Source organism: Panthera onca, chromosome C2 (genome assembly GCF_046562875.1).
Source record: "Panthera onca isolate mPanOnc1 chromosome C2, mPanOnc1 haplotype 2, whole genome shotgun sequence".
NCBI lineage: Eukaryota > Metazoa > Chordata > Mammalia > Carnivora > Felidae > Panthera > Panthera onca.
The window spans coordinates 15,758,057-15,830,145 of record NC_138347.1 but is presented as its reverse complement, the minus strand read 5'-3'; the positions used below and the strand labels follow the sequence as shown (position 1 = coordinate 15,830,145).

The 72,089-nt window shown below is 40.3% G+C and overlaps 1 protein-coding gene and 1 pseudogene across 2 annotated transcripts; both read left to right on the top strand.

The window, feature by feature from the left end:
* Positions 1–13,384: 13,384 nt before the first annotated feature.
* Positions 13,385–51,428, top strand: MAP3K7CL (MAP3K7 C-terminal like). Of its 2 annotated transcripts, XM_060640357.3 has the most exons (6): positions 13,385–13,666; positions 14,172–14,225; positions 15,691–15,799; positions 28,971–29,032; positions 38,893–39,008; positions 50,286–51,428. In XM_060640357.3, exons 2-6 carry the CDS (start codon positions 14,190–14,192, stop codon positions 50,464–50,466), a joined length of 504 nt encoding a protein of 167 aa, XP_060496340.1. In that variant the 5' UTR covers positions 13,385–13,666; positions 14,172–14,189; the 3' UTR covers positions 50,467–51,428. The 2 variants fall into 2 exon arrangements, with proteins under 2 accessions (XP_060496340.1, XP_060496341.1); XM_060640358.3 differs by lacking the exon at positions 14,172–14,225 and having other exon boundaries at positions 13,387–13,666.
* Positions 51,429–67,271: 15,843 nt separating this feature from the next.
* On the top strand, positions 67,272–67,712 carry LOC132683915 (small ribosomal subunit protein eS26 pseudogene; annotated as a pseudogene).
* Positions 67,713–72,089: the final 4,377 nt, after the last annotated feature.

Sequence of the window (72,089 nt, the reverse complement as noted above, 5' to 3'; positions counted from 1 at the left end):
AAAGTCGGACGCCTAACTGACTGAGTCGACCAAGTGCACCCTCACTACTTTTTGACATCCTCAAAATACACACGTCCAGAAATACTGGTTGACGGTAGTGGTGGTATTTAATTAATCAAGAAGTGGATTTTCCCGAATGTTTCCTAGGGAAATAGAGAGAATGATTTCATCACATACTGCCCCCCAAAACGTACACTGTCCCTTGGGAATCTCATGTTTCTCTTCTTGGCATCCTGTTTTCGGTCCCTTTCTTCACTTCCTCTTTCTCACACAGCTTTTTCAATTCCCTTTGTTTTCTGGAGCCCCTCAGCTCTGGCCTAAAGAGTGAATGGTAATCCACCTAATCCTTGGAGGGTGCGTTCCAAGACCCTCGGTGGAGGCCTGAAGCCACGGATGGTACCGAATCCTATGTATGCTATGCTTTTTTCCTATACCTATGATAAAGCTAAATTTATAATTTGGCACAGTAAGAGATGAACGACAATAACTAGTAATAAGATAGAACAATTATAATAACATGCTATAATAAAAGTTATGTGAATGCTGTCTCTCTCTCTCACGAAATCTCATCGTACTGAACTTACCCATCTTGTGATGATGACAAAATGCCCATGTGATGAGACGAGGTGAAGTGAATGACACAGGCATTGGGGCGTAGCGTTAGGCTACCATTGACCCGCTGATGATATATGTCAAAAGGAAGATCATCTGCTTCTGGACCATGGTTGCCTGGGGGGTTAACAGAAACCAAAGAAAGCAAAAGTGGTGATAAGTTGGGGAACTACTCTATGCTGCTCAGCAAAACAAAGGCCCCTGGTAAACAATGATCTGGTATGTTCTTTATGCACGACTTTAAGGGCAGGGGTGCCTCAATTCATTTGGTCATAGCTGTGGGTTTTTGGTTACTGATTCTTCACAGCAACAGATCTAAAGTTAAGAGGTTATCTTGGATTCAGGTCTAGCAGTAGACAAAACTGGAGATGCTGGCAGAGTCAACTGATATCTCTTAATTTTTCTCCTAATACCCCTGGCTTCTCTGGGTGCTGTCCCCACTAGACACTTGTAGCCCGGATTCGATTTAGTTCCAGAAATATTTATTGAGCTCCTGCTATGAACCAGGCACCGTGCATGTGCCTTTGCACTAATGCGGGAAGGGAACAAAGGTGTAAAGAGAACAAAACCACAAGGTGCTGCTGAGTGCTTTAGCTTAGTCCCTTTAGCTTTAGCAAAGGGACAAATGGCTCTGGGAATAGTGAGCTTGAATGGCTGCACAGAGGAGGTGACAGCAGAAATGGCCTTGATCTGCAAAGGCACAACGTTGGTACCAAGGCTATGCTTTTTTTCCCTTGTTCTCTTAATGTTTATTTATTTTTAACAGAGAGAGAGAGATAGAGAGAGAGAGAGAGAGAGAGAGCGTGAGCAGGGGGAGGGGCAGAGAAAGAGGAAGACACAGAATCCGAAGCAGGTTCCAGGCTCCGAGCTGTCAGCACAGAGCCTGACGCAGAGCTGGAACTCATGAGCTGTGAGATCAAGACCTGAGCTGAAGTCAACCGCCCAAGGGACTGAGCCACCCAGGTGCCCCTGTGGCTATGTTTCAGGACACTAATGTCTCAGTGTGGCCCCCTTGTGGTGGTGGGGAGAGGTACATGAGATGAACACAGGCAAAGAGGCCAAATTGGGAAGGTCTTTGAATGCTGAATGTTATCTTCTAGGCAAGGCTCAGTCCACAAATGGAAACTTAGACATTTTTATCAAAGTTTGACATGCTTGTACACTGAAAAGTCAAGTAGTTCTCCAAGGCTTGTTGCAAACCCCTCCAGCAGCCCTCCTTCCCTTCCTCTCCATTCAGAGGTATCCACTGTCTAGAATGATGTTGGTCTTTACCTCCCCATTCCTATTGTGTTTGCATTACAGTTTCTTGCATTTTTTGGTCTCTGCCATAATCTGCTGGCTTCCCACCATGGAGGATGAGGATTTGGCTCTTTTCTCTCTGCACCCTGATGCCATCATGTGCACAAGCACCCTTCCTATACCGCCTCTTTCCAACAGCAGGATTTTGGTTAAATAAATATTCATTATTTACATTATTAAGGTCATGTAAATGCTAGTCACAGAAGAGGCAAATAGTCAACTACAGTTACTTTTACTTTGCTACAGACTGCCTCTTGAGTTCATTTTCTTGTTAGTTTGCTTTTTCTTTTCATGTACTGTCACTAACTCAACCCTAAATGTCTTTGTCCTTCCGCCAATGGTATAAATCTCTTCTCATATAGTCCCAATAAAGTCTAACCATTTCCTATTCCTAAGGAGCTATTCCTGTGGGCTTTGGACCTGCCACTGTGGGGACTGGAGACAGCCCTCTGCTTCTTGCACGTAGAAGATCATTTAAATCTTTACTGTCATCCTGAAAGTATTTTACTCTCTCTTGTGTCTCCGGTATCCAAGGCTTCCTCTTTTCTGGTTTACCCCAGTAGCTTTCTGGGAAAAGCGCATGGGATATAAATTATTTTTTTATGATCTTGATCCTCAGTCTTGATTGATGGTTTGGTCAGATATGAAATTCTAGGTTAGAAAGAATTCTTTCTTTAGAATATTTAAGACTAGCTCCATTTCCTTGTGGTTTTCAGTGTTGTTACTGAGAGCTCCAGAAACACTTCTGACCACTGATTCTTTTATTTTTTTTTTCCTCCGCTTACAAGGATTATAATCTATTTCGATTCTCAACTTTCCCTGCTAAAGTTTGATTCAGGCCTCCCCAGGCCTCTTCCACCTACTTTCCAGCCTTGCATAATTTTGTTCCTCTTGTGTCTTTTCCTATTTTCCCCATCCTTGTGGATTTATACCTAAAAGCAAAAACAAAACCAATAAAAAGAAAAACCAATGACAACAACAAAACTTTATATCATTTTCGTAGGGCTTTAGAAATAGAAAATGTTTAAGCTGCCATCTTTACCTAAAGTCCCTTTGGAGGTAGGGGTGTGGATCTTGGTTAGTAGGGCTTGAAGTTCATGGGTGTTGTTGGAGAGATAGTCTAGAAAATCATGCGTGCCCTCGGGGAGCACACTAATACCATGAGATGACCAGTAGCTCTGTACGATGATGCTGTCGCACTGTGAGTTGGTGGTGGGTAATAATGGAAGACATTCCTACACTGGCTCAGCCAGAAACATCCTCTGTACTGAGACAGGGAATCACATACATATATGGATAATAAATGTATCTCTAACTCAACTTCCCTTTAGCCACATTCCCACCGTAGCTCATTTCCACTCAACCCTAGAGGAAGTGTGACAGAGGGGAAGTCGGATTGGTAAGACGTGGAAATCTCAACCAGCGCAGTTAAACGATCTCACTTCAAAGACGTTATGACTATGTGAACCCATTGTAAGGGCCCCTTCCAGGTTCTTGGAAGGAGTTTATGGGAGTGAGGGTTCCCAAAAGCTGCCTCTGTTCAACGGATGTTTTTCACCAGAGTATGATAGTGATTCACACTTTTCTTTTTCTTTTTTTTAAATTACTTTTTTAATGTTTATTTACTTTTCAGAGAGAGAGACAGAGTGTGAGCGGGGGAGGGGCAGAGAGAGAGGGAGACACAGAATCTGAAGCAGGCTCCAGCTACAGCTGACAGCACAGAGCCTGACACGGTACTCGAACTCATGAACTACGAGATTATGACCTGAGATGAAGCCAGACGCTTAATGGACTGAGCCACCCAGGAGCCTGCCCCCCTCCTCTTTAAAAAAAAATTTTTTTTAATGTTTCTTTATTGTTGACAGACAGAGGGACAGAGCATGAGCGGGGGAGGGGCAGAGAGAGAGGGAGACACAGAATCCAAAGCAGGCTCCAGGCTCTGAGCTGTCAGCACAGAGCCCGACTCAGGGCTGGAACTCACAGACCGCGAGATCATGACCTGAGCCTAAGTTGGATGCTCAACCAACTGAGCCACCCAGGAGCCTCAGGCCCCCCTCCTCTTTTTAAAGGAAGGTGAAAAAAGGTGACTGTGTGCAGATGAGCTAGAGGAGAGTCAAGGTAGGAGTTTCAGTGACTGAGTCACCACCTGGATGTTGTGAAACATAGCTGGGAAGAAATCACCCAATTTGGTGATCAGTTCTGCATGCAGAAGTGAGGGAAAGGAAGTCCTGTGTGAGAAGGATCAGTGAGATTAGAAATTTCTCCTGCCTCACCTCTTTCTTTCAAAATTTAAATGTTCTAAATCCCTACCTTATAAGAGTCCTATTCTGCTTTCAAAAGTACTATTTGGTTGGTATATCTGTACTCCCATATGAATTAGAGCTCATAAAGAGGATGATGCTCCTGGAACAGGTGTGAACTTTTAGTGCTTATCTCCTTACTTTTTGTTCTCCCGTTCAAAGGCATACCCTTTTTTTCCTGGGCCTCAGTTTCCCCAGGAAGGAGATAAAGATCCTAGTCTAGTCTAATATTCTGTGTTTCTCTGAATGCTAATGATGGAGGTTTCTTAATGATTCCTTGCAGAAGAAATAACTCATTTAATTCATTGGATGAGGTGAACAGATTTGTATCTGTTGGTATTGTTAATGAGCTAATACTTTGTATATTCCAAGACTTTGCATTTCTCCTTCATAAAGGATTGGCTTTTTGAGACTTCCAGTCTGGTAATGGGAAAAGGCATCTCCTACAAAGGCAACTTTAGCCATATACTTTGAACAGGATTTTGGTTTGTAGATGAAGCGATTTATTTTGGCAAAAAAAAAAAAAAAAAAAAAAAGTCTAGTACTTTATTAGCTCCAGAACTTTGAGCAAATTACTAAAACTTTTTGAGTCCCAATTTATTCCTCTGTAGAACAGAAATGACAGTAGGTATCTTAAACAAGTGTTTTGAGCATTAAATGATGTCATGTGTATGAAAAGAAGCTAGCTGAGTGTCTGGAATATAGTTATTGCCCCATCAAGCTCATTTTCACCAACATCTTGAAATCCGAGTGCCTTTTGGGACACTAACACATCCTACTTCCATAAGTATTAGCATAGGATTTTTAAGCAGCCTTTGCTTTCCTTTCCTTTTTTCCCTTCCTCCCTCTTTCTTTCTTTCCTTCCTTTATTTTGCGGTATATCCAACATCAATTTATCAGTTTGGGTAATAATTTCTTCTCTACCCAACTTTCTGGGTGGGCCTGTGATGCAGGCCTCACCTGTCCAAATACTCTACTCCTTGTCGGTCTACAGTGATGGATATAGCCAATGACTTGGCCAATGACTATTGTGCCCAAGTATTCTGAGGAAAAGATACTCTCTTTTGATTGAGTTTTTAAAGCTGATAGGATGTGAGTTTAGAAAGCTGATGCCCCCTCAGGGGCAGACTCCATCTGAAAATGGAATTAACACAAGAGAAAGATGGCCCAGGAGGTGAAGAGAGACAGATTCTTGATGTCTCTGTGCCTTTGGATAAATCCACTTCTTAAATGAAAAGGTCCCTGGTTTTCCTAGTTAGATGAGCCAATAAATACCTTTTGTTATTTGAGCCAATATTAAATTGGATTTTGACTCTTATATCCGAAAGAATCCTGCCTAATTTAAAGTTAAAACTTCTTTTTTCTTTCCCCTTAATAACACAGGAGGTTGGACTGGCATTTGGTCCACTCTCCCAGTTGGAGGCTTTCAAAGTAAAGACATACACCAAGAAGACAGACAACCACAATCATTAATGGACCATACAGCTCAGTGTCAGGGATTTTTAGTAATAGTTCAGTGAGTCTGTTTAATTAGTAATTGTTAATAAATTCAGTAAAGACCTTAAAACAAGCTCGTTTGAGAAATGTCAGAAAGGCATTCAGGATATATCGGTTTAGCCCTTCTAATTTTAACAGGCTGTGTTCACGGGCTAATATGGTACAAAAGAAACAGTAAGTTGTGGTTAGAAACAAAAGGAGACCAATGTTTGCAGACACCAGATGCTCAGCACATTCTTCATCATGTGTACTTATTGCGTGAAGGGCAAGGATGTCATGGGCAACAATCAGGCATGAGTGGTCACAGAGGACCAAAGTCATGGGCAACAATCAGGCAGGTCACACAGGAAGAGTCCATAAGCAACCAGTCATTTGGAGCATTGTGGATGGGAGGAACCCTGATGAATCATACCCCACAGAATGAGTACTATATTCAAGCTCTGTGTACTCTCTTATTTCCAGGAAAGCATTCTGTCACATTAAATTGATGTGGTTAAACTCTATTCTAACTTTGCTTTATTTGTATTTAATTTGTAAACTTGTTTTTATAAGTGCTTCATCAATTTGGTTTTAATAAGAGTTTCATAAGAAGCTTACCCATAGTTTTATGCTTGTACTTACTTAAGTAACATTTTATCAAAATGATCTAAGTCACTATTGGAGAATATTTTTTTCTTTTAAAATAATGGTATTCACATTGAGTTCTGTACTGACTCTGCAGAGCCTGCTTGGGATTCTCTCTCTCTCTCTCTCTCTCTCTCTCTCTCTCCCTGCACCTCCTCTGTTTGCACTCTCTCTGTCTCTCTAAAAATAAATAAATAAATACTAAAAAAATTAATAAAAAAAGAATAGTATTGACTACCTATGAAGTCCTTCCTCCCCTCTCCCCCACCAAAAAAAAAAAGGTAATAATCAATCAATCAATCAATCAATCAAACCTGAATCTGATCAAGTTTCTGGATCCAACTGTCAATTTACAGGGAGTCTAGAGCAAAGGGAATCATGTTTAACAATTGTGGGAGCTCAATGGTTTTCTAAAATAAATAAATTACCAAAAAATGAATTGGAGGTGATATCTATAGATTTAAAAAATGTAAGAAAAAAATAGCATCCACTCATATATTTGGACATTGTTTAGGTCTTGATTAAAAATAAAAAAAATGAGGGGCGCCTGGGTGGTTTAGTTGGTTGAGCCTCTGACTCTTAAAATTGGCTAAGGTTATGATCCCAGGATTGTGGGGTCAAGCCCTGCATCGGGGTTCTCTCTCTCTCTCCCTCTGCCTCTCTCTACTGCTCACGCTTTCTCTCTCTCTCAAAAAATTAAAAAAATATATATTAAAAAATGGACTGAAAAAATAGTTTAAGACACTTGTGAGGAAATTGGGGATTTGAATGCTATCTGGATGTTTAATGATGTCAGGCAATTGTGGGGGCTGTTGTTTGGTATGATAGCACTATTCTATGTGTTAGAGAAGGGAGTATTCTTGTCCTTTGGGGTAGATACTGGGATGTTTATAGCTGACAAGAAGTTCATGTTTTCCTTAGACTACTATTAAAGTGTTGAAATACATCTAACTGTACTGTAGTAACAAGTTTTAAAACTTGGTTTTATTAGCTCTAGATTATTCTTGGGAAAGATGGAAATATTGAAATAGAAGATAAATATAATTTCCCATAGTCAAGAATATTAAAGAAAAGTTCATTCTTCTCCCAGAGACTGATGTCTAAGTTATTACAGAAATGGGGACACATATGTCAAATCTAGTCAACTATAAACATATAGTACAAAACCATTAAAATTCTATATAAGTGAAGTTATAAAGGATACACACACGCACGCGCGCACACACACACACACACACACACACACATTTTTCCAGTTTGGGAAACTCTGAGTTATCCCATGCTTGACGTTGATTAATTCTGTACACGAAGGGTCTTAAAACTATAAACATCAGGAAAAACTGGCCCCTTATCTGTTTTGGTGTAGCTTATAAGCTAAGAATGGATTTTATATTTTTAAATAGTTGACAAATATCAAAAGGGGACAAACTTCCAGTTTTAAAATAAATAAGTCCTGGGAATGTAATTTACAATACGGTGACTATAGTTAATAATACTGTATTGTATATTTGAAAGTTGCTAAGAGAGTAGATCTTAAAAGCTTTCATCACGAGAGAAAGAATCGGTAACTATGTATGGTGAAGATGTTAACCAGATTTATTATAGTGATCACTTCACAATATGTACAAATAGCAAATCATTTTGATGCACACCTGAAACTAATATGGTGTTAGAGGTCAATTGTATCTCAAAGAACCTTAAGAAATACCAAAAGGAAAATATTATTTGGTGATACATATTGTCACCAAATTGTATGATACACTAATGTCAGCACCTATAAATACAGTTTTACTGGGATACAGCTGTGCTTATTTATTTACAGTTTTGTAAATAAAGTTTTATTGGAGTCCATCCATCAGTTTGCATATTGTCTATTGTCACTTTCGACAACAGAGATGGCAGAGGTGAGTCATTGTTACAGACATGAATGTCCTGCCATGCCTAAAATATTTACTCTCTGGCTCTTTACAGAAAAAGTTTGTCAACCCCTGCTCTGATGACAAAACTGAGGCTGGGGATGTGAAGTGTCTAGTGTAAACTTGCATGGAATCACAATTCAAATCTAGGTCTTCTAATTCTAGATACTCTTTGGGTATGGTTTCCCCTATGTTTTTGCCCCCTCGAAATAATAATTTCTGCTTACACCGTGCTTATTATCTTCCTGGCATTGTTGTAAGTACTTATATTAAGTCTTTAAATAATCAAAACATTCTATGACATATGTACCATATTTGGGGAAACTGAGGCACGGATTAGTTAAGTAACTTTACTGGAGTCCCATATCAGAATGGGACAGAGCCAGGCTAGGGATCCAGGAAGTCTGGCTCTTAAATTCTGTGCACTATTCTGTCTCTCCCAGTGGGGGAACCAAAAGGCCCAGGAAGGACCCATTGAATGGTTTTGTGATTCTAATCTACTCATCCCTCTCTTGAGCTTAGTGATATAAAGTTGATCATTCTGCTATCTTAAGCCTGAATTCTCCTCCCACCCACAATACAGTTGACCTTGAACAACACAAGTCTGAACTGTGCAAATCCACTTCTGTGCAGATTTTTTTCAATACGGTACTGTAAATGTATTTCTTCTTCCTTATGATTTTGAGATTTTCTTTTCACTAGCTTACTTTATTGAAAGGATAGAGTATATAATACATACAGCATATGAAGTGTGTGTTACTCAACTGTTTATGTTAACAGTAAGGCTTCACTCAAGAGTAGGCTATTAGTAGTTAAGAATTTTTGGAAATCAAGTTACATGTGTATGGTTGACTGTCAGTGAGGGTGTTGGTGCCCTTAACCCCCACATTGTTCAAGAGTCAACTATTTCATGACAGTGAAATAATCAGTCTTCCCTTACAACAATTCTCTAAACACTGCGCATAGGCATTAGTATTTCTTATTTAAATCTACAAAACCCTGGGCCCATCTCAGCCCTACTGAGTCACTGCCATGACAGAGCCTGGGAGTAGATATTTTTAAAAGGCATAAACCCAGTAATGAGGAAAATTTAGGAAATGCTAGCCTAGAACATATTAAATCTTCCTCAAATGAGGGATGCCTGCCTGGCTCAATTGGAAGACCATGGAATTCAATCTTGGGGTCATGAGTTTGAGCCCCACATTGGGTGTAACGATTACTATCAATCAATCAATCAATCAATCAATCAATCTTCCTCAAATGCTTATTGAATTTTATCAAGAAATTCAGACCACAGTAATTGTGACAAGGTCTACACCATGAGCCTCTGTGCATATTATACACCATAATTCAGAAATAAGTCTAGGTTTCATTATTTGAAAAGCTCCTTGAATGCTGTTAAAAATAACTTCTCATGGGGCACCTGGGTGGCTCAGTCAGTTAATCATGGGACTCTTGATTTTTGTTCAGGTCACGATCTCAGGGTTCAGTTAGTGAAATTAAGCCCCCCGTCAGGCTTATGCTGACAGCGCGGAGCCTGCTTGGCTTTCTCTGCCCCTTCCTCTGCTGTTGCGTGTACACTGTCTCAAAAGAAATACACTTAAAGAAATAAATTTTCACATAACAACAAAATACATTTATTGCTGAGAAGAAGAAAATAAAGATTATACATATTGCTTCTATCCAGAGACATAATGTTAATCTGCTAATATTTTGATGTGTACTCACAATCCTTTTTTGATTGAATTAGTACAATTTTATTGAACTCTTAAAATACCATGTAGTTATTTTGGGTTACAGTTGTGGGAAGGGATTTCACTTGGGTTTCAGATTTGTTCTCTCTTGGAAGTGTTTACATAAAGAGCCAAGAAATACACTGTCGCTCCTATGGGAACAGAAGAGCTAGTGAATATTAATTGCTGTTTAAAACCTTGAATTTATATGATGAAACTTGGACAGAGCACATTTAGATTATTTGGATTTATTCTTTCTGTTGCTTTCTTGTTGCTGTGAAATTATCTTTTAATAAAATCCTTTTCTTTACAGCTCTTTGCCAACTGGGTGTCCACCAGACCACTGCTGATACCATCTACGATGTTATGAGGACGGAGCCATCGACACTGAAGCCCACACACTGGGAAGTCCCCAGGATTGCTTTAACTGATGCTGGAGAATTCTCTGCACAAAGGCCTATGCTGCATCCGTCAGGTGCTTCTGAAAATATCATCAAAGATGATAGTTCCAGGACTAAAAAAAAAGATGATGGTTTCATTGTATTTAATGTGTAACTGTCCCTTTCTGTCTCTGGGTCGTTCCAGAGTTTTGATGGCCGAGGCAGAGGAGGCAGGTGCCACCTCATTTGGGGTCTTCCCATTCTGAAGGATCAATTTCACTGGAACCCAGATGATTCCTGTTGCTGATTCCCTTGGAAATGTTGATGTCACCACCAGGTTTTCTCTAGGGGCACTTAGCGGTTGATTTGGGATCCAGTGATGATGTGGTACCCCCTTCCCTATCATCACAGATAGAATGAACAACTTGGATTTCCTTGGGGTGTGGTGATAAATATGGCTGGTGTCAGATGAATCTGGATGCCAGACCATTGAAGAAAGTTTCACTTCTGTCTTCTCCAAGCCAGAAGTTGAGAGTCAGACATTGTTAATGAACTAATTCAGTTTGGATATTTCATACGGAGTGCATCTGGTGTAGTGGAAATAGCATGAACCTCCAATTAGAAAACCCAGATCGTATCTGGGTTCTTTATTCCATACATATCATTTACCCCTTAAGCCTGTTACTTAGATTGTCTGAGTCTCAGTTTGCTCACCTATAGGGATGACAATATTGACCATGATTGTGTTGCAGGATTACAGGGAAGATAAAGATAAGGTAGTGGATAAGATCTCTTGATAAATTAGAATGCATTATGGAAAGTGATATTACCCATAAAATAACAGCAAAACAGTAATAATTCCTGAAAAGGTTTACAGTTGCGAAATGCAAATAGGTTTACAGGTGAATGCTCTAATCATCTGAATCTGTGCCATTTATTGCTGTGAATATCCTAACAAATTAGCCTTTTATTCATGAGATCAAGGGAAACTGCTAAGTCTTAGTTATTTAACCTTCTTTGAGCAGCTTCAGGTTTACAGGAAAGAAAAATTTCAAAGCAGAATTCCCATATGCCCTCCCAATGTTTCTTCCCTGTTTATTTCCCCGAGTATCAGCATCTTGCCTTAGTGTGGTACATTTGTCACAATCAATGAGCCAATATATATATTATTAACTAAAGTCCATAGTTTAGGTTAGGGTTCACTCTGGGTGTTGTACATTTTGTGGATTCTGACAAATGTATACTGACCTGTATTCACCATGATAGTATCATTCAGAACAGTTTCGCTGCCTTAAACATCCCACCTGTTTGACCCTCTCTGCCTCTCTCCTGAATCTCGGGCATCTACAGACCTTTTTTACTGTCTTCCTAATTTTGCCTTTTCCAGAATGTCTCATTGTTGGAATCAGGCAGTCTGTAGCCTTTTCAAATTGGCTTATTTCACTTAATAATATATGCTTAAGAGGCACCTGAGTGGTTCAGTAGTTTGAACATCTGTCTCTTGATTTCAGCTCAGGTCACAATCTCACACTTCGTGAGTTCCAGCCCCGGGTCAGGCTCTGTGCTAACAGCGCAGAGCCTGCTTGGGATTCTCTGTCTCCCTCTCTCTCTGCCCTTTCCTGCTCATGCTTTCTATTTCTTTCAAAAATAAATAAATAGGGGCGCCTGGGTGGCTCAGTCTGTTGAGCGTCCGACTTCGGCTCAGGTCATGATCTCATGAGTTCGAGCCCCGCATCGGGCTCTGTGCTGACAGCTCAGAGCCTGAAGTCTGCTTCGGATTCTGTGTTTCCCCCTCTCTCTGCCCCTCCCCCGTTCATGCTCTGTCTCTGTCTGTCTCAAAAATAAATAAACATTTAAAAAATAAATAAATAAATAAACATTAAAAAACGTATAGTACACATAAGGTTTTTTTTCCATGTCTTTTTGTTTTAAGTGCTCATTTCTTTTTATCATTGAATAACATTCTACTGTCTGGATGTACCACAGTTTGTACTTTCCAAAGGACGTGTTGTTTCCTCCAAGTTCTGGCAATTATGAATGAAGCTGCCGTAGACACGCGGGTGTTAAGTTTTTGTGTGGATGGAAGTTTTCAGCGACTTTAGGTAAATACCAAGGAGTGTGATTACTGGATCATATGGTAAGAGTTCATTTAGTTTTGTAAGAAACTGCCAAATTGTCTTCCAAAGTGGCTGAGCCATTTTGCATCCTTGTCAGTACTGGGTGTTGTCAGTGTTTTGGTTTTGACCATTCTAATATGTGTGCGGTGGTAACTCATAGTTGTTTTACTTTGTAATTCTCTAATAATATATGGCGTTCAGCAGCTTCTCATATGCTTATTTGCCATCTTTGGTGAGGTGTCTGCTCAGATCTTTTGCCCATTTTTTACATTGGGTTTATTTTCCTATTGTTTAAAGACGTCTTCTTATATTTTGGATACTAGTTCTTTTTCTGGTGCTTATTTTGCAAAGGCTGTTCTTCCCATCTGTGGCTTGTCTTTGCATCCTCTTAATACTTATTTTTCTTTAATTGTTTAACCTCAACATCACCACCCAACTCTCTCAAAGTACCACTGACCTTCAGGTTTATAGCTATTAGAAAGGTTGAACAGTTCTAATGCTCCATTCCTTCTCCCCATTGACTGGTTTGGCGGTCAAGTGCACTTGTAGATGGGATCAAGTCATCAAGCCCATCAGTGGCTCCATCTCAAACCTCACGTTCTTAACCGGGATCGTTGCTGCTATCATCTGAGAGTTAGCTTGCGGTCTGTCCAAGTTGGCTGGGTCTTGCTGAGCTGATTGGAGCTGCCGACATTTTTGCTGACTGGAGTCATGCTATCTTTGCCAGTTTGCTGGAATAGACACAGACACCGATTGGGTCACGCTGAAGACATTCCTGTCTTGTGAAGCAAGTCTGTTTGTATTTTAGGTTTGCCAGGACTAATGAATTAAAACATTTGGACTCTCCACAACTTGCTGTTTATCAATGCCTCTGACAGGAGGAGGGTTTTCTTTTGCACTTGCTTTTTCTAGAAGCATGACAACATCCTGGCTGTTGGAGAGGCAAGGAAAGGAGAGAGGGGTTGTGGAGGGAAGCGGAACAGGAGGCCCGTGGGACGCGGGGGTCTGGGGGAGAGCAGGTAGCAGTGAGCTGCCCTGACAGCTGTCACTGCTCCTCAGATTGTCAGTGGTTGCTATGCAGCAGGTGCAGCCTGCCCTCTTACTAGGTCTTCACTCCACAAAGGCAACGACTGGCCAAGGCAGCGGCTGGCCCTGGATTACACAAGTGCAGACACTCAACTAAGTGAGGTAAGGCAACAGGTGTGAAAAGCGAACTAAATGCTCGGGGCACCGGCCACTGAACCAAAGCTCTGTTACAGCCGAGAGGAGGAATCAGTGGTCCATTTCCCCAGGCGGTGTGATGAAAAGGCAAGTTGCTTTAGGGGCTCTCCTGGCCGACACCGTGGGGAACTCAAAATCTACCCCACTTGGCTGTTGTCATCCTTCCTGAGGCAGACAGATGTTCTTGCTTGTGTGGAGGGGAGGGGCTCTAATGAGCTGTGTTTATCAATTTCATTGCCCGGCGCGAGAAACCTGGAGGCAAATTTTCACCTTTTGTGCTCGGTTTCTTGGTGCAGGAAAGCGTTGGGAAATGTAGCCAAAAGAGGAGGGCTTTTCATCCCTAGATGTTAGGATAAGATGGGTTGGTGATGGTATAGTGCATAACAATAAGGCTTTTTCTTTTAGCTGCAACTTTAAGGGGCTTTTTATTGTTTGTTTTGTCAAATTTGAGACAGTCTGTTCTATTCCCTAGGAACAGGTGGCTAACAAGATGGTTGATTCTAAGCAGAGGAGACTACACAGAAATGTATGTCAGAGCTAAGATAAAACAAATCCTGAGTCAAGTAACAGCAATTTCATATTACCCTTTTCTTACGTTGAATGTTTCACGTTATTACTCTTTTCTAACTTAAGACGACATGACTCGGAGTGCTTTATGGTTCACTGCTATTTGTAGTTTTAAATGAATGGGCCAGATATCATTCTAACTGGGTGATAAACAGCTGTGGGTTTTTCTCCAAAGCTGTACTAGGTGTTTAATATAAGCTTGTTCTCTTTCCATATACGGGGTAGGATGATTCCATATGTATGTATGTCTAAATATACGTGTGTGCGTATATAAATATACATATGCATTCGTGTCTGCTCTATAAATAAGTGTAAAAACAAAATTCACTGTCCTAGACACTATTTTTAGATATAGAAAAGTTATGGGAAAGAGTCAGAAACCTTGCTATGAGAAAATGTCCTGGTAAACATTTCCCAGAAGCTCGCTCAGGATGGCAGAAGAGATGATTTATATTTTGCCATTTTTAGAGACGTTTTCCTTAAAATATCACTCAGTTTTTTCCTTAAAATATCACTCAGTACTCATGTACTGCTTACATGACAAGGAAAGCAGAGAGTTTAGGGAAGCATGATTAAAAATAGAAAAGTTGCACATATGTATTCAAATAATGAAGATATATGTATAACAATATCTTTTCCTTAGTCCCATTGAACAAAAATTATCAAATATCTTGGTTAAAATGTATTTGTGCTAAGTTCTATTATTATAACAAGGAAATATTCATGTATTTTTGCCCATCCTAACTCATCTGTAGGATGTTTTCCCATTCATTCTATCTTTATCAATTAAATGATAATTTAACACGTACATCAATAGAATGTTTTTAAGTTCTGTCTTTTGCTTGTATCATACGTTGTTAAGATGTACAATCTGAGAAGTGTTTCATGTGTTTACATGTAGTTAATTAGATATTCAAAGCCCGTAATGTTCATAATATAACTGTAAGATATTTAAAAATAGTCTTGGTGTTCTTGAAATGGTTCCGTGATACTCATTCTTTACCACTCAATAATTCAGGTCCAATTTAGGCATTTGAGTATGAAAAGCTAATCTAATATGAGGCTGTCTGATGCCCTCTTAGGACTTCTTCATCCCCCTCAATCAAAATAAAACATTATATCAGACCTTGAAGGGCTAGGGTTGGACCGGTCAGTGTGAAGGGGTACTAAAACAGTGAGGTGGGTGGAGATTTTGCTCTATCTTGTACATTTTATTCTAGGTGTGTATTTCCAAAACAATTCTTCTATAAGCCAGAAAAAGAATTTTACATGGGACAGGTGAATACTTTCCATGCAGGGGAGGAAAGCTAGGGACTAGGAGTATCTTCAAAATAAGACAGTAATGCTTACTAACTTTCCAAGGTCCTCTGAATATTTGAAGGACGACTTGGGTAAATGACAATGGCTCTCTTTTGTCCTTACAGCTGGAAGACCCAGGGGAAGGCCAAGGCTCAGGTGCCCACATGATCAGCACAGCCAGGGTACCTGCAGATAAGCCAGTACGCATCGCCTTCAGCCTTGATAATGCCTCAGGTACGCTCTGCCCCCAGGGAAAGGGTCACCTCTTAACCATCATCTTTTCCTGTTCCACAAAGGGTGTTTAAACATGCATGCCTGGCATGACCTAACGATGGGGCGTGTGATTTTTCATCATGTCTTGTTCGAGTGTGGCCTCCAGAAATGCCTCTGGTGATGCTTCCCCCATTTCCAATCCTCTGGTTGTTTTAGCACATTCCTTCTTCCTTTTTGCTTTCCCCACTTTCTTTTATTATCAAATACATGGAGCTATAACCACTTCTAACGATTCCAACGTATGTCATTGTTGAAACTGTGTGAGGAAACATTTATAGAAGTGCTGGCAGTTGGTTAGGTAATATAAAAATATCACTGTCCTGGTTCCAGCAGCATTTCCTGGAGCCCAAGTTCCAAATGCTGGTTTCCCACTGGTGCTCCCACACTTCCGGCTGAATCAACAGATTTCAGCCAGAGGGATGAATGGGACAGGTGAGACAGACCCTCTCGAAACAGTAAGGTCTGAGGTGAGGCTGCCATACGTAGAGCCCTTTGTCATGGCTCCCCTCAGTGGCCTCTTAACACACATACTGAATTACACCACCTATGATGGAGACCTCAGGCGGTGTGAGGTCACAGACGTGAGGAAGGGAATGCTTGGATCTCTTTCACTGGCGTAAGCCTTCTCTCTCAGTCTGTCATCTGTTAAAATCACGTAATCATGTGCTCAAACAACATTAGCATTTATACCTTGAGTCTTTTGAGGGCTGATTCTGTTAATCAATCAATCAATCAATCAATCATCTATTCTTCTTCCTACAGTGCCACTGTAGGAATAATATTTTAAAACGTAATAATTGGAAAGGACCAAGTTTATCCCTAAAATAATGCAAAGTAAGGATCTGGGCTCTCTGAAGTCTGACATTACACAGCCAGTTACTATATCAAGTAATTACGGTGGTAGGACATGTGGCTCCATTTTCCTGGACTGTGCAGCCCCCCGTGGAGGATATGTTCCAGAGTAAGGAGAAGTGAAGCCTTGACTCTTCATCATCTGTTCTTTCGACCCTCTTCCCACGGTCTGCTGTTGTCCTATATCTCCACTCAGGGGTTGCCTTCAAGCGCAGGGGTAAAGGGAAATTCTCCCAATAGGCAAACCATTCTATCCCAACAAAGAAATGATAGTTAACATTAATTGCATTCCTCTTTTGTATTAGGCATTCACATGTATTATTTCGAATCTTTAAAATAACCATGCAACAGGGGCACTTGGGTGGCTCAGTCGGTTGAGCATCCGACTTCGGCTTGGGTCATGATCTCACAGTTTGTGAGTTTGAGCCCTGCATCGGGCTCTGTGCTGACAGCTTAGAGCCTGGGGCCTGCTTTGAATTCTGTGTCTCCCTCTCTCTGCTCCTCCCCTGCTGATGCTCTGTCTCTCTCTCTCCTTCAAAAATAAATAAAAACATTAAAAAAATTATAAAATAACCATGCAACATAGGGGTGGCTGGTTGGCTGAATCAGTAGAGCACAAGACTCTCGATCTGGGGGTTATGAGTTCAAGCCCCACTTTTGGTATAGAGATTTATTTATTTGTTCCTCAAATAAATAAATAAATCTTAAAAAAAATAACCATGCAATGTAGGCATTAGTATTGACAATTTACAGAAAGAGAACTTGAGGTCCAGAGACCACACTGTTAGTAGGTAACAGAGTTCTGATTTAAACTCAGGTCTCTAGATTTATGAATCTGAACTCTATTTTATATCACTTCTCTGAAAAGAAAAAGAAAAGTCCCTCCTGCTTTTATGCATTTCATAAGTGCAAGATTTTGAGGAATAGTTCATGCTTGACTGGCTAGCTTTCAAGACAGGTACGTGTAAGCCCCCAAATCCAGGGAGAAAGAAGTATAATTTTCTTCCCTGTGACTGTGTCCCAGAACAAGTCTTATTATAGTCAACAGCCTTACAAAGAAAGTTTTAGTGTATAAACTTGTTTATTCCAAGCAATATTATTGTATCATAATTTTGGACGAGACAAATAAATGTACCATTTCCTCATCTTTATTTTAACAGAATTTAATTTATGTACAGAAAAGAGCCATGCAGAGGTGGATCTTGATATTTGGGCCGCGTGAATAGACTCTTCCTTGAAGTACAAGACATACAGCTTGTCATTAATTTGCCACCATCCTTTATTGGCCCCTGACTGGGAGCTCTTGCATGTTTTGTATCAGTCAATTTAGATTGATCTGTTCCAGTCTTTCAAATGTCCCAGGAATGCCCACTTTTGAAATTCATGGTTTTTTTTTTTTTGAGATGGTAGCTTCAAAAAGGGGTTGTCATTTGTTTCCAGTAGTGCCACAAAAAGATGCTTAGGAAGATTTATAAAGAAATTGCTAAAATTAAAATTTTTTTTCCCTTATGATCTATGTGTCCTTGTGTCCCTAAAAAGGCATCCAACTAGAGAATCCAGGGGAGGAATGGGTTTCTGTGTTTCTCAGCTTTTCTCAAAATAATCATCTGAGAGCCCTCATCAAAAATACATGTTCCCAGGCCCTAGTCCTGTATATTCGCATTTATGCAGTGGGTACAGATGGAGGCCCAGGAATCTGTATTTTTGCATGCACATGAACTTGTGAGTGTACAGAAAGATGCTTTGCAGATATTTGGAGACACTCCCTCTGAATTCTTGAAGAAGGAGCATGTGGAGTGTCACAGTGAGTAACACTTGCCGTCACACACTGTGCATGCCTTTTGAATTCCAGTGCATTCTAGACCACACATTTAGGGGGAAATAAAGGAAAACATCCTAGACTTCCCTTGTAAATGGGGGAGCTAAGGTGGAATTTTGGGAAGCATCTCCATATTCATGGATTTATTGCTGAGGGGTATGCAGAGTCCATGAGAAAAGAGACATCTTTGCCTGTTAATATTAATTTGTTCATTCTTGGGTGCCTAATACAGTTATATTAAGTTATATTAAACTTCTTGCACATTTTTGTATATTTTGCACATTTTTCTGAGATGTCTTGGTGTAGAGGTTAAGGGCATAGGCTTTGGAGTCAGGAAGATGTGGTTTCTAGACCCGTCTCCATCACTATTTCTTTGATCTTGGTGAAGTCACTCAATTTTGCTGAACTTCAGTTTCCCACAGGGGTATATAGTGACAATTCACACATTTATTGTAAGAATTAAATAACACTATATAGGTAAAACATTTAGCATAGTGCTTGATGCAAATTATGTACTCAACTGGTCCTTGTATCTATGATAATTGATTCTGGAGTATTAAGGAAAATATAAACCACTTAAGCAATTTTATGTCCCACCGATACCTCCCACATCTACTTAATATCAAGGTAGGGTTTATAGCATAAATGACCTGAGATTATTTAGGGACTAGTTATCCAATTGGTGGATTGTGGGTATCCCTGCCTCTCCTTTTATCAATGAGCTGAACTTAGTTTCTGTGCTTCCAGCAACCTTCCAAAGGTGGGTGAGATGTGCAAAAGAGGAGTGTTGCATGATCCTTCCTGTGGGTTTCATAAGGCAAAGAGATTTGGGGAAAAATCTGTGTCACCAAGAGCAGATGAGAACAGCTTCTTGGGAGATGTGATAGTCTGCCAGGTCTTGAAGATGGGTAGGGTATTGAAAAGCAGTGTAGCATTTCTGGGTACCAGGTATAAAAAAATGGGGGCGACACAACTTTTAACAATTCTTCTTTTTCCTGCCAAACAGAAAAGCTGAGCAAAACCTAAGAGTCAGGAAGAGCATGATATATTCAAGGAATAGTAAAATTCTCGTCAACTGGAGCAGAAGTCTGAATGGAGGGAGAGTAGCATACCATTTAAATGAACCCTGCTTTGAGCCTTACATTGAATATCTATTTACATAGCCATAGATTAAAGTTAACAATATAATCCTGAAAGTTCAACAACACAGTTTGCATTTGATCAGAAACAATCAAGTGTCAAAAGTTCTTGAGCAAGGGAGTGATAGGATAAAAATGGTAAATGTTCCATTGGTGGCATAGTCTGGAATATGTAGAGATGAAAAAATGGATGAAGCTTTTTATAATGGTACAGAGACTGGGTACCTGGATCAGATAACAGAATGAGATGACTGAATTCAGAGAACACTATGAAGGAAGAGTTGAAAGGACTTGGTGAGAGAGGGAGGCAAACCATAAAAGACTCTTAGATACAGAGAACAACCTGAGGGCTGCTGGAGGGGTGTTGGGTGGGGAATGGGCTAAATGGGTGATGGGCATTAAAGAAGGCACTTGTTGGGATGAGCACTGGGTGTTATATGTAAGTGATGAATCACTAAATTCTACTCCTGAAATCATTATTACACTGTATGTTAATTAACCTGGATTTAAATAAAATTAGAAAATTAAAAAAAAAAAAAGAAAATGGTGGAGCTGGGACTCAAACCAAGTTCTCTTTGACACTGATATCCTTTAAACAATACCCCATTGCCCTTGGTGGGCTAGAAGCAATTTATTAATCCATCTCCTTTTGGATAAGTTGCATCCAGTACTTGATTGGAAAGAAAGAAAGGGTTATAAATGTAAATTTTTCTATCTCTAACAAAGTGTGCATGATCTTGCTTAAACCAGTCTTATGCTATGTAGCAAGAAATTGCTAAAGGACGGGATACTGGTAAAGCTTAATTCCAAGAAATTCTACAATTGCTTTAAAAAAAAAAAGGACTTGGTGACAGACTGGCCCTGGTAGATGGGGAGTTTATCATTGTTTATTGATAACAGAATGAGGCACAACAATCCAAATAGACCCTGGACCTCCAGGAACTTAAATAAAGGAAGCAAGTTTTTAGGGGAACAAAAGCCCTTTAAAATACAATCACCTCTTTTAGCTTATCATCAGAACCCTTTGTTGATTAACACTTAGCTAACCATAATCTTGGAGGCATCAGTGAGTGTCTTTAATAAACTAATGATCTGATTGACATTACTTCCAAACTGGGAATTCCAAAGAGTTAACTTTCTAAATTGGGATATTCATGGAGTTAGTTTTCCCAATAGAAAATATGCAGAAGAGAAACATGAATCCCATCTCTTGGGTTATTAGAGAGTCACTGGCCCTTCTCCAAATGGAGAGAATTTAGAGTTGGACTGACATGAGGATTTCATGCTCATTACTTGAGAGTTTTCTTTATTTCAGTCAAGCTATGAAATCTGGTACACTCAAGCATGGATTTAGACCTTGACTTTGAGGTTCTTTTTTGTTGTTGTTGTTGTTATTTTTTATTTAGAAAGCGTCAAGGAGACTAGTATCAGCCCAAGATGGTAGCTTTCAACATTTTGTTTTTAAAAAATTCTTTCAAGCGAGGCACCTGGGTGGCTCAGTTGGTTAAAGCATCCGACTTTGGCTGAGGTCATGGGTTCCAGCGGTCTGTGAGTTTGAGCCGCACGTCAGGCTCTGTGCTGACAACAACAGAGCCTGGAACCTGCTTCAGATTCTGTGTCTCCCTCTCTCTCTCTCCTTCCCCCGCTCATAGTCTGTCTCTTTGTCTCTCTCCCTCTCTCTCAAAGAAAAAAAACATTAAAAAAAAAAAAAGTAAATAATTCTTTCAAGGTATCAGAATTTTTCCTATCTGGATATAAATTAATCAGATGACATTTAGTTGAAAAAGCACAAGGCCCATCCTGTTGGTGTCTCTTTTAAGTAACACTATTCTCGCATATCAGGGTGTTTGTATGGAGTTGCTGAAATAGCTCCCATGCATCTAATTTAACCGTGTGACTGTCTAGTGTGCACGTGCACAATTGGTTCTCAGCGAAATTGTGAGGCAGGGAAGTGTCTGTTGTCATTGTTGCTTTCCTTCAACTTTTTCTATCTGTGGTACCTTTGGGTAGTATTTCCCTCTCCCTCCTCCGGGCCCTAATGTTTCCCGTATTCTCTTTGCTCCCTGCTCTCAGTCCTTGTTCAATGCAAAGTCTCGGGAAAACCTCATTCACACTAAGCATTAAATGAATATTGAGGTTAACTTTTTAAAAACAATCTCTCTCACGGTGTTGCTGTTGTTCTTGTTGTCGTTGTTGTCGTTGTTTTGGCATCTCCACAGGGGAGTCGGTAGGAAGTCAAGGATTTGCCTCCAGTTATGCCCAGCATGGACAGCACAGTGGGAGGGGGAGGTAATTGATTCCAAAGTCCAGTCAAGATGCTGCCTGGAACAGTGGTTCTCAAATGCCGCTTTGCAGACCTGGTCTGGCTTTGATGAAGTTTTCACTTGTCTGATGTGAAACAAAAGAAATAAGGGCATGGAATCCCCCTGGAGTTTTGCCAGCCAATGAGGTGAGGACGGCCTTTGGGGAAATGGTGGCTGGGAGAGACTTTTTGAGCTCTTTCAAGTCACCGTTCCCGACTCTGACCCGACCTCCAAAGCTGCCTCCACATGCCGCGACAACGAGCAGTTGAAAATCCCTCATAGGTTGGTGGCGGTGGGGGTCTCCTGTATTTACATCTTTTACAAAGCACAGAGCTGAGAACCACGGGAGAAACTTAATCATCAAATACTATAAAGTCAACAATACGGTATCTGTAATCACTTTGAGTTTGTTATTCTGATATCCGATGAAGGTTCTTTGAGATACAGTTGGATTTACTGGTTGGTATCTGTCCCTTGAGGCCACAAAGGCCAGAAGGGAAGTCAGTGTTTATTGAGTACGTAGATGCTTCTGCTTGTATCATCTCATCAATTTAGACTGGCAACAACTCTGTGGGGAGATGCTATTCGACCCATTTTATAGATGTGGACCATTGATTGGCAAAGGGAGGCTAAGTAACTTGCCTCAAATCAAGCAGTTAATAAACCGTAGGAAGGGATTCAAAGACAGGCCCTTGGGGCTGTTTTTCCTTTATTACCCATTTGGAGGCAGGGTCCATGTAATGAGAGACAAGCATGATTATTTCTGAAAGCAAAGAACTTCCTCAGTAGTCATAGGCAATGATAGAGAAAGGTTAGTTCTGATTTGCTTTTATAGAGTGGGAAAGAAGAAAAGTTGAGTTAAGTTTTATTTGGTGGTGTGAATATACTTCCAACATATTCTTTTTGAAGCAAATGTTTCTTATAAGCTAAATAAGTAAAAATATTCTTATAAAAGAATAAATTGATAAGAGCTACAATAATAGTGACTAGATGAATGTTTCTAAGAAACATAAAACCTGTCTTTAAGCTGAATCAGATCTCTCTGTGTGGGGAAATATCATTCAGGCTATTTGATGTGTGATCTTGTTTGCTTCATTATTACAGGTACTGGTTGAGGCGATGTGGCGATTACTATTAATTATAAAGCATTGGCAATCTGCTAGATATCATACCAAATCACTGCCTGCATCCATATCCATATCTGTACTTTTAATTTTATGGGTCCTGAAAAATCTAATGTGTATTAAATTTTCACATATCTAATTTTTTTTTTTAATGTGTATTCATTTTTGAGACAGAGAGAGACAGAGCATGAATAGGGGAAGTTTCAAAGAGAGAGGGAGACACAGAATCTGAAACAGGCTCCAGGCTCTGAGCTGTCAGCACAGAGCCCAACGTGGGGCTCGAACTCACGGACCGTGAGATCATGACCTGAGCCGAAGTCGGACGCTTAACCGACTGAGCCACCCAGGCTCCCCTCACATCTCTAATGTTTAACAAGCAGGAAGCAGAGTTTCTAAAAAGCTTTTGAGATGTCTCAAAATAATGTGGTTCTCTAACAAGAACCAAGGTATACAGGCTTTCTTAAAAAAAGTTTTTTGATACATTAGTAATGCGAGTTGGCAGCCTTATATCACTTATTTCTAAAAATAAAATATGAATCTCGATTTAGATTTAAAATGAAAGTACTTAAAGAACTTTCATGCCTAATTTTTTTTTACTGATATTTCATATAGAAAGTGTTTGCTTTGATGGGGAAGTAAAAGAGAAACATTTCTTAAATTCTGAGTTAAATGAAGAAGGAAAACCCATGAGACATGAGGTTGTGGCTGCACCAGGGAAATCTCTCTTAACTGGCGTGGGGATAACTAAGTAATCAGAAGCAATGATTCTCACTCTGCCTACTGTCTGTATTATTCAGATGAGGAACAATACCTTCAATGCCCACCATCATACACATATGCACATATTCACATACAGGTGCCTTGTCCCCCATTACCCCTTTGGTTGGGTTTATGGTGAAAGGAACGGAGAAAGTGAACCCAGTTTTATTAAGCATTTATTATCATTACTGATTATTTCCTAGGTGTCGGGCTTCAGGCTAAATGAATTGACACGTGCATTCCTTTACTAATAACAAGTTTTTGAGGCAGGGAATATCATGCCCATTTTGCAGAGAAGAAACTACGTCTCAAAGAGATTATGTGGATTGTTCATGTCAAAAGGTGGCTGACTTGAGCCCTACAGAGGCTTGTATTGACCCTCTTTGCCTTTAGTGGTTAGGAGCCTTCCCAGGCAAATGGTTCCAGGAAAATTTTTGCATGAGCCTTGGCACATGTACCCATTGCCCAAACTCATTTGCCTCTTAAGTGTGCATTTGTTCCTGAAGGATGATCTCTAGGACACTCACGGGCAGGATAGCTACACAATTTGCAGAGACATAGTGCAAAAAGTGTAGGGCTACTTATTAAAAAATGATTAAGAATTTCAAGTATTATGGATAGAACATTAAACCAGGAGCAGGGTCCACCAGAGGGAAGGGCTCTGTGTGTCTGCACAGACACATGCCCACGGAGCCAGCTCTGACTGCAGAGAATGCAGTCAGATGGAATGGATTCTGGACAAGGCTGACTCTTGGGTTTCTGGTTGGGGAGCAGAGTGGGGCTTGGAAGTGTCCTCTGAGGGTGGCTTATCTCTGTCCTGAGAGCTCCTCTGTGTGGAAATCTAGATTCTTCCTACCAAAGATCTGCCTCCAATTATGCCCAGGATGGAGAGCACAGTCGGGGGTGGGGGGGGGGGGGCGGAGGTAACTGATTCCAAAGAGCAGTCAAGATTTTGCCTGGAACAGTGGCTCTCAAATGCTGCTTTGTAAACCTGGTCTGGTTTGACGAAGTTTTCACTTCTCTGATGTAAAACAAAAGAAATAGGGACATGGCATGAAGTGTTTTGGTGTGTGTTTGCTTTTGTCTCTAAAGCTAAATTTATCCAATATAATGGACACTCTTCTACGATCATTTTTGTCTTCAGATTTGGGGACTAACATGTTCTCTCTGTCATAAAGAGAAGCTAATGATAGGTAGTTATTTTGACTCATCTTCACTCACTGAATAAAAAGGTGGACACTCTAAGGCGCGATTCCAAATGTTTTGAGGAACATTTCACTGTCGCATGAAGTACAAAAGTCTGGGAGCCCATGGACCAGAAAGTGAAGAAAAGCAGAGTAGTATAGAGAAGAGCCCCAGGCTGTGAGTCACCCCTTAATCTTAGGAGACTCCTTTCTTTTGTTGGGGCCCTTATCCTTTGCTCTACACCGAGTCCTGGAGCACATGATAGCTTAGCCCCATTCTCCAAAAACTCTGACCCCATGGCCTCTCATTGCTAAATAACAGTGAGGATTTGGACTTACAGTCCCACTTGGTCCCATGCATCTTATTCATGGAGAAACACAGAGCGGACAACTTAAGGAAATCTGAAACAGAATAACCTCAAAGGCAACTCAACAGCTGTTCGATAGATGCTGAGGCGAGCCCATAATAAAATGTACTATGGCATGTCATAATGGTTGGAATACCAGTAAGAAAGTTCTATCTTAAGTTCCATTGACTTAGTCTCATTGTGTTTGCAAAACAGGCAGTGAACATCTGCTTATCAAAAAAAAAAATCCCTTTAGATTCCTTCCCTTATATTTTATTCTTTCAAAATTCCTTAGGATACATTTTACTTCGTCCATTAAGCCCACTGTGGCATTTTGAAAATGAGTTATTTTTTTAAATAATAACACGTTAAAGATTATGATAAAATGATTTGCCAATTTAGCATACAGCCTTAGTTGCTGCCCCACCCATAACAAGCATTCAATCACTATTTGGTAAACAAATATATTTTAATGAAAGTATACTTGCATTTTGATTTTGTCACATTATAAGCATGGCTAGTAAACTGCTTTCCTTTAAAAAAAAAACAAAAACAAAAACACAAGCCAAACTTGCCAGAGAGAGGGTCTCTTGCATACCTACTTCACCGTCTACTTTGTTCTTCTGGAATCGTCAAAACAAACTTAACTGCTCTCAGGAACTCTGATCCAATATCACTGTCAAAATGTTTTACAACGATTTGGCCAAATGTTTGTGGAACAGCTGTGCTACTAGTCTGCCTGAGTCATTTTCCTTCTTTCCTTTTGGCCCAATCCTGTGATTCATCATTCTGCTTTTAGAATATTTGCCTATTTTTAAAACCAGTCAAAGAAGGCAGCCACTGTTTGAAAGTAAACACACCACACATCAACTTAGGGCAGCTATGCAAGCAGCTTCACAAGCCCTGAAATTTCTGGCTGCAAGGGTGCTAGCTAAACCAGATGGCATCAGGCAGTGGAATACAGGACCGACTTTCAGACTTGGTTGTCTCCTTACATCTGTCTTTGGTTTTCTTATTTCCGTTGCCATTTCCTGCTTGAATTAATCCAACTTGAACCCGTTGTTTAACAAAAGTGTTATTTTTATTCAGCTCGTCGTTACGATGTCCATTACATGTTTCTATGTCAATTAATTAGACTTTGTTTTCAAACTCAAGAAATCCAGTCTGAAACGTTATCTGCAAAATTATCAGCATGGTTACATAGAAGCGCCATGGTTTAACTATAGATAATGATGGGTCAGACCAGTATTTGCTATTTACTTGACCATAGTAAAGCAATTGAATAGCTTTCTTCTTTTTTATGATTGAGCAGGAAGGAGTGTGACTTCACATGGAGGAAGGTGGATTAAATCCCAAGAAGCCTTGAGCTCCATTCCTGGCTGTCTTTTGGAATTCTAGAAGGCACTGTCTATTCTGGCACTTTATAGAAGTGGTTTCTCCTTCTAATGAGTGCCTGTTCATCTATGATTATTCGATGCCAAAGTATAATATGTTCCCATTGACCTGTGCCAAATTGCTCTGGCCTTGAACTCAATGCACTGACATAATCAAGATGTCTGGGTCTGGGTTATTGATATTTTATTGAAGTAAATTTAAGTGAACCTTAGGCCAAAATCAGTTTTAGAAACTATAGGTTTTATAATGAAGGCTACCTGTAAAGGATCCATAGCAACAAGTGAATATTTCTGTCTTTTGTCCAATGCTTTTCAGATGAAGGGGTGTATTTAAAAAGCCACAGTATTTATCAGAAGTCATTCTGAGTAGGAAGAGAGTACTCAAAAGGGCCTGAGGATTGGGGTGTCCTCTTGATTCAATCCTCTAGGCTGCAGCAAGGGTCTTGGGAGCATTTCTCCATTTCTACTTCCTCTGGGAAGCTGAATAGTGTTAAATGGGAGTATTATTATACTACGCTTGACTAAAATATACCAGAGGCTGTTAACTGCTGTGACCCTTGAGGTGTTTGGCAGAGGCAAATACTATCCTTGTTTGAATTATCTTTCTGGTAATTCTCTTTGATGCCTTCAAAGAACTGTAATGCCTGGAAGCCAGGAGCTTCATTTTGCTCTGGACTATGTTATCAGAGAGTAGGGAGAGAAGACTTGTTTCTGCATTGGGTATGGCCCATATCACTTGCTCTTGTTCAAACAGAACATCACATTTTGGGACGCCGGGGTGGCTCAGTCGGTTAAGCGTCTGACTCTTGATATCAGCTCAGGTCATGATCTCACAGTTCATGAGTTCAAGCCCCGCGTCGGGCTCTGTGCTGATAGCTCAGAGCCTTCTTGGGATTCTCTCTCTCCCTCCCTCTCTGCCCTTCCCCCCCCCCCAAAAGAAACATTGGAAAAAAAAAAAACCAAAATAACAAATAGAACGTCACATTTTTATAAACAAATTTGGTTATGGTAGTGAGATTATAAAAGCCATGATATTTCCTTTCTTTGTTATAATTTAAAACAGATTTGGCTTTTAAACTATTCTTTTTAATGTTTATTTTTGAGAGAGAGAGAGAGAGGCAGAGCACAAGAGGGGGAGGGGCAGAGAGAGAGAGAGAGAGAGAGAGAGACAGAATCCGAAGCAGGCTCCAGGCTCTGAGCTGTCAGCACAGAGCCCGATGCGGGGCTCCAACTCACAAACTGTGAAATCATGATCTGAGCTGAAGTCGGACACTTAACTGACTGAGCCACCCAGGTGCCCTGGTTTTTAAACTATTCTTAGTCTATGTTTCATTTTATTCTCATAGTCAGCTGCCCTGGGATAGGTGTTGTCAACATGGAGGGGATGGGAAATGAATGGCCCCACAGAGCCAGAGTCTGCCTGGAGACATGAGGTCCTGCTGACAAGGGACTGTCCTCAGGTGGCACGGCAGGGTCAGCAGATTTGGGGCTGATTTGATTATTTTAGGCCAAACTCCTCTCAGGTTTCCTCTGATGCTTCTGAGACCATCTTTTGATCCGGCAACATCTGCCTATTGTCAGACAGTCAGTTTAAGGCAGCTGAGGACAGAGCGGCCATGGCTCTCTTCGCTCACGCTCTCCCACATCCAGGCAGTGATCTGGGCCTCAGATGGGGACCACCACCTGGTGTGTTGAGAAGAAACGCTCTGACTGGGTTGCCGCCTGTTATCAACTGTAACCCAGAACGAGGCTCTGGTTAACTGCCTGGTGGTGATGGCTTGTGGTAAAGGCATCAAAGCTTGCCACCTCACAGAAGAACTTCTATTTTTCACTAACACGTTCTTCTATCCCATTGAGGTTGTCTTGGTCGCCTCATTAGCACCTTGTTAAAGCACTTTCCGGCATACCATGTAATCTGGCTTTGGCCAACATGAGAATACTGAAGGACAAACAATACTTCTTAATTGTAGAGCTACCAGACTGAACATTTGAGGATTCTGATATTTGTTTGCAAAATGTTGGTCAGGCCAACTATGCTCTCTGTGCTTCTGTTTGTACCAAAGGTGAGCAAAATTGTCTTCTGTCCTCTATCTGTCCTCACCGGAAGTGATGAAAATATACATCACACGAGTCTAAAGACGGTAAGAGCAGAACATCGCCCGTGAGAGAAAGAGCTCTGTAGTGAAGAATCATTTTATTTTCATGTTTTAGATGATACACCTCCTGAAGACTCCATTCCTCTGGTCTTTCCAGAATTAGACCAGCAGCTACAGGTAAGGATATTTCCAGAGTCTTTCTTTTTTCCTCCTTAGTTTCACAAATTATAGTGAATGGACAAATCGCGTAATTGAGAAAAGACTGACTTGGAGACAGAGCAGGGAGCTTTCAAGTCACGAAGGCTTGCATTTCTAGAGCTCCAAAGTCTAAGTGAAATATCAGTGAAAGCAAGCTTCTAAAGAGCTTAAGGAGTTCTGGAGCCTGGGAACAGGGCTTGTACCTACTCTCCTTTGCTCAGAATGTCCCTGTGCCATTGCAGTGATGACCCATTTCGAATTGGTGATTTAGTGGTAAACTGTGCAGATGTTACTTGTTATGGGGCAGGGGAGTGGGGAAGACTTCAGAATAATCTTCCTTTGTCTCCTCCACCCCAACCCTTCTCCACTCTTCTGACAACCTTTTTTAAAAATTTTTTCTTTAACATTTATTCATTCTTGTGACACAGAGAGAGACAGAGTGCAAGCAGGGGAGGGACAGAGAGAGAGGGAGACACAGAACCTGAAGCAGGCTCCAGGTTCTGAGCTGTCAGCACAGAGTCTGATGCAGGGCTCGAACTCAGGAACTGTGAGATCATGACCTGAGCCGAAGTCAGACGCTTAACAGACTGAGCCACCCAGGTGCCCCTGACAACTTTTAATAAAATATAATTGTTTTAAGTTAAACATTCTGAAAACTGTCTGGTTTGATCCATGGGAAAAATATTTCGTGTGCATAGTTTATGGATGATCTATCAAAGGGATCCCATTTTAATACACCAGAATTATTTGAAGGGAGTTAATTTGTAACACTTCAATTTTCTTTAGATGACATATGGTGATGCCAAGCAAAGATGGCTGTCTGCCTGAAATATTTGGATACTGGCCTTGGGTCAAATGTTCTCTTGAGTGCCTCACTTTGCAGTTACATCTAGACAAACCTAACAGGGGTCTTGAATCCTGCATGTAGACATTTGCTTCATCTCTTACTTGTTTTTCTCTACGTATTGATTTTGAACGCCTTTAGGAGGGGTCTGCCACCCCCATTTCCCCCCAGGTGTGATGTTCCCCCTTCTCTTAACACCCAGCAGCTTTTCCCATTCGCGGGTGTGACTGGCATCCTGAAGTCATTTGCGTTTGGGAGCCCTGGTCCTGCACAGCCCTCGACAGAGGTGGGAAGAGCCCTCATGCAAACCCAACCGAAAGTCTTTTCCGTTGGCTCTGGTTCTTATCTCAGTCCCAGGGCCCTGAGTTAAAAACCCGGAAGTAGCCACGTCAGAAAGGAAGAGCTGGTCCTCCAGTACTGGAGTGCTCTCTGAAAAAGCAAGCCAGCACGACTCAGGTGTGACTAGGTGTGAGGAGTCCTCATTCTTACCTCTGCCACAGTCCTGGGCATTGCCACGGTGCTCCGGCAGAGAGCCCACTCCACAGAACACTATCAGTTATACAGAGATTCCTGAAGATTGTCTCTACTGTCTCTAAAATTGCCTCGCAGGTATCAGCCATCTTGTCTCCTCCTTCTGCGCGCCCCCCCCCGCCCCATGCAGGGTCTTTAACCCAGCTCTCCTGGTTCCTGATATCTAACCATATCCCCCAACATCACTTCTTTTCACCAGGGCGAACAACCCAGCTCTCTGTTTCTGTCTGGCATTTTCCACCACACACACCCCTTGCTTCCATTCTGTCCTCACAGGAGGGCTGTGTTTGTGCTGCTGGTGGGATGGTTGGGATTGTAAGATAATAACTAGATTTTTTTCCCCCCAAGTCCTAGTTGTTTTTTTTTCTACTTTATTTTACTGTCACCTCACAGCTATTTTATTATCATGGGAGTTAGATAAAAATGAATAAACATGTTTTGGAAATAAAATGTAAAAGCATATTCAGGTTCTGGTTCCTCCATCAAACTACGGATCATTAATTCTCCTTTTTTGTATTGACAAAAATTTTTTTTTTCTCCCTTTGGGAACATTAATGATCTTGCCTTGGCTCACGGATCATTCTTCACAGGATTCATAGCACCCTTGGCAATTCTCCAGACAGTTTTTCTGTTAAAGCCTTGCAACATCCATTTGGATTTTATGGTTTTAATTCCATTTGACATGTATTAGAAATTAAGTCTATTTAATTATCTTAGTCCAATGAGACTATTTCATGTTCATTGATGAAGTTAATCAGGTGAGAGGCTGCTTTCTGGCTCCTGGGTTTTGATTCCCCCCCCCCCCCCCCCCCCGCCCCATCCCAACCCTTAAAATATGGTATTATTTAAGCCTTCATGAATGGAGGGAACATTCTTAGCTTTATACCTAAAATCATTTAAGTAAGTGCTTGTTTGTTGGGTAAAGGGTATGACTGAGTTTGTTATAAACATTTGCCAGTTTTCAAGCCATTTGGTTAGGGTCACCTCTGTCTGGGGCTGTTGCCTGCTACCTTTATTCTGTCTCCAGTGCATGAATGACGAAAATACAAGACAGTGAGATTGGAGAGGGGAAAGCTCACACAGGAAATCACTCTTAAAGCAGATTCTTCTCTCCATGCTTAGCCTAGGCATATAAATTTAAGCCATTCCGCAGCAGGAAGTCTCTGTGTTGAAAGCAATGAAAATGCTTTATGTACAAAAGGCACAATCCATTCTGCAGAGCAGGCCGACTTCACGGTCAGTGTCATGTGCTTTCATCACATGGTAATGGCTCTTGGAATTTTACCGACCATCATAGTCCTCTACGGTAGAATAAAAGTTAGGTTACAAAGGCATATGAAGTGCCTTGTGGTTGTCACTATTTGCTTGAGGATAAACTGACTCTTGATTATCTCTCCAGGAGCCTTCAAAACTTGCCAAATGAAAACTAAATGATGCCAGGTGATTATTGCCGGCCCTGCTCTCTGCAGAGCCTCAGATTTAAATCCCGCCATGCATGTCGAGCATCGCTAGGCCAGTGATGCTTCCCCGAAAATAATCTCATCTGAGCCTTGCCAGGATTGTGTGAGCTATTATGTCTCCACTTTAGAGATGAGAAACCTGAGGTCAAATTTTGGTCTAAATGAATTTTCTATTTCTGACTAGATCTCAGATTCTGAGTCTAGGTAGCCTTCTTTCCCTTACACCTTTTGTGAAACCTACGGACTGTTTAAATTACTTTGATAGGTAGAGGTTTTTTGTTCTGGTTTGCAAGGTTGCCATAGTGTGGTTATAGAACCTTGCAAAACCTGTTCTGACTTTCTGATATCCATTACACATTCTTGTGTTGTTTATAAAATGGAGCTATAAAGTATCTATTTGGTAGATACTCTATCACCAGTTTGACCCCCTAGATTTTTCTGTTGCTTTGCCAAGAATGTGGACATGTTTGAGCATGTAATTCGTGTGGCTTCTATTTTCACAGAAGCCAAAAAAAGCCCTGTGCAAGAATAGCAGTGACAAACATTTCTCTTGATGTCTCTATTAATGCAAAATGTTGGGCAAGAGACTTTGGGGTAAGGTAGGTGTTAAAATGAACATCTCTTTATAATGTTCATTTGTGGGCCTTCAGCCTCAGCCCGGGGGCAATGGGTAGGTTGATTCTATTTTATGCGGATTCCTTTCCTGGAACTTGGTTTCTAAATTCTCTATGCCTAGTAGAGGCAGTATTTGGGCACAGCTGATGTAGCACAGCCAGTCCAAAGAAAAGAGGCTCAATTCTATGTCCACTTCTAAGAATGAATGAAAAATCACTACTTTTCTTTAGGCCTCGGTTTCCTTCTATTTGGAAAGGAGATAATGCCTGACCTCCTTCTTTATCCTGAAGGATGGTGTGAGTCAGCACCATATTTGTCTTAAAATTTAACCACGTTCTTATGCTTCGGAGATCGTCGTTTGACCTATAGATGATCCAAAGCTAAGCTGCAATATGGTCTTAAGTGCACTGGAATGAAAATATGCTTTTATAATCAGGCAGGGAACATGTTAATCAGTACGTTGTAACAACTTCCTAATGGGACTCACGATGGCTGGAGCACGGGTATTGGCATTGGGTTGGCCTGAATTTGGATCTCAGCTCTACACCTACCAGTTTTGTGATTGATATTATTTACTCTCTCTAAACCTCACTTTTCTGAACTGCAAGGTGGAGACAGTGGTATCGATCTTACATTGTTATTGTGGGAATTAAATGCGAGAATGAGTAGATATAACACAGTGCTTGGCAAAATGATTGCTCACTTAGTGTTAATCTTCTTCTCTGGTGAAATTGTTTTTTGAATGATGTATTTAAGAATTAGCAATTTATCTTTATATGTACAACATGATAAGAGAAGCATCTCTTTGGATTTTTGAGTTAGGGATAGAGGTTCTGATGCTCTCTCTTTTCCATTAAGCTAAGGTACTTGGAAAACAATATGACTTTTTTTTTTTAAGTCAAATTGAGCAATAGCTTCAATCCTCCTAAAGTCCTCCCATCTAATCTGAGAAGACAGTGACAGGTGTCTCTGTGGTACACACTGAACTTGCTTTTTCTCAGACAGAGTCTGGTAAGTCCAGAAACTGATGTCACCTCCACAAATAAACAATTTCCTAGCTTCAGTTGTGTGCCGTAATATCTTGTTATCCGAGTAGTCTCTTCAGAAATTTCCTTTGGGTCTTGCATCAGTATATTGCTTGATATCTTGGGAAAGACAGTGAGAGAAAACGGAGAAGTCTTAGCATTCCAGGATTCTGCTACACCAGTCTTGAACATCCATCTGGAAATGCAATTAAGAAATAATCCCATAGAAAACACTGAAAATGTCTGCATTTTCTCATACACATGTTGGAAAGTATGGTATGGTTGTCTGTTGGCTGCTGTGACCACACAGAAAATATACACACATACCTTGGAGCTTTACAATGGTAGGTGTACTTTTTTTTTCTTTTTTGTGAAGCCCAGTAGTCCTCTAACAAGATGCCTTGTTAGAAAAGTCTGAGACACTCTTGAGTTACTTCTCTCTTGAATATTGCTTACATTAATAAACATGACTTAAATAGCCTTCATTTCAATGTTATATAAGATATGCAGTAAAATTGCTAGTGTTGACTCTGACTATAATGTAGATATTATAGAAATGTCAATCCTTAAAATATTTTAGGGGTGCTTGGGTGGCTCAGTCGGTTAAGTGTCCGACTTTGGCTCAGTCTGTGAGTTCTAGCCCGTGTCAGGCTCTGTGCTGACGGCTCAGAGCCTGGAGCCTGCTTGGGATTCTGTGTCTCCCTCTCTCTCTGCTCCTTTCCTCCTTGCACACACTCGCTCTGTCCCTCAAAAATAAATTAAGAAAAAAATTTTAAAAATATTTTAAATTCTAATATAATAGAGTTTTCCAATATTGCAATTAGTCCTATGTTTTTCCATTTGGTTTTTAACAAATTATATGTTAATTTTGGGACATTAAAATGCAACGTAAATTTGAACCAGATACCTCCCCCCTGCCCCTCCCCCAATAAAGATAACACTGAGATTCAAGGAATAAATAAAAAATCTGCTCAGCAACTGTAGAATATTTAGCTTCCTAAATATATCCTCTGTGTGGGAAGCTGGGAGAGGAAAATTAAATTCTTACATCTCTTGAAGTGGATGGGGCCAGTAGTATTTGAAGAAGCCAAGTAGAAAACGGAAGCACTTAAGTTGGCTTTGCCCCCTTGCGGAGAGATGCTTGGCTGGGTCCTGTCCCACGGGGTGCTTTCCAGAAGACGGAGTCCATTTCAGGAGGAGATCTAAACCCGGGCAGAGAGCAGAGATGGGATGGTGTGGCTCAAGCCGGCATTCTTGGAACAGGAGCCTGTGGTTTCTCTCTTACTTCATCTTGTTAAATCTGTCCTGATGATTGGGGTGGAGACCAGGGAGAGTAGTGGCTCAGTCACACTGCCGTGTAATTTAAAGCCCTTACAAGCTTCATCCTCAGGCAGCAGATGGGGCTGAGCTGGAGGAAAGGAGGTGAGAAGGAAGTCCCGCTCCCGGGCTCTGACCTCATCCAAACCTCCATCTGGGTCTTGGAAAAATGTGTTTCAAAGTTGGCTTGAGTCGCTGTTGGGACTATCTTAATTTAACCTTCTTAGAACTGGCTGCATTGTGAGAAAACTAGTGCCACGGCATTGAGTGAGTCTGAAGAGTTGTTTCTGTGATCCCACAGAATTCGTTCTCTGGTCCAGGAAGAATACCTTGACCTTTTCACTTTCAAATCAAGTATCTTTGGATTCCTTGTCTTTGGAATGCAATATTTCATTCTTCAGGCAAGAGGGTAGGACAAATGTATCCAGAATGTAGCATAATTATGGAGAAAATAAGGAAAATTTTTTCTCTGGATGTGAAAAGAAATTCACTGTCAACACGAAGCGTTTATTTATTGCTCGCCTGTTCCCAGCACAGAGCGAGGACTACAAAAACCTCTTGGAGGAGAACAGTCAAAATTAAGCAATGAAAATATGTGTTAATTTTTATTCCAAGAAGCAGATAGGTTTTTTCTCACCTGGTTACCACCAGTATTCTTTTACAATATTGTTTGGTTTTCAGTGTGAACATGTGTTAAACCCAGGTATGGCTGATTAAGTCATGAATGTCAATGTTTTAAATGTCACATGATAAAAGCCTTAGGATAGCTCCATTTTTACACTGGAAACCAGATTATTGTGCTTGAATTTTAGAAATGTTTCCTCAGACAAACACTTTCATTTTCTTCAATGGATACTGTTGGTCATAGATTATCTCTTATTTTGAGGGGTTATAAGAAGGTAAGAGAGAGTCACTCTCAGTGAAGACCTTATCATGCTACACACACACACACACACACACACACACACACACACACACACAGAGAGAGAGAGAGAGAGAGAGACGTTATATCATAAGGCAATGACAGTGTTCTGTGTTGTACAGAACAACATCTCATTACCTATAGTTTTACTTTTTTTGGAGGGGGTATAAACCTAAATATCTTAAAATTCTTCATTCACCAGAATTCCTGCTGGAATGAGAACCATACGTATTTCAAAATTCTTTGCTTAGTTTCTTTGCCTGGGATAACTGTCAAATGCCTTTTAAAGACAATAGGTCCTGCTGCCTGGTTTTTTTTGGGGTGGGGGGAGGCGTTGATTTGTCTAGTGATGTTTAGGGTTTGTGGTGAATGGTTCTGGATGTAAAGGGGTGAGAAATTTTAAGTTCACTGGAGAGAAATTTGGGAAAGAAAGAGTGTTTGGGTGCAAATGAAGTGAACTTCAGATAGTGAGTCTTCATAGAAGTTCTTAGAAGATGAGGGAGGAACAGTGGAAAGATCTAATGACAATTTTTTTTTTTGCATTAAGTTTTTAAAAAATTTTGGTAAAAACACACAACATAAATTTTTCCATCTTGATAATTTGGAAGTGTACAGTTCAATAACATTAAGTATATTCGCATTGTTGTGCAACTGATCTCCAGAACTTTTTCCTCTTGCAAAACTGAAACTCTATACCCATTAAACAATGCCTCATTTCCCCCTCCCCCCAGCCCCTGGCGACTAATGGAATGATTTTACGATGTTGTAGTGGGTTATGCAATATAACTTCCCTCCTTGCTTTAAAAAAACAAAACTATATTGCTCCTTAATGCGTTCATGCAGATTGTGAGGGCTTGAAGTGGAGCCCAGTTATATGCCGGTTGGATGAAGACAGAGCTCGCAGGAGCTAGAGGCTGGAGTAGCACCTGGCATCCTTTTACACCCTGAGATGCTGAACACTAAGTATTTTTGGCTTGTCCTTTTTTAATTGTGAGAAACCTTGAAAATAGCGTTATGTGTAAGTAGGCTGATCACCCTGCTAAGAGCACGTGAGGGTACTGAATATATCCGGAAATACTCCCTATCCTTATATACCCTTAGCAGCATGATCTTGCTACCTCTACATAATATTTTCAAATTTCCCACAATTAAGAAGTGCCAGTAAAAAAAAAGAGCAGAGGAAGAAACTTCCCACTTAATAAAAAAGCATTGCAGGGGAGCAAGCTAAGGGGGAAAGAGACCCCTCTGTTCTTAAGAAAATTGTGAATGTAACTTTCAGTTTCGCTTTTTGATGACGGCATCAGGGGATATTTCTCCCTCTACATGGCTACTCTCATTTATTTCCTCTTAAGACATAAAGCCTTTGCACAGAGTCCTAGAATCTTTTGGCTGTCACATAGGTTAACTATGCTGAATTTGTGGCTCAGGGACCTCGAAGTGGTGGCAAGTTTTGGCATGGACTGAATATAGCTTACGTGATGTTCGTAAGGACAGGAAATGGGATGCGTAGAGTCTTAGGGCCTTTCAGGAAGGACACAGGGCACAGATGATTTAATAGCGACTTGGCTAAGGTGTCCGGAGTAAATTGTTTTCATTCTCCTTACTGTTATACTTGGTAATTTGCCAGGGTAACAGGTGAAAATTGATGAGGGGGTGGTGATGTCTAGGATATAGGCCCAGAGGAGCCAGGAGTTCTGAATTCCTTTGGCAAGAGCTTTGCCTCACGGGGTGCATTATACGGTAATACTACAGGGCATTACTTTTCAATTTATTATCATAAATAAAGAGGTAATGGTTCCAAAAGACTGAGTTTATGCTACGAATGTGTTTATGGGGCAGTAGGGAGAAATGCTATATAATGTAGTTATTATTACATTTTCCATGAATTTGGACATAGGAGATGATCCACATGAAGGTAAATTTCATGCAAATCTATTTTGAATTTTATTTCCTTTAGAAAATCTCTACTCAGAGGCCTCAGAATAAATAGGGATCATCTTATTTATCTGTCAAACTTTATAGGATTTTATAGAACTTTATAGAATTTTTATTACATCCTGGATGGGGTTGCTAAATAGAACACCCAAAGAAATCTTTGTCTTTAGTATAACGAGAGGAGCAAGAAGGAAGAAATGCATTACTTCCCAATTTCCTAGTGTAAAATTAGTGAAAATATGACCTAGTCAGGCACATACTTACATATATACACTGTTGTGAGAAAGGGATTAGACTGAAGAGCCCATTTAACAGTAAAGTTGTATTTCTCAGATTTTATATACCATTTTCTATAAATAATTGAAAAGGGTGATTAAAAAACTCTTTAAAAGTCTATTAGCTACTGTTCCTTAAAGTAATGTTTTTAATAACGTATTGCTAACTAGAAATTAGAATTATAAACCCAGGGAAAGTCAGTTCTTTAAAAAATAATTTCTAGAAAGAAGTAGGATTTTCAACACGTGATGGGTCTACAGGCTTGCCCTGTTCGTCTTTGTTTTCCTTGTAGATGGGAGAAAAACAAAGACATAAATCCCTGCTGTCTTTGACCTCACATGTTATAAGCATTATTTTACTTGGAGTTTGGTCTTTCATGGGATTTGTTAATCCTTGTAAGCTTTATTTCCAGCCCAGCATCATTTCTTCAGTTTGGATGCATCTCTCAAAAGAGAGCCTTTCTTGTAGGGTTACTCCACACTACAGGATGAGATTATGCCTCTGGGCTGCAGGAACAGAAAGTAAGAGGTAATTAAAGCAGACAACTGAACTATTTCCCCACCACTGCCCTTCTCGAAAGCAGAGTTTGAGATTTCCGGGGAGAAGTGCAGAATTATTAGAAGATCTAATTTTACTCCAATGCATGGCAAATAATAGATATGTCATGAGCCTTCCGGTTCTGGCTCAGGCCTGAGAATGCCCCACAATGACACTGGAAGATGAATGTGGAGAATATCAGCCTACCTCCCTATTTTCAGTCAAGCAGAATCAGCCAGACCCTGTCCAATGTTGACTGCCAATACTATTGTCCTGCAAAAAATCTCTCTCTAAAGAACATCAGTAGAGCAAAATCATTTATAATGTATTCCGATACAAAGAAATGGACTGATTTCTTCTTGTTGTTGTTTGTGAAGCCTCTGCCGCCTTGTCATGACTCCGTGGAATCCATGCAGGTGTTCAAACAGCACTGTCAAATAGCAGAAGAATACAATGAGGTCAAAAAGGAAATCGCTCTGCTTGAGGAAAGGAAGTAAGTACTGTTCCCCTGAACCCTCTTACCTCTGAGTGATGTCTCCTGGTCATGGACTGGGGGAGGTGGGCATGGAATGGGCTGAACTTGAGGGTGAGAGGGAGGGGTGTGGGCAAGTGACATTCTGTGGTTCAGAGGTTACTGGGCAACTTCCATGTTTTTATCATGTTTGACTATAGAAAGAATGCAAATGAAACTGCTGAGGATTAAAAGCTTTACTCTATGGAGTACTGAGACGAATAACAGGAGTACTTCCTACCCAAACCCAATTTTTTGATAATCATTTTTAGATCAGGAAGGTAAAAATGCCCAAACAGCACCCAGATGCACACTATGTGCCCTGTGGATGTGCCCAAAGCCCCCAGAGCACTTTGGCTTCAAGTGAGTTTTAATGAATGGTTACATGGTGGCGTTCCCACGTCAAGTAAAGAAGCCACTGTGACAGATCTTTGGAATAATGTAAATGTATTAACATTTTACAGTCCAATAGCCCGAGGAAGTTTTTTTTATTTTGATAGCTCCATTACCATTCCAGTTCTACTGTAGGGAACTTTGGGTATCTATTAATTAAATTAATTAAAGCATTCTAATTTTAGTCACACTAAGCTTTTCCTTTCAGAATTATCATCCTTTTTAATTGCACTCGATTCTGCCAGTGTCTACCCCAGTGACCCCCATTCCTTCATACTTTCAAAGCACCAGACACTTTTCCTTCCTAGCACTGGGTAGTTTGCACTTACACATTTATTAGTGGGATCTTTTGGTTAATAGTTGTGTCTCCTACTAAGTGGTAAACTACTAAGGGCTTTGAACCCCTGAAAGCAGGGCAAGTCAGGTGTTACTCACCACCATATTTCTAAAGCTGGACACAGTACATGGGATGTAAATGCTGAATCCATTTTTGTTGAGTGAGTGACACATAATCAGAACGTATTTTGATTCTTTAACTTCCTACTTTTCCCCCTCTTCCTCTTACTGATACGTGATATATATTTATTACTTAGTTTTTAAATCAAAGTGAGTGAAATATGTTTTGAGAAATTTATAAAATTCTTGGGACTCTTTGAAGACCCCCCTCCACCCCCTAGATCGTGGCTGGACAGTACAACATGGTGGGGAGGAGTATGGGTTATGGGGTCAGACTTTGCACTTACTGTAAGACCTCGGATAACAAACCTTTCCTTACTGCCTTGCTGTGTTGTGCCTCAAATGTAAAATCATACCTGGACTTATGGCCAAAGGGGGTTAAAATATGTTTAAAAAAATTTTTTTAATGTCTATTTATTCTTTTTTTTAATTTTTTAAATGTTTTTATTTATTTTTGAAGGAGAGAGAGAGACAGCATGAGTGGGGGAGGAACAGAGAGAGAGGGAGACACAGAATTCGAGGCAGGCTCCAGGCTCTAAGCTGTCAGCACAGAGCCCGATGCGGGGCTCAAACTCACGAACTGTGAGATCATGACCTGAGCCGAAGTCGGATGCTTAACCGACTGAGCCACCCAGGCGCCCCTAATGTCTATTTATTCTTGAGACAGAGACAGAGTGTGAACAGGGGAGGGACAGAGAGAGAGGGAGACACAGAATCTGAAACAGGCTCCAGGCTCTGAGCTGTCAGCATAGAGCCCGATGTGGGGCTTGAACCCACGAACTGTGAGATCATGACCTGAGCCGAAGTTGGACGCTTAACGACTGAGCCACCCAGGCGCCCCGGGGGTTAAAATATGTTTAAGAAGAGATCAGAAAAACGTAACTTCTTCTCATATATCTGAGACTTTCTTTTTGGTCTGAGAGTTTTCAGAGGAAGGTGGTTGGAAGGCTCAGATTGCACATTTGCATACAGTCTGAGTCCTAAAAAAAGTTTCTTAAAGAAGCTGAAGAAGTTTACTAATAATGTGGCCTATAGTGAAATTAAAGGAGAATTTGTATAATCAATAACCTATAAATGTGTCTGTGTGTGTGTGTGTGTGTGTGTGTGTGTGTGTGTGTGTGTGCGCACATGAACTATGCTGTTGAGGCAGAAAAAAGCCAGGTAATTCTGTATTTATTTGTAAACTCTTCAGATTGAAGGTAATGGAGGACTTGGCTTATTTTAATTAACCCATGTGTGGTTTTTTTTGGCAATGCAAAACTTACCCACTAAATTATATGTTCTGTGAGTTTATATTTTTTGTATGTTTTGTTAAAAAATATGATAGGATAATGATGTAAGAGTGACTCATCTGGTCTTTTGTTGAAACATATCCCTGCTGTTTCTGCATTAACTCATCTTATTTTTTCCCTAAGCCTATTTGAACTTTGGACTTGTCTTGAAGCTAGGATATTATCTCCCTCCCTCCCCAGCCCCCACTTTCTTCCTAAATAATTGGCTAGATGCATGGTAAAGGACAAATTCTTTTGTTATCTTTTTTCCTTTCTTTTTAAATAAAGTCTCTCAAATTCCTTTTTCTCCATTCCTTCTTGTGCTGTTTGGGGTCAGGACTTGCTGCTTCACATCTTGGTCAATGTAATGTTATACCTGGTTTCCCTGCCTATGATTTCCTGTTGTTGGAAAAGGACACGGAGTTCTTGGCCTGGTTTGCAAGCTCTAGCCCCCTATGGCTTTACACCCCAGCAGAATGTTCTTTCTCATCATTGTCTTCAGCTCCATTGACCTCTTCGCTTCTTCCTGCCTCTGTGACCTTGTTCACAGCAGCCTCTAGGTCTGGAGCACTTACTCCTTCCTCAGATGCTACCCTCGAGGAGAGCTTAGCTAATATCCCTGCCCAAACACTCCATGGGATTCATCTCTTTTCCTGGGTGAAAGAAAATACACTGGAATGACTCTTTTTGCACGTTTGTAGGCTGGGGTTATCAATAGTTATCCTTTTAACTTCATGTCCTTCATGTCCTATCAATAGTTATCCTTTTAACTTCACAGACTTTCTGACTGTGCATAGTTACCTACAAATGTGAATACCTTTGAATATCTCTTTGTGTCCCCATCACCGAACAGGGACTTGCTCATAGGGTCAAACATGAGTGAGGGTGATTTTGAGTGATTGATTGTAGGATATAGTAATACCCTTTGTGTATACAAACAGTGTAACAAATGTGTCATTTGTAATTTATATGGTCCATATTTAAAATAAAGAGTCAATATCAGCATTAAGGAATTGCTAAGATAAACTAAAATAGGAAGTATGGTTATATCTTATATTTATAAATAAATGATCCTGGTCCTCCAAGGGTTATTGGTGATCATTGTTTCCATTAACACTATACTGAAATGGAAATTCATTACACAACAACTATTTTCCAGAACAGTGTTTAAGCAAGATAAATAAAGCCAAATGGATCTGACCCACGTAACTAGCTCTCTGTTTTTTGGTGATTTGGATAAGAATTTCTTTCCCATCATTTCATACAGTGTGGGCGATTATGTTGGTCTCCGGTGATTGGCTAGCATAAGCTAGACACAGAGAGGGATGTTAACTCAGGTATTTAAAGGAAAGTTTTTCTTTAGTAGAGTCAGACGGGCACAGGTTAAGCTGAACTTCTCTCTCATCTCCAGAGGGGGTCACCCTGGATCAAGCTTGGGAGACCGCAGAGGGGAGCGAAGAGTTGATGATAATTATTATTTTAAATCATGTCTATTAGATAAAGAGAGTCCAACATTTTCTAGGACTATAAACTCAGCACGCAGTGAATTTAATTTAAAGAATCACTTCTGGCTTATGTGATGTATGAAAAGCTTGTTCTTACTTTTATTGGATTTTTTTTTCTCAATTGAAAAAAAAATGACAATTTTATTGAAAGCCTTAAAAACTTACCGAGAATTCTGACATCTTTCCAGGACTCCTACTATTATTTCTTGCCTCTTTCTAGGCCTTTGAATGTGAATAATCTTACAGAATTGCATATATAGTAAAATGAAAAGTATACATGATTTTCTCAACAAATAGTATAAACTCTTAAAATATAACACATGCAGTTTTTTGTGGACGTGATGGAAAGAAGTGAGAGGTGGACATTGGATGCCTTCTGAAATTTATCATCCATATTTTGACAGCAAGTTAAAGTACATGATTAAGCTACAATTAGATCTAAAAATGAGATTTACAATTAGTAAAGGTTGCTTTACTCCAGATAGGGTATTTTATCTTGTTCAAAGGAGAAACCATTTGTCTTCTGTGTATATGAAACATTGTGCCAGGTGCTGTGGTGTTTAAAAGATTGACTTAGAATGTCAGAAAGAGAGATAGATTCTTAGAAAAGTCAGGATGAAAAATGTCACATAATTAAGAAAAAATAACTCCATGGTTTTCAGTACACTCACAGAGTTGTGCAGCCATCATTACAGTTTTAGGACATTTTCATCACCCAGGAAACCTCGTAGCTCCCGCTTCCCTCCCTCCCCCCGCCCCCAACAGCCACTGGCCTCCACTCATCTACTTTCTCTCTATGCATTTGCCAATTCTGGATACGTCATATAAAAGGAACAATATGGTCTGTGGTCTTTTGTGGCTGGCTTCTTTCACCTGACAGGATATTTTCAAGGTTTATCCACATTGTAGCATGTATTCCTTTCTCTTGTTGAATAATATTCCATTGCATGGAGAGTCCATACTTTATCCGTTCACCAGTTGATGGACATTTGGGTTGTTTGCACTTTTGGTTATTATGAACATTTGTGTAAAAGTTTTGGGTGGATGTATGCTTTCGGTTCACTTGGGTATGTGCCTTGGAGTGGAACTGTCAGGTCATGTGGTAAATCAACGTGTAACCTTTGGAGGAATTGCCAGGCTTTTTCTAAAGTGGCTGTACCCCTTCATAGTCCCACCAGAAATGTCCAAAGGTTCTGATTTCTCCTTATCTTTGCCAACACTTCATGCTAGTGAGTGCAAAATGTGGTCTCGTTGTTGTTTTGATTTATAGTCCCCCGACAGCTAGAGATGTTGAGCATCTTTTCGTGTGCTTTTTGCAATTTTTATGTCTTCTCGGAGAAATGTACATTCAGATCCTAGCCCATGTTTTAGTTGGATTATTTCTCTTTTTATTATGGAATTGAAAAAATGTTATAGAAGTTCGTGAGTTCAGGTAAAACATTAGAAAGGGATTTTCATATGGGGGTAACACAAAAATAGCAGACCTATATTTTCATATCTTTTGAAAAGACATAAAATGATGATTGAAGAAGCAACATCTCATTGAGGGGATAATATTGGAATTGGGGGAAAGGGAGCATATGTAATTTGTAATAGCATAGTCTAAAAATAGCCCTGTTCTGATTTGTTTTCAGTCGTGGCATTTAATTTGTCCCGAATTTTCCAATAACAATAGCTTTTTATGTTTAACCAGAAACATTTATTTCTTTAGGACATTCCTGATGGCAGAGATTTTTAAGTTGTATTCTGGGGACCCTTTCAAAGATTGGGGATGGAGCCAGTATCAGGCAGGGGACTGTCCAACGGCTAACGAGAGACGGTCCCATTAGCTCTGTTTTATTTTCTTCACTTCAGACTAAGATTTTCCTTGCAAAAGGGCATCACGCTAGAAAACATTGAAAACCTCACTTTTATATTTGTTTTATATGTATTATATATATTTATATGTATTTTATTTTTAGCACTTATTTAAAAAAATTTTTTTAATGTTTATTTTTGAGACAGAGAGAGACAGAGCATGAATGGGGGAGGGGCAGAGAGAGAGGGAGACACAGAATCTGAAGCAGGCTCCGCGCTCTGAGCACAGAGTCCGACGCGGGGCTGGAACTCACAGACGGTGAGATCATGATCTGAGCTGAAGTTGGAAGCTCAACCGACTGAGCCATCCAGGCGCCCCTATTTTTAGCACTTATTTTTATTTAAAAAATGTTCATTTACTTTGGGGGAGAGAGAAATAGAGAGAGGGAGAGCGAGCACAACCAGGGAAAGGGCAGAGAAAGAGAGAGAGAGAGAGAGAGAGAGAGAGAGAATCCAAGAAAGCAGTGCAGATCCCAATGTGGGACTTGATCGCATGACCGTGAAATCATGACCTAAGCCAGAATCAAGAGTCAAACGCTTAGCTGACTGAGCCACCCAGTCGCCCCTATATTCCAAGCAGTTAAAAAAATTATTAAAAGACATTTACACAGGGGCACCTTGGTGGCTCAGTAGGTTGAGTGTCCGACTTCGCTCAGGGCACGATCTCACGGCTCGTGAGTTTGAGCCCCATGTCAGGCTCTGTGCTGACAGCTCAGAGCCTGGAGCCTGCTCTGGATTCTGTGTCTCCCTCTCTCTGCCCCTTCCCCAGTTTACACTCAGTCTCTCTTTGTCTCTCTCTCTCTCTCTCTCTTTCTCTCTCTCAAAAATAAATAAACATTAAAAACCATAAAAAAAAGACATTTACACAGCTCCCAGAAATGAGGTTTCTGCTGTCATAAAGAAATAGTAAATGGAGATATTTCTCCATATGTCTGCAATGTTGGCAGTAATGGGGGAGTCCTATCGTCCTCACTAAGACATCCTGATGTGGGTATGATGCCTCTGTATAAAGTATAGGACTTGCGCTCAATTTCTAATAGTGGAGATATGCTTCCTAAGACCAACTTGGTTAGCAAGAATCGAGGTTAGCGCCTGGTTTGCAATAGGATTTCAATAAATACTTGAACGGATGAGTGGAGGAACCAAAGAACTGTCTTGGCTCTTGACTTTTCTCCAGAGGTATAGCCGAGGGAGTTTTTCACTTTAGGATTTAGCTTTGTGTGAAATCCCCATGTTCCAAACTTCATCAGGCTTTGAGATCACACTTTCTGTTAATGCCCCAGTCATAATGATTTGGGTCTTTTATGCCACCTAATTACATGCTGTTCAGTCTTCTAACTGGAATCTCATTCCTCAACATCTCTCCATCTAATCTTTGCCTGGAACCATGTTGAAAGGGACAGAATATTTACCACTCCTCAGTGAGAGTGCCTTTAAGTAGGTCTCCCTGGCTAAGGAAAGAGGATCCAATCTTTGGGGGAGCAGAGTGAGGAAACATTTTGCCTTTCATCTATTCCTATTCCACGATTAACTCTTGGTGGGATGATTGATAGTGGAAATCTCCATTTCCTTTGGAATAAGTGGTTCTTAACTGGGCCAACTCCTCAGCCCCAAACCCCCAAGATATTGACAATACCTAGAGACATTTTTGGTTATAATGACGGGTTGGGGGAAAATGCTACTGGCATTTAGTGAATAGAGGCCAAGGGTGCTGCTGACCCTTCTACAATGTGAGTGGATATAGGGCAGCCACCAATAGCAAAGAGTTGTCTAGCCCAAAAGATCAATTGTGCCAAGAGAAATTCTAGAGCAAATCTCAATTCTTCCTGCAAGGAAGTGTTGTCCTTTGGCTCCCAAATGATATAATGCATTTATTCCTTATGCATTATTCATTTGTAGGGCTTCAGTGCCACAGTCTAGACTGCACTTTGCAGTTCCATTTCAATACCATTTATTATTACCCCACCTGCATAAAATGAAGGTAGACTTTCACATACTTCTTACCATCTTGAGGCATCTACTTGTTCTCTCCTGTGTGTCATTGTACTAGAACACAGATCTTTTAAGAACCACCAACAGTGCGGTCGAAATCACTATTTAAAATAAATTCTCCCCAGTATTTTATAATATTATTACCCAAAACTCTTTAGCTCTTTATGTCTGAACTGTCTAGGATTTTGTCGTTTCCAAATGAAAGTCTTAGTTAATGCTGAACATCTAAAAAACCATGGTAGTGGTCTTTCCCAAATTAGAGAAATGTTTGTCCTAATGATGAATTCATGTTCTAAACTCCTGCAACATAAAGAATCTACTTAATTTTGGAGTTAGTTTCTACAAAGTTTCAAAGTTCTCTTCACTTGGACTCTCCCTTACCCTATTTGTTGTAGCAAATAAAACCTTTTCCAGGCATATGGCTTATGATGGGAGTGGCAGATAGTCTATGATGGACCCAAGGTTATGGCCTTTTTACTGTTGAAGTACATTATGTTGGAAACAGTATTACAGACTCTTGACTTCAGCAATAGGATTCCTGTAATGATGATCTTCTACCCCCATATCACATTACACTGAAGGGAATGATAGAAGTGATCAACCCAAAATCAAAGGCAAGACCACATTCTAGCCAATTATAGATATTGATTTGTTCCTCAGATCATCTATTTACAAGATTGTCTCCATAGCTTAATGTACCAGGTTTAATTATGAATTGCTATTGGATGAACATAAACACGTCTATGTAAATAGGTCTTGGACAGGAAACAGCAGACATTTTGATAGTATTCATTGAATATATGTATAGTTGCTTATCAGATACATCAAACTAATTTAAAAACCTATCAGTTGAGTCCTCCTGATTCCAGTAAGGAAGAAATTATCATTGACTTTCTCCAATGCAAGAAAAATGGACTAGACAATCATGATCATTCCTTTTAGTTGTAAAGTCTGTGATTTTCTAATTTATCTTTTCTACCAGTCAGAATGAATAACAGAGGTCTTCAGGAGTTTTAAATGAGGTCAGATATGGAACCAGGACGGCAGCCATTGTTATACCTTGTACTGCCAGTTCCCGGACCAGGATTTGAGAGCAAAACTCTACTTCCATTTGAATTACTTGTGTGAGACAGTTCATTTGAAAAGAAAAAAAGAACGAGAATAGACGATCTGATGGGTAGGGGTTTGAGAGATATGCATCCTCTTTACTTCTCTAAGTTTTACTATAAATTTCGTTAGGACAGTTACCTAAGGAGCTTTACCAATATTTAATTATTGACATGTATTGCTTAAACTATGCTTAGAGGCAAAGGGCCATAAGCATTTAATCATAAGGATAGGTTTGATTTCTGGCTTAGTCTTATTAGTTGTGGGATTTTTTCAATGTAGTTAAGCCCTTTGCATTTCTTTTTCCTCATCTTTAAAATGCATGTGATTTGTCTCTGAGGCATCTTACTCCTCAGTTATTCATTCAGCAAGTATTTATTGGGAGCCTTTATATTCTAAATACCATGGGAGACTCAAAGATCAACAAGAACTCAGAGGACCTTTGTGTATATACATATCAGTGTTCCAGCTTACCTTCCTTTTGTCCCTTCTAGGCCCTTCCTTTCCAATGCCTGGTTTTGCTCAGTGGTCATCAAAGCGGGTGCACGAAGCAGTCCATTGGGGGAAGAAAGAAAATACTAGAACTTCCATTCTGATTTGTGTTTTGTCCTTTTCCTGGAGTAACTGTTTATTTTGACAGTTTCAGACTTACAGAAAAGTTGCAAAAATGGTGCAAAGACCTCCCATATGTCCTTTCTTGGATTCACTGATTATTATTATTCTTGTATTATCATTAAATATTTGTTATTTGCCTTTGAGAGAGCACAAGATGGGGAGGGGCAGAGAGAGGGGGATAGAGGATCCGAATCGGGCCCTGCATTGACAGTCTGACAGCGGTGAGCCAGTGTGGGGCTCAAACTCATAAACCGTGAGGTCATGACCTGAACTTGAACCTGAAGTCAGATGCTCAACCAACTAAGCCACCCAGGCACCCCTGGATTCACTGATGATTAAAAACTTCCCCAGTTGTGCTTTAGTCTCTCTCCCCCAACACTGCACACTAACTGCTAGGGTTCTCTCTCTCTCCCTCTCTCAGTGAGATGAGGTATCTATCTGTCTACCTATTGTCTCTCTACCTCTATCTATCTATCTATCTATCTATCTATCTATCTATCATCTCTCTATCCCCCCCATCTAATCATGCCCCATTATTCTAAATATTTCAGTATTTTCTTTTTAAAAAAAAATTTAAAATATTTATTTATTTATTTTGAGAGAAGAGTGAGCAGGGGAAGGGCAGAGAGAGGGGGACAGAAGATCTAAAGCAGATTCTGCACTGATAGCACTGAGCCCCCTTTGGGCCTCAAACTCCTGATGCATGAAATGATGACCTGAGCTGAAGTCAGACGCTCAACTGACTGAGCCACCCAGGTGCCCCAGTATGTTCTAAGAATGAGGACATTCTCTCACTTAACCACAGTACAATAATTACAAATTAAGAATTTTACCATTGATACAGGGATATTTCATAATCCACGTTTGAATTGCATCAATTTCCGAATGATGTCCTTCACAGCAATTTTTTTTTTCCGGCCCAGAATTGCACATTGCTCTTAGTTGTCATCTCTTTAGTTTCTTTAAATGTGGAACCATTTAGGCTAGCGGTTTGAAGAGTACATGCTAGCAATTTTGTAGAATTGCCTTCAATTTGAGGTTGTCTAGTGTATGCATTTTTGGCAGGAATACCAGAAAAAGGATGTGTCCTTCTCGGTGCATGTGATATCTATTTATCTCCTTACTGGTGATGTCAAGGTTGATCACTTGGTTAAAGGAGTCTTCCAGGTTTCTGTGCACTTTTGCCTACAGAGAAAGAGATGTGACACACGCTTATAGGCAAAGAATTCTGTTAGATCTAGTTTAGGATTAACTGACCCACATAAGGGGGGTGGACCTGTGTTGGGTTGTCATGTTTAGTAAATCCAAACATAGACTGGGAACCTTTAGCTCCTTATTATGTGTATTTATATCAATGAATTATTGATAGGTAATTACTGAGAACTGAATTTGTTTAAGACTTTATCACTCCTTATCCCTCCAATAACCTTAGCCTGCTCTCTGAATTCTAGAGTCAGGCCAGAAGGAAATGTAGATATAATGTTTTGTTAAATAGGGCTGCGGATATCTATACCTATCTATATCAGCAGTCCAGAAAGGCATGGAAAATAATATTTGCAGGCAGAAGTTGGATTCTTTAGTTTAAAGGAGACTGTTAAGGATTTGTTAAGCTCTCAAGTAGAAAACAAAGTTAGATAGTAACTGATTTTGGAGGACAAAGACAAGGTAAAGGACAAACTACAGTTCTATCTGTAAGACAATAGATAACATTTTAACTCATAAACCGACTTTCTGGGTTTTTTTCCCCTTAAATTAATAGTAACTTTTACCATTTTTGTACTCTTTAAACAAATCACCTTGTTTTGACTGTCAAAGGACTTATTGAGCTTTTTGGGTCTATGTTGAGTATTTTGGATGTGTCTGGTAGAGGTGCTAGAACAAAATAAAGTGGCTACAACTTGCAAAGCTGGAAAAGCTAAAAGGAAGTCGCTGGAAGTAACTAGAGGTGGTGAATTTAGAAAAGCAGAATCAAAATTCTGCTTCCATTATGCTGTTACTGCATAATTTAGTTGGTTTGCATTAAATTGTGTGCTTTTTCCCTCACCTGCCCCCTGGGTCTTCAGAAAGGAGCTCATTGCCAAGCTGGATCAGGCAGAAAAGGAGAAGGTGGACGCCGCTCAGCTGGCCCGGGAATTCGAGGTACTGATGGAGGAGAACCGGACATTGAAGTTGGCTCAGTCCCAATGTGTAGAACAGCTGGAAAAACTTAGAATACAGTATCAGAAGAGACAGGGCTCATCCTAACTTGAACTATTCAATGTGAGCATAAAAGGTTGGTGACTGTTGTGTGCTGGCCAAAAGATTTTCATTTTAAAGGGATAGTGTGTAAAACCTACTGTTTCTTTCTATTACCCACGTGGCAAACATCTGTAATGAATTTAATGCTTGCCAGATCAAGTTTGTGAGAAGGGAGATTATATTTTAAATAAGATAATTAAAGCAAGCCTATTGGCAGTATATGTTTTCCGAGATCATAACTCACTTCCAAAGATACATTTTTTTCTTATTTACGAAGATGTGATCAGAGTGTACATCAGGGTAGAAAAAGATGAAAATAGAATATTAACTGACTCCGCTAACAATTGTGAACAGAATTAAGCCAGGAAAACAAACTAGTAAGATGCTCACTGTAGTTTCATACCTGTGTATTTTTAAATTTCATGTCTCGAATATTTCAACTATGCTCAAACCTGAAGTCAGAAACTTCTGCACACATTTTTATGTTCACCAGAGTTAGGTTTAATCCCTCAATGATTGATTGTACTGAGAAGAAATGGTTGCATATCATAAAAATATTAGCAGAAAGCATGTTTGTGCCAAAAGCACACTGCCAGTGCTAACTTGCTGTTGTAATAAAAAGTTGATAAGGCTGCATTTTTTTTCACGCCATGTTACCTGACGGTAAACATCTCTGCCTTTGCTTGTGTGTGTTATGGGGCATGCGGGAAATGGAAAAGTATTGTTTGGACGTTGCTTTGGTGAGTTCCCATGAAAACATGAGTAAAACTATGACTATGACTTTGTTTTGGATTTAAAGAGAGGTTTTGGATCAGTGATAACTAATAAGAATATATGAGTAATTTCAAGAATAAAATGATTCGCCTCTTGTTCCATCTATCACCATAGTTCCCCAAATGGATCTCTTTGTTTTATGTCCATTTCTGTTCATGTAACTTCTTTTTCATTAAACATGAATCAAACTGTCAGTCTTTATTTTGTCCCTTTCTTAACTTCCCTTATGCTACCGTTAGTTGGGACTGGCTACCCTGAGTTGGAATGTGTTCCTAGTCATATTTGTATGCGCAGAATCAGCAGTGAAGCCCCTTCTCTTGGAAAGACTGCAGATTCTCACGTAGGTCATGCAGAATTCTAATACTCAATATGATGCATTAGTGTCTTAAGGTATTTTCCCAGAAAACGTAAAAGAGGATGGTTGATTAAAACACCAGGATGGCCAAGGATAGACCAGTTTTTATGGACGGGGGGTGACTTACCCCTGGGTGGACAGATGGCAAGGTCTAGAGCCATTTTGTTGTTGTTATTGTCATGACTAGGATGAACAGGTGCTAGAGGCGTCTAGAGAATAGTGGCCAGGGATGCTGCTAGACATCCTGCCATGCACAGGATGACACCCTCAGCTACAAGGAATTGCCTGGCCCAACATGCCAATGGTGACCAGTCTGATACACCCAAGACTAGACTAGTCACTGGGCAGGTGGGCAGATGCCAAGGGGAAGCATGTTGCAGGGTCACAAGTTTCTTGCCAGGTGGTGCAGAGTCCATGAAGTCTCTATACACCCTGAACGTCCGTTTCCTCATTTGTAAAACAAAGCTTTTTGCTAGATCTCAACATTCTAATGTTATATGCACCTATTCTTCCTGAAGCTGCTTTAACATTTGACCAAAGATGAAAGTCCCTATTATCCTGGTAGAACCTTCTTCTTTAGTAACCCCAAGGCTTATACATACTAATATAAAGAAGGAATTGTCCACTAAATTTATATAAATCCAGGGTTAATGGACTGGGAGAATGAAGAGTACATTGCCAATGTCTAAACACAGGAATTAGTTTTTGGTCACTGCCCATCTGAAGAGGTTTACATAGATTTACAGAATTCAAGCAGTCATGGCCCCTTATAGATAATTGGGAGCAGGGAAATATAGTTCCAAAATATCTTTGCTCTACCAGAATGAAAATAATTTAACAGGGTCAAAATATTGGAACACCATTGGTAATATATTGAGGAGACACTGAGTAAATACTTGTAATATCTGTGCCTGTCTCAGCCTGAAATTTTACTACATGTTTCCTAAAGGTATCTATTCATGACTCAACAGCAAGAATTTCCCTACGTGTGTGTGTCTGAGGCAGACTTTTATTCATTGAAAACATGAAAACATCATCTACTTTTGAAGTCGTGCCAGAGAAATCTAAAAGCAAAATTTCTCGCATTGCCAGTCTTAGCTTTCCATGCATGTAACAAATTCCCCCCAGTCTTACTCACCTCTGCGTATTATCTATATAACACAGAACCATTTAAGAATTTCCTATCTTCAAATATATTTACAGTATTCTTGCTATTAGCAATAATGAAAATGATATAGAGCATTAAAAATGAGCACAGAGGTCCGATGAATATTAAGGTGAAGATATTTGCTTTTCGGCCAGAATGAAAGGAAAATGCAACCCATTTTGTATTCTGCGATTGCTCTATTGGAGAATTGCTCTTTGTGGGTCACTTAGTTGATGTAGACACGACAAGAATGTGGTCATCTGTGGGTAGAGGTCAAATGTCTAATCACTGGAAAGGGCAGAGCATGTGCTCTATCTCATTCTGGCATCTGGACTTGGCTGTATCGCGAAGTCAGTATAAATAAGGAAATAAAAGCCGTCTGGAGCTCAAATCCAATTCAACAAAAGTTTATGGTACACTTTCCTAGTGCAGGGCAGAGGAACGACAACAGAGGATGAAGAATGAATTACACCATCCTAGCCTTCGAGATGCTTCCAATTTAGTAACAGAAGTAGCATATTTGTTCTAGTTCCTGAAGACATGAATAAACGTCAGTGCAATAAGATAGATGAAGTTTTCAGTCGGAGTTCAGAGAAGGAAAGGATGGCAATGAGCAGAAGAACAGTGGTTGGGAAGCCCAGATATGGGGGCGGTGACGAGTCTTTACTGTCGAGTATATGCAGGCGGATAGTGAATAATTAGGTTGGGAAGTTCCACCGGGCCCTGGTTGCAGGGGGAGTTTGGACAGAAATGTTTTAAAAACTTTGTTTTTTAATGTTTCTTATTTTTTTTTAACATTTATTTATTTTTGAGACAGAGAGAGACAGAGTATGAACGGGGGAGGGCCAGAGACAGAGGGAGACACAGAATCCGAAGCAGGCTCCAGGCTCTGTGCTGAGCTGTCAGCACAGAGCCCCACGCGGGGCTTGAACTCACCAACCGCGAGATCATGACCTGAGCTGAAGTCGGACGCTTAACCGACTGAGCCACCCAGGCGCCCCTGTTTATTTTTGAGAGAGAGACAGGATGTGGGCAGGGGGAGGGGCAGAGAGAGAGGGAAACACGAAATCTGAAGTCAGTTCCAGGCTCTGAGCTGTCAGCACAGAACCCAATGGGGGGCCCCTGAGCGCATGAACTGTGAGATCATGACGTGAGCCAAAGTTGGATGCTTAACCGACTGAACCACCCAGGCGCCCCTGGACAGAAATGTTTTGAAATCAGGAGTGAATGATGAGGACAGGACTTGAAGATAAGCAATATGGTTGTAGTGCGTGGGATGGATCACAGGAGACAGAGACCGGAGGCAGAGGAACTGTCAGAAGGGTAATAGGAGTGTGCAAGGAGAGAGGCCGCAATTGAAATGGAGTAACAGACTAGAAGGGATGGGGAGACGTGATAAGTAGAATCCATGTGGCTTGGGATGGATTCCATATGCAACGGAAGCAAAGAAGATGAGAGGTGACATTTCCTGAGCCCCTTCTGTGCCAGACTATGCCAGTGCTTTATATAGACTGTATTGTTAAATTCTTATAACGACCTGAGAAGTAGCTATAATTATCCCCATTCTCCTGAATTAGTAACTAAGTAATTTGTACAAAGTTCCCTAGCACTGGGATTGAAATACTAAGTTTCATTCACTTATTAATTAATTTTTTTAAGTTTATTTATTTTTTAGAGAGAGAGAGTGCAAGCGCGATCAGGGAGGGGCAGAGAGAGAGGGAGACACCGAATCTGAAGCAGGCTCCAGGCTCTGAGCTGTCAGCACAGAGCACGATGCAGGGCTTGAACCCACGAATGGTGAGATCATGACCTGAGTCAAAGTTGGACGCTCAACTGACCAAGCCACCGAGGCACCCCAAATTCATTAATTTTTAAAACTATTTCCTGAATGCTTGTACTTTGCTAGGCATCCTGGAAGGTGCCAGAGACACAACAGTGAACAATAAAAAAAATGGGTGCCATTCTTAAGGTACCCTTAGTCTAGTAAGGGAGGTAGACATTTACCCAAATACCCACTTGGGGTAGTCTTTTTTTGTTGTTGTTTCTTTTAAGAGAGAGACAGAGAGAGAGAAAAAGAATGAGTGAAGGAGACGGGCAGAGGTAGAGAAAGAGAATCCTAAGTAGGCTCCACGTTCAGGACAGAGCCTGACGCAGGGCTCCATCCCACGACCCCGGGATCATAACTTGAGCCGAAATCAAGAGCTAGACTGTCAACCGACTGAGCCACCCAGGCGCCCTGGGGTCATCTTAAAATATATCCAAAAATCCCCTCCAAAGGTAGAGCATAAGTTCCCTGCCGTGTACTGTGGATTGGACTAAAAGACCTATTTTTAACAAACAGAATAGAGAAGAAGTGGCACTATGTGACTTCTAAGGCGAGGTCGTAAAAGACATAGTAGCTCCCTTCTCATCTGTTCTCTGGGATCACTTGCTGTGGGGAGAGCCACCTGCCTTGTTCTGAAGAGACTTAAGCAGGCCTTGGAGAGGCCACATGGTAAGGAACTGAGGCTCTACAAATGAACTTGGAAGCAGACCTTCTAGCACCAGGCAAGACTTCAAATGGCTGCAGCCTGGCTGACATCTTGAGGCCATGTCACGAGACTCTGAGCCACAGCCACACCACCAGTCTGCTCCTGGTTCTTGATTAGCAGGAACCAAGAGATGATAAATGTTTACTGTTTTAAGCTAATAAATTTCGAGGTGATATTTAGCAGTAGATAACAAATACATCATGTAAATGAGGTAAGTGCCAAGCAGAAAAGAAACCTAGTTTATGAAAGCGAATCTAACTGAGATAAGGAGGCTGGGATGGTTTCCGTGAGGTGGTAACTCTTGAGGTAAGATCTGGTAGATGAGTAAGAGCTCAAGAGGCAAAGAAGGTGGGTGGAGGAAGGCATCTAGACAGAATGAAAACATGTACAAAGGCCCTGTGACATGTTCAAAGACTTGAAGGAAGACCAGTGTGGCTGAGCATGAAGATATAGGGAGAGTGTGATACAAGATGAAGTTGTAGAATAAGGCAGAAACTTGAAGATCACATTAAGAATTTTGGCCTTAATCCTAAAAGCAATAGGAAGCCACTGAGTTTAAACATAGGGCGTACCATGTGAACACACTATCTTCTATAGTGACATGTTTTAAGAGTTTTCTTTTTAAAGTTACTTCACTTTAAATTACTGAGAGTGTTGGGGCGTCTGGGTGGCTCAGTCGGTTAAGCGTCCGACTTTGGCTCAGGTTATGATCTCGCGGTCCATGAGTTCGAGCCCTGCATCGGGCTCTGTGCTGACAGCTCAGAGCCTGGAGCCTGTTTCAGATTCTGTGTCTCCCTCTCTCTATGACCCTCCCCCGTTCATGCTCTGTCTCTCTCTGTCTCAAAAATAAATAAACGTTAAAAAAAATTTTTTTTTAATTGCTGAGAGTGCAATATAGGAATATTTATATTGTATATATTTAGCTAGTGGGCTAGATAGATGATAAGTTAGTTAGACAGGGTTATTATATACATTTGATTTGATAAGTCACTTAATGAATATTTTTCTCCTTAGAGAATAATAAACGCTTGGTCAGACTGAATCTACCTTCACAGTCACCATTAATATATTTAAATAGGTGACGCTTATAATAATCCTTCTTTTTAATGAATATTTCTACTATCCACCTGTTTTTATTTTTAAAATTTTTTTATTTAAAAAATTAAAAAAAAATTTTAATGTTTATTTTTTGAGAGACAGGGAGAGACAGAGTGTGAGTGGGGGAGGGGCAGAGAGAGAGAGAGGGAGTCACAGATTCCAAAGCAGGCCTCAGGCTCTGAGCTGTCAGCACAGATCCTGAGGCTGGGCTCGAACTCTCAGACCACGAGATCATGAGCTGAGCCAAAGTCGGACGCTTCACCGGCTGAGCCACGCAGGCACCCCTAGCAACCTATTTTTAAATGTTTATTTCATGTTTCAAAATTGCCAAACCTAGAACTGGCAAGAGAATATTCTTAAGCAATTAGAACTTCTAAGACAATATTTTTCAGCCATCTTGTTATTTTTAAAGAATGATAATCAGAGAAGAGAGAGTGAAATCATCTCACACATGAACATAGAAACTTGAAATGCACATAGGTCAAGATTAAATAACCCATGAAGCTGATAGCATGAACCTTTAGATTCTTTGAATACCCTTCCAATTCTAACAGTCTGTGTTTTAAATAACTGGGAATATATGATTTCTCAGGGTTACCAACAAAAGTTCCCTGAAAGAAAAATGTCTTCTACTCAAAAGAGTTTTAAGTTATACTGTTAAAATCATGTCTATTTCATTCTGCTCCCTGAAACCTTGAAAATGTTCCTTCCTATCCAGTCCTTGTGTGTGTGGGTGGCTTTTAAGAGTGCAGATAATGTGATAATGATAGTGAGGTGATGGCCTGAGTCATACAAGACAGAAAACAGAGTGGGTCCCTGAAGATTTTGTCTTTTAAAAACTTTTTAGTGGCTGCTTTTGCACTAAGGAGTTTAGGATGAGAATTCTGAGCAGAAGGACTGAGCCAGTGTGAATAGAGGAGGAACCAAGTTTTTCAACAGCCAATGAGGGAGAAATTGCATTTGCAACCGGCTGATCTCAACCTATTTTGTCTGTCACTGAACATGTCTGGGCAGTAGCTGTTCTCTCAGATCTGAGCCTTGGAAAGGGAAAGATAAAGAGATAGTAGGATGAGGTAAAGTTATGTGTGAGACAGACTGCCCCCTCCACCCCCCTGCTTCTTAATTGCCTGCTCACTTCTCAAAAATGAAGTAAATACTGAACATGCTGACTTTCCCTATCATTCCTGTAAATAAGGATATGACTCACAAATCCTGCAATCTCCAGAATGCCATAGATTCTATGGTGATTTGATTTAAAAATAGCTGGGAAAAAGCAAGAAATCATGCGTAAGTTGGGATGGTTTTTCTTTTCTTTCTCTTTCCTTTTCTTTCTTTCTTTCTTTCTTTCTTCCTTCTTTATTTCCTCCTTTCTTTCTTTCCCTTTCTTCTTTCTTTCTTCCTTCTTTGTTTCTTTCTATTTTTTAAACTTAATTTAAAATGTTTATTTATTTTGAGAGAAAGAGAGAGTGTGTGAGGGGCAGAGAGAAAGAATCCCAAGCAAGCTCCGCACTGTCAGTGCAGAGCCTGATGGGGGGCTTGATCCCATGAACCGTGAGACCATGACATGAGCCGAAAGCAACAGCCAGATGCTTAACTGACTGAAGCATCGAGATGCCCCTGTTTTTGTTTTTCATTTAACTTGTTGTTGTGTCAAGCCCTATTCTGTCACAATATATATTCTGAGAATATCTGGTTTCCCGACCAAATTTTAGGGATTTCTGCCTTCTGGGAACTAGCATAGTGAACACAGGGGTCAGATCTCAGATCCCAGGTGAGAAGACTCAAGACTCGGGAGTCACTGTGCTCTACATGCAAATCTCCATCTGGTTGTACGTTCTTCTTTTCACAGAGAGAGATGAATGTTGATGGCATTTGAATACACTGACCCCCACCCCCAAACTGTTACAAAACCATTGCAATATTATAAATACAGATATGCAGGGTGCTAATTATAATAATAGTGGTTCAAGTAGCAGTGACTATAAAAGCCTACTGAGCGGCATTCACTGACCTTTAGCTGGCTGACCCAGAGATGGGAAGCAAGGAGTCTCTTTATTATTGGTGCTAAAACCCCCAAAGCGAGACTTTCTGCAAACCTAGTTTGAGTTTGAGATTGAGGATTAAGGTGCAGGTGAGGAGTTTGTATATCCCCCCAAATCTCAGTCCTTCTCTCTGTAATCAATGTCCCTGTAGGGAACAAGAGCGCATTCAAAAGGGGCCAATGAAAGGAGACCTAATGAAGGGAATATTTACCAAGTTGGGGACAGAGTTAAGGGAAGCTGGGAGGATTGGTGAAGCCGTTGGGACTGGCAGCCTCAGGGAAGTCTCTCCTACGCCTTGGAAGATGAAGGAAGGAAGAAGCAGTACTAGGACCTGGCAGGGACTGTTCTGGAGAGGAGGCTCTGCCCCATCGCATTCCCAAGAATTTGTGCTTTGGTGGGGAGGTGAGGCCACAGCTTACCCAGGGCTTAGGTGGGAGTAGCCTAGAGGATAGATACTTCGGTCTTTCCCTCCTCCTGTCCTTCTCTCTTCTGCTGGTGGCTCCCACTGGGAAAACCCAATCACAAGTCAGAGGGCAAGGGAACTTTGTTGCTGTGTTCCCTCTAGCCAGGCTCCTGGGGCACATACCAGGGTGGAAAAGTGGGGAGAGTGATGCATCTACAGAGGTGCATGGAGAGTCTTTTTTTTAACTTTTTATATTTTTGAAAGAGAGAGAGAGAGAGACAGAGTGCGAACAGGGGAGGAACAGAGAGAGAGGGAGACACAGAATCCGAAGCAGGTTCCAGGCTCTAAGCTCTCAGCACAGAGCCCGACGCGGGGCTTGAACTCATGAACTGTGAGATCATGACCTGAGCCGAAGTCAGACACTCGACCAACTGAGCCACCCAGGCATCCCTGAGAGTCTTTTGCACAGATGACCATCAAGGTAAAAAGGTAGAAATACCTCAGTAGCTAATTAATAACAAACAAACAAAAAAACCCCAAGATGGCCAGGATGGCCAAGTTTGTGATTTTAACCCTGTGTCCTTCCTAGTTTGTCCATTAAATGTCTGGATATATGAGCCAGGAGGACCATCAGCCCCTCCCTTCCTGAGGATGGGTCAGGGGCAGGGTTGTCAGACAAAATATGAGATGTGTATATATATACATATATATATATATGGCATAAGTATGTCCCAATCATTGTGTAAAAAAAAAAAAGCGCTATTTATCTGAAGTTTAATTTTAACTGGGAACTCTGTATTTTAAATTTTTTTTTTATTTTTTTAAAGTTTATTTATTTATTTTGATGGGGGGGGGAGGGGCACAGAGAGAGGGAGAGAGAATCTCAAGGAGGCTCCACACTGTCAGTGCAGAGCCCAACATGGAGACTGAACTCACAAACCATGAAATCAGGACCTGAGCCAAGATCAAGTGTTGGTCGCTGAACCCACTGAGCCCCCCAGATGCCTCTGTATTTTGTTTTAAATGGTTTATTTAGTTTTGAGAGGTGGGGGAGAGGAGCAGAGAGACAGACAGAAAATCTAAAGCAGGCTGAGCGCTGTCAGCACAGAGCCCGACACAGGGTTCGATCCCCTGAACCAGGGGGATCATGACCTGAGCTGAAATCTAGAGTAAGAGGCTCAACTGACTGAACCCCCCAGGTGTGCTGGGAGCTCTGTATTTTTATTGGCTGAGTCTGGCAATCCTAATTTGGGAGGATGGTGGAGAGAAAGCTGGGCGCGGAGACCCTGCCCCCTCCCAACCTCATCCTTAACTGCTGTTTGTTTAGAAGAAAGTGCTCTGGAAGTTGAATGTGGTATCAGATTTCTGAAACCATGCTTTTGCAACATCAGTGTTTGAAATGTTAAGTATGTAATAAAAAAAAAAAAAAAAAGAAGAAAACACTGCTTCATGATCAAATAAATTAGAGTAACACCGGGCTAAAAAAAGTTAAAGAGCTCTCAGCTTTAGGATTTCTCCTGGCCTTTATTTATTTATTTAAAGATTTTATTTTTAGGGGCACCTGGGTGGCTCAGTTGGTTAAACATCTGACTTTGGCTCAGGTCATGATCTCACAGTTTTTGAGTTCCAGCCCCGCGTTGGACCCTGTGCTGACAGCTCGGAGCCTGGAGTCTGTTTCGGATTCTGTGTCTCCCTCGCTCTCTGCCTCTCCTCTGCTCACACTCTGTCTCTCTCTGGCTTTCAAAAATAAATAAAGGTTTTTAAAAACTTTAAGATTTTATTTTTAAGTAATCTCTACATCCAACGTGGGGCTTGAACCCACAACCTCAAGATCAAAAGCTGCATACTTCACTAAACTAAGCCAGCCAGGCGCCCCTCCCCTGGCCTTTAATGCTAACATGCATTTGACACCAATAATAGAGTTTTCTTGTTTAATTGAAAACCCAAGACAACGAACAAATGACAAGCCCAAGCTCCTTCTGTTCTACAGTGACCAGAGTTTTCCATTGAAAGGCAATTAAATTTAGCAGTCATTTTGATGTCGATCATGTTAAAACAGAATGTTACTATTATTTCAGCATATTGCTTTAAGGCTTAATTTGCATTTATAAAGGCCGTTTTAAAGCTCCCCATAAACATTTGCAAAGTGATAGTGTTCTATTTAATAAGATATTAGATTGCCCACTTGATTCTGCATGGTTTGGCTTAGCTTCATATGAGGAATCAATTAAAACCAAATTATCATCCAAGCAGGGCAATCCTAGATTTTTCAGAGAGAAACATGAGGGTGAAAATATCAGCTTTCTCTGCTTCATAAGGTTATTTTTGGAAAGAAATGAATTGTTGTGAAAGGTGCACGAAAGATCACTGTGCTGTAGAAGTCTTATTATCACCCTCACTGTAGAGTTGGTGAGCTACACAGGTCTTATAGCTTTCTTTCTTTCTAGTCATAAGTATTTTAGCTAATTTGTTGTCCAATGTGTGATCCTGTTCTGTAATGTGCAATGGGAGAATAAGGGAGGTGTATTGGGATTAGAATCAGTGGCAAAGGGGCAGATTCCATGCTTGTGCCCCGGACCCAATCACCACCCCCTAGTAACAGTGGAAAGATTCTTCTATAATGTGAAAAAGCATTTTTTTTTTTTCACATCATAGAGTAGGTGTGAACATAGAGTCCTGGGTTGGTTTGGAGGTTCTGCTCCATAAAATCTTCAGAGCCTCAAATTTATCTGCTCTTATTAAGGGATGTCCCTCATTATTATATTAAAATTTTTTTTAACGTTAATTTATTTTTGAGACAATGCGGGAGACAGAGTGCAAGCAGTGGAGGGGCAGACCAGAGCCTGATGCGGGACTCGAACTCACGAACCATGAGATCATGACCTGAGCCGAAGTCGGACGCTTAACCTATAGAGCCACTCAGGTGCCCCTAGGGATGTCCCTCGTTATTATAATCTGAGATGCCAGCTGCTCATTGTTAGGGTTCAAGATGGCTACAGGGAGTAGGGACAAGAAGAAGAGAGGCCAACTTGGTGGGCTGGCTATCCTGGAAGCTGCCATGAGATGCTTCTGGGCCATGGGGTCCCCAGATGTTTGGTCAAACATTATTCTGGGTGTCTCTGTGAGGGTGTTTTTGCATGAGATTTACTTTTTTGTTTGTTTTTATTTTGCGAGATAGAAAGAGAGAGAGAGAATGAGCGAGGGAGGGGCAGAGAGAGGGAGTGAGACAGAATCCCAGGTAGGCTCTGTACTGTCAGCAAAGAAGCTCAAACTCATGAATCATGAGATCATGACCTGAGTCAAAATCAAGAGTCTGAGGCTTAACCGACTGAGCCACCCAGGCTTTCTGGGATTTACTTTTTAATTAGTAAAATGAGTAAAGCAGATAGGCCTCCCTAATGTGGGTGGAGCTTGTCTGCTCAGTTGAAGTACTGAATAGAACAAAAAGGCTATGAGTAAGAGAGATCTCCTCCTGCCTGCCTCCCTTGAGTTGGGATGTTGGCTCTTTCCTGCCTTTAGACCAGATAAGAGACATTGGCTCTTTCTGGGTCTCAAGCCTGTCCACCTTCACATGAGAACTGCACCATTGGCTTCCTAGGTCTCTAGCTAACAGATGACAAATCTTGGGACTTGTCAGCCTCCATAATCACATGCGCTAATTCCCTTTAATAAATCCCCCCCCTCTCTATCTCCTATTGGTTCTGTTTCTCTGGGGAACTCTGGCCAATACAATCCTATTGCTTGAAACTTAGTATGGAAGAAAAAGAACCAGTATATGGGGTGGAGTGTGTGGGGGCGGATGCAGAAGATTCTGCCACAAGAAGGAAACTCAAACCCTTGAGGGTAGTGGTGAATCAGCAGTGACGGGGCTACGTTCTTTTATTTTGGGAGCTGATTAAAAGCACTGCCATACCAGCAGGTCAGGCTCTCCATTTATCAATTTGGGCAGCAGTGTCCTCTGTCTTACCAGGTGAAAGTTCTTGGAAGATATTGATCATATCCAAATTCCTTCATTTTAAATATCTTTTCAGAGTATGTTAAAGAAATTTTTTACATCCTATTTTTTTTTTGAGAGAGAGAGGCAGAAAGAAATCCCAAGCAGGCTCCACGCTGTCAGTGCAGAGCCGTTGGCGGGGCTCTCGCTCATGAATCCTGAGATCATGACCTGAGCTGAAATCAAGAGTTGGGCGCTTAACTGGCTGAGCACCAGCCCCCACCATGTGCCCCTCTATCCAGAGTATGTTAAATACAAATATGTCTACAAATAGAAAGCCCTGTCACTTCGTGCAGAGATGCACGTTTGTATTTATATGAATATGTGTGTATAGAATGTGGAAATAGGACATTTGTTCTGTTTCAATGCCTGAAATGGAAGTAAGGGTAATTACTTTTCTACAGTGAGTAATACACGCTCAGCTTGTAGGCATTTTCTTTTTCTTACACTGGGTAACGTCTGTTAAGGGTGAAGGATGACAAAGGATGGTTTTGACAATGGTGACGAATTACTCAGTTCCTAGATTGGGGATTTTGAAGCCACTTCACTAGCTAGGGGCAGATGTCACCCATTACTAGAGGTCTAGCATTCGATTTTAGGAGCAGTTATCTAAGCTCGTGTAAGAACTCTTAATAGGAACACGCGTCTCTTCCTACGCTCTGCGCAAAGATCAATTGTACATGACTCCTGATGGTTGTTGCTCAGAGTCGTTTCTTGCCTCCTATTCTTTCCATCTGTGGGAAAAGCATGGGACTGTGAGATCTCAGTTTGGTTTGCTATTATTCTTGGATCCTAGTATAAGGCCATCAGAGTAATAAACAGGTGGAAATTTGAATAAATTCTTCCTTTTAATTTGTAATTGGTTCAAACTTAAAAAAAGCTTGATGTAGCATCAGGGTTTATTGCATAATTTGTGGACCAAGCGTGACATGAAAATTTGGACCCCTTGGTTCAAAAACTAAGAATCTCTGACACTGACAGTAAAGCATTTAAAGCCAGGGCAGGGCCCTTCTGAGTGCAGGTCCTGTGCAACTGCACATGTGGCACATCTATGAAGCCAGCCGTGCTTAGCTCTGTATGATCATCACTTTGATGCCCTTGAAATCTCCACAAAACTCCCACTTTATCCTCTCCCTCCATGTCCTCGAATCTTCTCTTTCTTCCGAAATCTTTACTTTGTATAACATTATAGGAAATGAGAGAATCTAAAGAGAAAACATTAATTGATTTTAGACTCCCCCCCGCCCTTTCCTTCCTGACTATCAGGGCTCACAGACATTTCCCTGTTTTCTGACTTCCTCTAAATCGATGCAGTACCCTAGGTTGCTTCCTTGTCATGTATACACACGTGGAGAACATTCGTGGGGCTGTATGTAGGGAATTGATTCCTATCATATAAACTAGGAATAGTCTTCAAAGGCCCTTGACATTTAATATGGAAAAGTGACCTATAAGAATCACGTCATGCACATGTAGTGAAAAGTGAACTAATTACCCAGGGAGATGGGATATACCTGGACCCTGAAAAGATTTATAAGGCAAATTAAAGGCACAACTTTTTTTCTTTTTTTTTTTTAAATATGAAGTTTATTGTCAAATTGGTTTCCATACAACACCCAGTGCTCATCCCAACAGGTGCCCTCCTCAATGCCCATCACTCACCCTCCCCTCCCTCCCACCCCCTATCAACCCCCAGTTTATTCTCAGTTTTTAAGAGTCTCTTATGGTTTGGCTCCCTCCCTCTCTAACTTTTTTTTCCTTCCCCTCCCCCATGGTCTTCTGTTAAGTTTCTCAGGATCCACATAAGAATGAAAACGTACAGTATCTGTCTTTCTCTGTATGACTTATTTCACTTAGCATTAACACTCTCCAGTTCCATCCACGTTGCTACAAAAGGCCACATCTCATTCATTCTCATTGCCAAGTAGTATTCCATTGTGTATGTAAACCACAATTTCTTTATCCATTCATCAGTTGATGGACATTTAGGGTCTTTCCATAATTGGCTATTGTTGAAAGTGCTGCTATAAACATTGGGGTACAAGTGCCCCTATGCATCAGCACTCCTGTATCACTTGGGTAAATTCCTAGCTGTGCTATTGCTGGGTCATAGGGTAGTTCTATTTTTAATTTTTTAGGAAACTCCACACTGTTTTCCAGAGTGGCTGCACCAGTTTGCATTCCCACCAACAGTGCAAGAGGGTTCCCATTTCTCCACATCCTCACCAACATCTACAGTCTCCTGATTTGTTCATTTTAGCCACTCTGACAGGCGTGAGGTGATATCTCAGTGTGGTTTTGATTTGTATTTCCCTGATGAGGAGTGACGTTGAGCATCTTTTCATGTGTCTGTTGGCCATCTGGATGTCTTCTTTGAAAAAGTGTCTGTTCCTGTCTTCTGCCCATTTCTTCACTGGATTATTTTTTTTGGGTGTGGAGTTTGGTGAGTTCTTTATAGATTTTAGATACTAGCCCTTTATCTGATATGTCATTTGCAAATATCTTTTCCCATTACATCAGTTGCCTTTTAGTTTTGTCAATTGTTTCCTTTGCAGTGCAGAAGCTTTTTATGTTGATGAGGTCCCAATAGTTCACTCTCACCATTGTTATTTAACGTAGTGTTGGAAGTCCTAGTATACAGCTCTCTCAATTGTCTGTGTATGCGTATGTGTGTGTGTGTGTGTGTGTGTGTGTGTTCTTTCAATACTTTCTTGAATATATAACATCTTACTGTGTCCCACATTAAGTAATGAATTAAATAAAACCTTTGCCATGTGTTTATTTAATATTTGTATTGATTTATGTATCATGTTTTTACCTTTAAAAAATTATCTTTTAACTTAATAAAAAAAAAAGTGCTTCCTGAATGGCAGATAAGGATCTCCAAAAATCTGCTTCTCCATAAAGGCAATAAAAGCTGTGGCAAAAGTCAAAATCAAATTTTTCTGTATTCTGAAAATTAACTAAAGAATTACACAATTTCAAGTCGTGTTTATCAAGAAAAATGGCTGACTCTTGGTAAGAACCATCCTCCTCTCCCCTTGAGGACCAAAAGTTGCACAACGTGATAGCTGTGTGAACCAACAGTCTAACTGGAGAGGGTAGAATGGGTTTGGAACTTCCCCAAAGCCTGTCAACATTTGACCAATTGTCAACATTTGACCAGTAAAGCCTCTTATTGAAAATCCCCCTTCCCATGACCTGACTTTATTTGACCTGACTCAGAGCATGCTCTGTACCAACATCCCTGATTCTAGGGACTTTGGGAAAAAAAAATCAATGGCAAGTGTTTAAGATTGCAGCTATCTGAGATGAGGTTACTGAGTGGGCCTAATCAAAACACTTAAAAAAGAACAACAGAGAAATGAGAGGTCCATAAGAGATTTTGAAAAGCTCACACACATTCTTGGAAATCTAGAAGACCATGTACATACACAGAAAAGGCCCCAGAAGGTCCTAATCTTTCCTCTCTAGCTTACCTTGAGGCTCTGCACAAGCTAAGACAGAGGTGTAAGATCCCAACACACAAAGGCTGGGAGAGTTATTAGTCCAAAGCATTTATGGAAATCTCTAGGTAATCATTAGCTGACCACTAAGCTAACCAGGCAGAGACTTCAACAGCCACATATGACAAAGAACACAGACTTTACACAAAGACTGCAGAAAAGTCACTAAGCTGAAGCAACAATAATAACAAAAACAAAAAAACAGCAACAAAAAAGCCTGGAGAGAGCATCTGATTTCCAGAGTTGCCACAATATATTGTTTAAAACAGAAAAATATTTTTTCAACAGAAAAATATGAGACACACAAAGAAACAAGAATGTGTAGCCCATGCAAAAGAAAACAACCAGACAATTCTCTCTAACAATGTCCAGACTTTGGACTTTTTAAACAAAGACTTTAAATCACCTAATGAACTAAAGGAAACCATGTTTAAAGAATTAAAGGAAAGTGTGAGAATAATCCAAAACTATAATCAACTATAATCACCTATAATCAATCTTGTAAATTCCATTTACAAGAGCAAAAAAAAATTTAGAAGTGAATTTATTTAAAGCACAAGATTTATATACAGAAAATACACAAAATGTCATTGAAAAAAATTAAAGAATATCTACATAAATGGAAAAACATCCCATATTCGTGGATCAGAAGGCACTATTGTTAAGATGGCAATATTCTACAAATTGATCTATGTGTTCAACTCAATCCCTCTCAAAGTCCCAGCTGCTATTTTTTTTTTTTTTTGCAGAAACTGACAGGTTAATATTTATATGGAAACTCATGGAAACAGAATATTCAAAGCAATCTTCTAAAAGATTAAGAAGCTTGTAGGATGTAGACTTCCCAGTGTCAAAACTTATTACGAAGCTACAGTAATAAAGTGGTAAAGACAATGTGGTACTGGCATAATTCAATGGATAAACCACAATCTTTTCACTCTCTCGAGTCCTTGCTTCGAAGATGACCAGGAAAAGAAGGAATAATGGTCATGCCAGAAAGGGCCACGGCCAATTGCAGCCTGTTTGCTCCACCAACTTCTCCCACTGCATGCCCAAGGAAAAGGCCATTAGGAAGTTCATTATTCTGAACATAGTGGAGGCTGCCACCATCAAGGACATTTCTGAAGCAAGTGTCTTGGACGCCTAGATGCTTCTCAAGCTGTATACAAAACTACATTGCTGTGTGAGTTGTGCCATTCACAGCAAAGTAGTTAGGAATCACCCTCGTGAAGCACAGAAGGACCCCACTCTGATTTAGACCCACAGGTGCTGCCTCATGACCTCCATCAAAGCCCATGTAAGGAGATAAGTCTTTAAGGACTGAAGAAAAACTGCTTTGTGCAAAAAATAAAATAAAATGGAGATTATACTTTAAACACACACACACACACACACACACACACACACACACACACAAACAACAAATATTTTATCTTTTCAACAAATAGTGTTGGAACAACTGGATGCAAAAGAATAAAGTTGAACCCCTTACCTCACACCATGTATAAAATTAACTATATGGTCTGCAAATATTTTCTCTCATTCCGTAGGTTGTCTTTTCATTTTGTTGAACATGTCCTTGGTAATCAAACTGGAAAGCTGAATGTGTCTTCCCCATAGAAACAATCCTGTGTATACGTCAGCCACTTAGGGGTGGGATATGCTTGGGTGACCTGATCTAGGAGTGGTCCTAGTTATTTTAGAGGATGTGTAAGAAACGGACACAGCATTCCCACTTCCAAACAACTAGCCTCTCAACAAATTTAGATCAGACTCATTCTTCTCTTCTTCAAAGATTTTTTATGTCTGTCCTTCTTTTTATTGTTTTTAATCAAATTGATGCTGCATTCTTACAGAAAACTCCTGAATATATGTTCTGAAAATTTACCTCCTGTCATACACAGGGTAGAGAGGAAGACTGAGCAGGGGTTTTCCTGAATGTGTGGCAATAGTAATGACTCATGCTACTTCCTTTTTCTAACACTTTCTATCGGTGGGGAGGAGAAAGCTCACAGTCAGGCCTGGGATAAACCATCTTTATTTAGAGGGTGTCCTTGGCATAGTGATTGCTTTTTTTCTCCTTTTGCCACAATGCAAAGTGAGGAATTAAAAACGCAGAGCAAGTTGGAGAGAGTTTAGAACTGTAACTCTAGGAAAACAAGAAAAAGTCATCTGTAAAATAAATGCAACATATATTAAAATGAATTCCTTTGCATATGCCATAGAGAAAGTCAAACTTCGCCTATTTCTTTATTCTTTTGTGTGGTCAGAGGTACTAAATGACTCTTTAATCATACAAAGCCAATAAAGAGAACAGAGATGGAGAAAAAAAGGAGGAAGGAGTGCAAAGAAGATGGTAAGTGTGAACACAGTTTTCCAACGTGGGCAGTCCAGAGAGTATCTCAGTTCCCCAAAAGATGTTTGTTTTGTAATTTTATTGCATTATTCTTTTAGATGTTTTCTCTCTGAATGGCTAGAAGTCAACAATTCCAGACTCTAAATCTGTCTGTTGAAAGCAAGGCACTCAAGTCCTTTCCAATTCTCTCCACTCATAAAAAGAGGAATAATTGAGGGTTTTAGACCTTAAGAGATGTCTCGAAGCATTGCCCAGAGATTAAACATCAGCAATTATATAACGCTATTCATAACTTAAAACTGAGGGGAAAGAAGCCAAGTCATTGAGGAAACCAGAGCCAAAAAAAGGATTGCTATTTAGTTCACCCAACCGTGCTGCTTTTGAAATACTATAATTCAGATCATTCAATGAAACTTGTTTGCTTAAAATGTCCTGTTCTTTATTTAAAAAGAAGGGCTTAGAGTAAGGAAGGCATGAACTGCTTTTCCATAAATAGGTATAATTATACCCCACTGTATGTGGTATTATGAAAATTAAACATTTATCGGTGAAAGACCTAACACGGTCTGGCACATGTTAAGGGATTGGTAAGAATTGGCTGCCATAGTTTTTATTATTACTGCTGGTATTATTGTTATTATGATAGAGGTAGATCTGTGAGTGGCATGGAAATTGCTTGTAGTTAGATAACTGATCCGAATCATTCAGAATGTTTATATTGTATTTCACGGACATGGACAGAAAATAGAATAACATTTCAGCTTTGGTGTCAGCGTAGAATTAGTCAGTGCCAGATTCTCAAAAGAATGCTTACGTTTTATGTTATTGTCCAAAATGAATTTCAGTACTGGACTCCTGCATGTGAGACTTTGACTGCAACAACTAATTTATTTACCAGTTAATTTCTAAATCTTGAGCTATTTATCATTAATACGATGTCACATGCATTAAAAGCACCCTTTATTTATTTAAAAAATTTTTTTTCTATTTGTTTTTGAAAGAAAGAGAGTGAGAGAGAGGGAGGGACAAAGAGAGAGGGGGACAGAAGATCTGAAGAGGGCTCTGCGTGGACAACAGTGAGCCCGCCCCATGCAGGACTGGAACTCACAAACCATGAGATCATGACCCGAGTTGAAGTCAGACACTCAACCGACTGAGCCACCCAGACACCCCCAAAAGCACCGTTTAAATAAAGAATACATGAGAAAAAATGGGACAGACTTTGAAATTTACTAATTGCCTTCTACCTCATCCATCTGGGTTATCTATATCTTTATCTACTTTCAACGAGGCTATTTCATAACCTGTTATTTATTTTTTAATATTTTAAAAAATGTTTTTATTTATTTTTGAGAGAGAGAGAGAGAGAAGGGGACAGAGGATCCAAAGCCAGTTCTATGCTGACAGCGAAGAGCCCGATGCAGGGTTTGAACTCAAGAACTGCAAGATCATGACCTGAACCAAAGTCAGCTGCTTCACAGACTGAGCCACCCAGGCATCCCTCCCTTCACAACCTTTTAGATACAGAAGTGAACTTGTGGAAAATTTATTGTAATGCAAACACTTCCTGTCCGCAAAAATGCAAATTGTATTCCAGTGGATATTGACCAGTTTTTCCAGTTTTGCATCTGTTTGCAAATTCATTTCACATTCTTTATCTGACTACAAACTTGTGGTTCTCTTTTAAACTGGCTACAACATCTGTTGGCCCCTCATTAATTCCTGAGGTAAATAAAATCTTCTATACATGGTTATTTTATGTTGTGTGAAAGTCATAATTTTCTCTTCATTTAAATTTATCCTTTAATAAAAAAAGATTTCTTCTTTAATGAGTATAAGCATCAAATTTATATGACTCCCTGAGGAACACATCTGAAATTCAAGCACATAACCTTCCTCACCAGTGTTCTTGTCAAGGTCAGAATTACACGCTTCTTCCTGCAGCTTCTGGACGGTCATTGTCAGAAAGTCAGTCAAAGACGGCTAAGATTACTAAGTGAAGAATAGAGTCCTGGGAATTTTTTAATAGCCTTTTCTATGGGAGAAAAATCTGCAAAAGTTTCTAAGGCAATGGGCAATGAGTTGCCAGGAAAAATAGGTATTAACCAGAGTAAGTGAAATCCCTCTAGAGGGCTTCCTTGAAAGAGAATTTGGAAGCCAGGTTTGGGTTCAGAGAGGATTCAACCCACAAGAATATATTCATAACTAACACTCTTTGAGGTTTTAAACTAAAATTTGGTTAATGTCTTTTAAGAAAGCAAAACATTGAAAAACATTTTGCTTTCATATTTTATCACTATAGGTGCATCGTTTAAAGTATAGAAATAGAGGGGCACTTAGCTGGCTCAGTCAGAGGGGCATGTGACTCTTGATCTCAGGGTCATGGGTTCACACCCCATGTTGGGTATAGAGATTACTTAAATAAACTTTAGGGGCGCCTGGGTGGCTCAGTCGGTTAAGCGCCCGACTTCAGCTCAGGTCACGATCTCGAGGTCCGTGAGTTCGAGCCCCACGTGGGGCTCTGGGCTGATGCCCCAGAGCCTGGAGCCTGCTTCCGGTTCTGTGTCTCCCTCTCTCTCTGCCCCTCCCCCGTTCATGCTCTGTCTCTCTCTGTCTCAAAAATAAATAAACGTTAAAAAAAAAAAACAAAACAAAACTTTAGAGGCAACTAGGTGGCTCAGTCCATTAAGCCTCTGAATCTTGATTTCGGCTCAGGTCATGATCTCGCAGTTCATGAGTTCTAGACTCGGACTTAGTCCTGGCAGTGCTGAGCCTGCTTGGGATTCTTTCTCTCTCTCCTGTTCTCTCTGCCCCTCCCCTACTCCCATTCACTCTCTGTCTCTCTCAAAATAAATAAATGAACTTAAAAAAAGTAATGAGTGTAACCTTTAAAATAAATAAATAAATAGACTTTAAAAAAACAAATAAATAAAATAAAATATAGGAATAGAACCATTCAAATGTTCTCTAAGTAGTATGCTGCTAAAATTTCAGTCCTTCTTACTTAATTTAATCTCACATAATTGGAGAATTGAATATTTTACAACTATAATACCATTCTACTTATGTAAGTAATATTTTATATAATTGAAATAATTATGTGGGAGGAATTTAGTCAACCCAACTATGTAACCATTCATGTAGGTCATAGAATTATAAAGATATTTAAAATATATTTCTATGTGAATGCGTAGTGCTTCTAACAAAAGAGGTATCAAACTATAATCATATAAGTAGCTGAAGATTATAAATAATGACCATTTAATGAATATGACTAATTACATTAGTGGGTGTTTAATAAAAAAGGAAGCAAGTATGACAATGTAAGTGTGTGTCACCATGTGGAACATTTAATAAAAGATTACAAAGACCTAATGAGAGCTTTTTTGAATTAATACAGTATCTGTTTTTAAAACTAGTAAT

Excerpts from the sequence above, each read along its gene's own strand:
- MAP3K7CL (XM_060640357.3), top strand. The coding sequence starts at position 14,190 with ATGGTTGATTCTAAGCAGAGGAGACTACACAGAAAT. Across the intron at positions 29,033-38,892 it reads AATTAGACCAGCAGCTACAG|CCTCTGCCGCCTTGTCATGA; the intron begins GTAAGGATATTT and ends TTGTTTGTGAAG. Across the intron at positions 39,009-50,285 it reads GCTCTGCTTGAGGAAAGGAA|AAAGGAGCTCATTGCCAAGC; the intron begins GTAAGTACTGTT and ends CTGGGTCTTCAG.